General features: G+C 39.3%; 1 protein-coding gene, 1 long non-coding RNA gene and 1 pseudogene across 8 annotated transcripts; all 3 read left to right on the top strand.

The window, feature by feature from the left end:
- Nucleotides 1-471: 471 nt before the first annotated feature.
- LOC122107551 lies at nt 472-2562 on the top strand. Its single transcript, XR_006147366.1, has 3 exons — nt 472-744; nt 863-1092; nt 2097-2562. It is a non-coding gene; the product is annotated as an uncharacterized LOC122107551 (long non-coding RNA).
- Nucleotides 2563-12080: 9518 nt separating this feature from the next.
- Nucleotides 12081-68785, top strand: Agfg1 (ArfGAP with FG repeats 1). 7 transcript variants are annotated; one of them, XM_042678949.1, is made up of 14 exons: nt 12155-12361; nt 27096-27189; nt 41286-41401; nt 45671-45833; nt 46587-46740; nt 54436-54555; nt 56866-57075; nt 57696-57876; nt 61074-61150; nt 61695-61787; nt 62717-62764; nt 64550-64708; nt 67487-67578; nt 68102-68785. In XM_042678949.1, exons 1-14 carry the CDS (start codon nt 12195-12197, stop codon nt 68159-68161), a joined length of 1734 nt encoding a protein of 577 aa, XP_042534883.1. In that variant the 5' UTR covers nt 12155-12194; the 3' UTR covers nt 68162-68785. The 7 variants fall into 7 exon arrangements, with proteins under 7 accessions (XP_042534887.1, XP_042534886.1, XP_042534883.1 ...); XM_042678951.1 differs by having other exon boundaries at nt 61071-61150; nt 67493-67578; XM_042678948.1 differs by having other exon boundaries at nt 61071-61150.
- LOC122107336 lies at nt 42218-43248 on the top strand (annotated as a pseudogene).
- Nucleotides 68786-72089: the final 3304 nt, after the last annotated feature.

Raw genomic sequence — 72089 nt, 5'->3', positions numbered from 1 at the left:
TCCCACAAGCAAACCAGGGACTTGAGGCTCAGACAAGTGGTCTTGCCATCATCAGGGAGGTGACAAGTTATGAACAATCTAGGGAGGAGGACTTGAAACTGGGTCTGAGGACTAGCCTAAGATGATGATTTGTATGCTTAACACATGATTCAGGGTAGTGGGAGGTTAGTATGGCTTAAAACCCCAAAGCCAGAAAGACTCATTGGGCTGGGTAATTTCAAATAAGCTTTTCATATGAAACTTTTGTACATTAAAATCTTGTTCATATAGTGAGCAGGTAGGGAGGCATCATGCTCACAGCTGTGCGAGGAAACAAAGCCCTCTTCTGACAGCAAATCGCAGTCCTTACAGAGTGTGGCCTCTGATAAGTCAGGTTTGTAGAAGGTGCTAAAGTAAAACCTAGATGTACCCTGCATACAAAAGGGGAAGTGGTGTGTTAAAATACCTTGAAAAGCTTTGACTTATGGGAAATGAGACATTGTTCTAGACTCTTTTGTGTCTTTACATCAGAGGCGATGCTCACAGGAGACCACGGGGGTACTCCCTGAGTCTCCCAGGGACAGAGCAGTCATAAGCCGGCCTTGGTTTGGCCATGTGGTCCCCGGCTGCTTGGTGGTGAGGGAGGCTGTGCCATGTTGGGTTGGTGGAATGAAGTGGTGTCGCTAATCAGATGTTGACGGCCATCAGTCAGTGACAGAGAACATGCTGGAGATGAATCTAAGAGACAGAATCAGGGATGGAAAGGTAAGCTGTGACACACTTGGGTTGAGAGGGGGATGGGATGCTAGGTGTGGGGGCGGGGGGGGAGGGGGGGTGTGCAGTGTAATGGTAGCTTTCATTTCCCTGGCTGCCTGTTTCCTAGGTCTGCTGGAATGAACGATCACAAATGAAGTGACTGAAAAGCCACAGGAAATTTCTCCACGTAGTTCTGAAGTTAGGAGCCCAGCACTGGGGCACTGACAGCTCCATGTTCTCTCAAAGGGGAGAATCCTTCCATGTCTCTTCGGGTTCCAGATGTTCCAGAGGCATTCATTCCCCACAGCTGCTGGCAGAGAAACTGCGCTGTCGTGAGGCCTTCCCTTCCCGGTGTCTGTGTGTATCCTCTTGGAAATGAGGTCTTGCTCAAAATCGGGATGATCTCATGTTGAGAGTCCCCTAATTTCATCTTCAAAGACCCTACTTCAAAAGAAAGCAAAAAGGTCACATCCTGAGGTTGTAGGCAAATGTGACATTTAAAATGTGCCATTTCAACCCACTTCAGCAGCAGTTGGAAGCTACTTTTTATTTTTATTCTTTTTGGTGGTATTAGGAGTTGAACTCAAGACCACGTGCTAGCCGAGGCATTTGAGTCACATACCCATCCTGGAAGCTTTTTTTTTTGTGCCAATGGTGGGTCTTGAACTCAGGGTCTGAGTGCTGTTCCTGAACGTTTCTGCTCAAGGTTAGCACTCTACCACATGAGCCACAGCTTGACTTTCCAATTTTTTGACAGTTCATTGGAGATGAGAATCTCATGGACTTTCATATTCAGGCTGGCTTTGAACTGTGATCTTCAGATCTCAGCCTCCTGAGTAGCTAGGATTACAGGTGTGAGCCTCCAGTGTCCAAACTGGAAGCTACTATATCATGAATGTAATCATGCATTAGGATTCTAAGAATGTAATCATGCATTAGGATACTAAGAAACAAAGTGTACCAAGGTTATAGTAAGCATGCACACACACACACACACACATGACCCATACATATGTGGATATCTATATCCACATATATAGATCATTATCTATCTATCTATCTATCTATCTATCTGTCTGTCTGTCTGTCTGTCTGTCTGTCTGTCTGTCTGTCTGTCTGTCTATCTATCTATCTATCTGTCTGTCTGTCTGTCTGTCTATCTATCCATCCATCCATCTATCCATCTATCCATCCATCTATCTGTAATGTATTTGTTTCCTTGCTTTAGCTGGATTAGTGAGATGAAAGGGGAATATATAATGAGTGTTACAACTTGTAGAGCTAGTATTTTGTTAGATTAAGTTAGCTACCTCTCATAGCACCCTGATGAGGCTGGTGACATTATTATCCTCATTTTCTAGGTGAGAAACTGAGGAACAGAAAAGTCAAGTTACTTGCTCCAGTTCCCAGGGGAGAGCTAGGATTGGATCCTGCACTGTCTGATTCAGAACTTGGGGGTTTTGCCACTGTACTGTTTCATGTGTGCACACAGGAGATAGATACTATTTCTTAACCACACACAGTCACCATACTCTCCCCTCCTAATAAGACACTAACACATCAACATGTCCGTTTCTGTCTGTGGTCAAAGGTGTTTGCAGCCTTCTCTCTGCTGAGCCCATTGAACTGAGCTACGTCGGGTATTGACTAAGAATAAACAAAAGCTTGTACAGACTGACAAACAGTTGTTCACCGATGATACCACAGGCAAGACTCAGCAATCAAGGGCAACTGTGCTCTGGTCAAAGGGCGGCTCTCAGCTCCTTCTGGAAATTACATACAGCCAAAGTACAGTGGGGGCTGAGAGAATTTTCAGGTATATTTTTAAACAGGAAGAGTAAAAAAAAAGTGCTTACATCTGTGTTGGGTGCTGAGCTGAGTCTCTTTTCTTTCCATTCAATGCTAACCATAACCTTCAGAAACATGGGTAGCCACAGGACTGTCATGGTAAGTCCTACCAGGGCGCTGAGGGTATGGTTCAGGGAAAATGTCTGTGGTCTGCCCACACTTGCTCCTGGGGGCTCCCCAACTGTGAAAGCTCACCCCCCTCTAACGTGCCAGGCGAGATCAATGCACCTGCAACAAAGACCGATCTGCACAGCCACAATTACTCAAATGAATACTCAGAACATTTTTTTTAACTGTGGGGGCAGGCGGTGTGTTACTTTCCAGGTAATTTCCCTAGCTGAATAACATGTGGAAATAGACTTCATCTCTATAGCCTTCTAAAGCAGAAGGTTCAAGGTAAACAGGTACACCTGTGTCTTATTTTATTTTTATTTATTCTTTTACATTTTTATTGTAAAGGTGATATACATATGGGTTAGAGTTACTTAAGTTAGATGAGTAAGTTTCTTTTTCTTTTTCTTTTTTTGTCGGTTGTGGGGCTTGAACTCCGTCTGGACGCTGTCCCTGAGCTCTTCAGCTCAAGCCAAGTGCTCTACCACTTGAACCACAGCACCACTTCTGGTTTTCTGGTGGTTCATTGGAGATAAGCATCTCACAGCCTTTCCTGCCTGGGCTGGTTTAGTACCGTGATCCTCAGATCTCGGCTGAGTAGCTAGGATGACAGGTGTGAGCCACTGGCGCCTGGCAAATGAGTACATTTCTTTTTGAACAGTGCCACTCCCTCCCTCATTCTCCTCCCGACAGCCCCCTCCCTCTCCCATCACTCACACCTGTTATCTTAGGTATTCATACTGCCACAGTCCAGCCCAAGATCAGGCAAGCAGCAGGTATCTCCAGGCTATTCCTGATCTTACCTGGGAGGCTGGAGTCCCAAGAAGAGGGGCTAAATAGCACCGTGCTGACGGCTGCTGTTCTAGGATGACCTCTGAGGCCGGACAGCTGGCCTTCAAACCTCTCCTCTATCCTTTCCCAGATGTTGGCTCTCCACCAGCTCAGCCACCCAGAAGCTCCCTCTTTATTCATCTGTAAAATGGGTCTAATTAATGTTCACTGTGAAGGCTACTGTGACTACACATGGGGTTACTCTAGAGAAAGTGCTTCCTTAGGTGCTTAGCACCAGGAAACATGATGGTTATTGTTATTGGGGTGTCAGGAGTGGAAGGAGTCTTGTGCAGACCAAGAGGGGGCACAGAGACAACATGGGTGAGCTGTGATCATTTCAGTCCACCCCAACTTGCCCAATGAGCCATTACCGATCTGCTGATATTTGGTGAGAAATACAAAAGGAATGAGATTTATTTTTAAGACATTCATCTTCTAAATATTTTGATCTGTATCTTTTCACACTGGAGGGCTCATGGCTAGGGTTCATTTTCCTTTTCTGTGGGCCCAGTAAGTCCGGGGGAGGGGATCTTCACCCATAACTAGAGCAGTCTTCAATCCCCACAGGGGCTCTTTTCTTTCCCCTGAACCAGAGGGGAAGATCCCCTTTCTCTCTATAGCACCAGTCAGAACAACGTCCCATTGACAACGTGAATGGAGCGTTTCTTAGCCTGGACTCTCTTCTGGCTGCAGAGCAGAGGCCTTTTCTCTCTCTCTTGGCTTCTGAAGATTGTGATTCACGTTCTCTCCCAGTTGCCCAGCCAGCTCAGATGCCTGATTCTAGTATCTATCGACTACAGAAGAGAGGCCGAGGGGTTGCAAGGTTTCCAGGCCAGATGGTTTTACCTGTGATATCTGAGAATTTCCTCTATGTTTATCTACTCGGCACCTGCTTGACCACCGATTGAGTAGTATCTTCGCTTTCCCTCGCCCTGCTCCACGTTCAATTGGAACCATCTGGTCCATTAGATTCATGTGTTTATTGCCAGTTTTCTTCATGGGAGAGTAGGCTCAAAAGGGTAGGTGGGAGGGAGGGAGGGAGAAAGAGGGAGGAAGGAAAGGAAGAAGGAAGGAGAGAGGGAGGGAGGGAAGGAAGGAAGGAAGGAAGGAAGGAAGGAAAGAAGGAAGGAAGGAAAGAAGGGAGGAGTGAGTGTTGGTTGAAAGCTACTTTTATATTCCTTCTGAAATTCAGAAAACACCTTTCTCATAAATGATCAACTGAGTCAGGTTACAATTGCTTTGGGTTCCTAGAGAGGCCTGAAGTTGGGTCAACCAATCAAATAGCAGTTTGTGTGTGTTTGTGTATACCACCACTGGGGCTTGAACTCAAGGCCTGAGTGCTGTCTCTTGGTTATTTCACTCAAAGCTGGCACTGTAACACTTGAGCCACAGCTCCACTTCCAACTGGCCAAATTTATGGAGCCAAGCAAAGCAGGGGCACAGAAGGTTATGACTCAGTCTCTACTCCCTGTGGGCAAAGAATTTAGCTGATCAGAGAGAGAGAGCTCACCAAAGGAATCCAGAAAAAGCAGAGACAGCTGGAGGACCGGTCTGCAGGCGTCTGTAGGGAGACAGAGGCCAGGTGACCAGCTGTCCGCAATTGAGAACTGGTGCAGAGCGACTTGTGGCCTTCCATGTCTAGTTTCTGCACTCTGGGCGTGATCTGCAGTGTACCCAGAAACCACACCATTTCCAGGAAGTACACGCCCACTGCTTGTTCTTTGTAGGTCCCCCCTCCTCCTTTTCTATCTTGCTGCCTTTTTTCCCCCACATTAGGAAGCAAGCCAGACAGCAATATGAAAATTAATCAAACTACAGGTGAAGGAAGGCACTATCAAAAGAAGGAGGGTAAAGAAAATGGAGTTGAGGGCTGGGAAGGTGGCTCAGTGGTAGAGTGCTTGCTTGCATGCATGAGGCCCTGGTTTCAATTCCTCAGCACCATATAAGCAGAAAAAGCCGGAAATGGGGCTGTGGCTCAAGTGGTAGAACAGGAGCCTTGAGCTAAAGAGCTGAGGGACAGTGTCCAAACCTAGAGTTCAGGCCCCACAACCGACAAAAAAATTGAAAAAAGAAAAAAGGAAAATGGAGTTGAATGTTTTTTCCGCACTGCTTTGAACTTGAGGCCTTGCGATTTACTTTGTGAAACCCAGTGGGACCCGGAGGAGTTCGTGGTGCTGAAATTTCTTTTCTTGTGCATTTGCCTTGGTTTCTTGGCCAAAAGCCAGAAAAAGTCACACTATAGGGAAGAGAGAATGTTCAGTCAAAATGGAAATGCAACAGCTCCAGTTTTCCTATGTTTTAAACTCCAGTGGCTGACAGCTCACTTCTGTCTGCTCTCCGAATCCGCTTCAGTTATGAGGGACCCACACAAACGGAAGCAGAAGACTCTAGAAATGGAGACCCTAAGCTCCCTGACACTCTTTTTCATCCAACAGAAACTCTGCACCTGTAAGAGGATCTGAGGGCTTCTAGCAGGCTTATGTGCTCTAAGGTCTAGGGCTAGGCAAAGAGAGCCTGGGATGGAGGCAGGCAATCTTAAGAGAGAATTCTAGGCTACTTCAATTTTCTTTGCGGTTCTCAATGCCTTACAATGTGAGAAGATGTCAAACAGGGTCCCCAGACTGTGGCATATATCTAAGAAATTAAATTTCACAAATTAATCCTCTTCACACACAAGTAAACAAACACAAGACAATCAAGCTACTCACTAGCTTAGTCTAAGACACACTAAGCATACTGTAGGTGGTCAAGTGGTTCAGGGGACGTGTGTGTGTGTGTGTGTGTGTGTGTGTGTGTGTGTGTGTGTGTGTGTGTGTAAACATCTTCCTGTTTTGTCCGTGGATCTCTGTGACCCAGTGGGAAACTCAGATACTGATTAGGACAATTAAGTCTGAATTGCTGTCCTCCATGATTGGGCACCCTTCCCTCACCACCCTGAAGCTCGGAGGAACAAGGCTACCACTGGTCACTCATAGGATTTGCCCTTGACTGCCCAGCTGTGCTGCCAAGAAGATGGGAAGGTGTCCTCTGGGCTTGGCCTGTGTGTGGGAGGGCTGGGCAGGACTGGGTGAGTTGGCAGCTGCCCCCCTGGCTCCCTGGCTCCGTGAGGCCTCTCTAAACACCAGCGTTTGTTCAGGACATTTTTCCTGACTCACCCCTGGCAATAAGACAGCCAAGAGTTTTTAAAGCCATCAGTTTCTATTCAGGGAGGTTTCAGAGTCTATCACTGGGGGGCTGATATCAGAATCTGCAAGGTCCTTCATAAAAACAAGGTAGCTTCGGAAAGAACCAGCGCCATCCCAAGAGGGCGAGCAACAGAGACAACAATAAACAGAAATGCTAAACCAGCTGGGTTAGATGGAGGCACACACTGCTGCATTGATGTGTTCACTCACCCCACATTCTAGGCACCAGGCAAGCCCAACAGCAGTGCTGGAGAAGTAACAGGGAGCAAATGCAGACTTGGGACCTGAGATCTGGTCCCTTCCTGAATTGATAAAGCCTGCAGTGTGTGTGTGGTGTGTGTGTGTGTGTGTGAGAGAGAGAGAGAGGGGGGGGGAAGGGGAGAGAGAGAGGGAGAAAGAAAAAGAGAAAGAGACAACTAAAAATCACAAAGCAACATAAATAGCTACAGCTATAAAGAAAGGTTTCAGACAACATGGTCCATCCTGGTTAAATAGGTCAGAGAAAGATCTCTGAGAAACAGTGAGCTGGATTAGAGTATGAGAAGGGAAGGAAGAGCCAGAGGACTTTTGTAGAAACCCAAAGTAGCATGTACAAAGGCCCCTCAGTGCAAGAGAAGACGATAATAAAAAAGCAAAACTGGCTGGGTACCAGTGACTCACACCTGTCATCTTAGCTACTCAGGAGGCTGAGATCTGAGGATTGGGGTTCAAAGCCAGTCTGGCAGAAAAGTCTCTGTGAGACTGTTATCTCCAATTAACCACTCAAGAACCAGAAGTGGTGCTGTGGTTCAAAGTGGTAGAGTGCTAGCCTTGAGTAAAAAGAGCTCAGGACAGTGCCCAGGCCCCATAACAGACCAAAAATAAAAGGTATGACTGAAGCATGATGGTTGAGATTTTGGGTGGGACACTGAAGCATGTGGGACACCATAGGGTTTGGTCATGGAGGGCAGGAAGGAGGCGCCCCAGGGCTCTGAGCCTCTGGGGTTTCCTTTCATCCTAACAGCAATGGGACATGACCAAAAGGCTTCAGTGGAAGGAAGTGGCTGGGGAAGTCCAAATCACTTTGGAGTTGGGGAAAGGTTACTCTAGTTCTACAGAGCTAGTGTCTTTTAAGGTAATTTCTGATCCGTAAATCCAGTAACTACAGGGTCAATATTCAGTCACTGGAAACAGAACAGTTTGTAGCTGGGGCTGAGTTTGAATCCTGACTTCCTGCTTCCCTTCTGGCCTGGCTTGGGGGCAAGCAAGCCTCTCAGCATTGCAGTTTCTGATCTGTAAATCCAGTAACTACAGGGTCAATATTCAGTCACTGGAAACAGAACAGTTTGTAGCTGGGGCTGAGTTTGAATCCTGACTTCCTGCTTCCCTTCTGGCCTGGCTTGGGGGCAAGCAAGCCTCTCAGCATTGCAGTTTCCTCATATATGCCAAAGGGATAATGCACTGTTGTGAGGGTTAAGGAAATGAAAACACCTAAAGTTTTGTTTGGTGCATACCAAGCTCTCCTCGGGAGTTTTAAAGGAAGAAACCCACTTTGAAGTGGCACAGGATACAGAAGGGCTTGATATTCAGCAGGTCAGATGGGCTTCAGATGGATGTCATCTGGACATCCATTCCCTCTAGGTCTATAGCTTGAGAATGGCCTCTGCCCACCTCCTTAAAACAACAAAAATTCAACAATGCAACAACCACTCATGCATCTGTTTGTGGAAGGTACTGTTGTCAAGCCTTGGGGATGCTGAAACTGATCAAACAACAGACCAGATGAACGAAAGAACAAAGGAAAAATGGGCAGTGCAAAAATAGAAAGAAGCCACTTACTTGGGTGAACATGTACGTCGGTAATGAGAAAGAGATTGCAGGGTGTCTTCTGTCTGGCCACAGTGGGGCTGAGAAGGCAGCCTTCTGTTTGGGTGGTTCCAGCATTTGACATCTCAGTGTTCTCATTTCTTGATCACCTAGGGCTCTGCCAGAAGAAACTCCAGCGATCTTAGGTCAGAGTCTTGTTGAAATATGTAAGCGCCACACTCAGAGTCCCCTGCTGGCCCGCAATGAGACCATGTGAGCACCATGGGTGTTAAATGTGTCAAATATGTCTAAAGCCTTGAATTTATAATAGTTCAAAATTGTCCACCACCATTGGAATTGATACGTAGGCAATATATCACCTCAAATATTTGAGAAGGAAGAGAACTGACCATTGATCCTAGCAGTAAATGAAGGGAAGTTTTGCCTCCTCCTCTTCCTTTTCCCCTTCCCCTCTCCTTCCTCCTTCTCCTCTTCTTCTTCTGAACCAAACCAAACAGTAAATGAAGGGAAGTTTTGCCTCCTCTTTCTCCTCCCCCTCTCCCTGCTACCCTTCCTCCTCCTCCTCTTCTTCCTTCCCTCCTCCTCCTTCTTCTTCCTCCTCTTCTTCCTCCTCTTCTTCTTCTTCCTCCTCCTCCTCCTTCTTCTTCTTCTTCCTCTTCTTTCTTTCTCTATTACTTTCTCCTTCTTCTGTATTACTAAGGTCTGAACTTACTAGGCAAGTGTTCTATGGCTTGAACCATGACCCCAGTTCTTTTTGTACTCTCTCTCTCTCTCTATCTCTCTCTATATATACTTTTTATATTTCTTTTTTTTTGTTGTTGGTCATGGGGCCTGGACTCTGGGCCTGGGTGCTGTCCCTTAGCTCTTAGCTCAAGGCTAGCACTCTACCACTTGAGCCACAGCGCCATTCCAGCTTTTTCTGCATATGTGGTGCTAAGGAATCAAACCCAGGCCCTCATGCATACAAGGTACGCATGCTACCACTGAGCCACCTTCCCAGCCCCATATACTTTTTATAAAGACTTGGTTTTTGTCTGGGCAGTGAGCACCAAAAGATCTTCCTATTTAAATTTTCCTAGTAGATACATACCACCGTACCCAGCTCTTTACTGGTTAAGATGGGGTCTCACAAATTTTTTGCCTAGGCTGGTCTTGAGTGGTAATCCTCTTGACCACAGCCCCCCAAGAAACTAGGATTACAGATATGTGAGCCACTGGACAGGGTAGTCTTTACCTTTATAGAGTGAAGCAGGAATGACAAAACTAGAATATCACTATTTTGTCATTCTTAATGAATAATGGATCTAGTCATCAATAGCTGCTATACCATAAAAAATATCATCTTCCCAATATGTACCCCAATAGAAAAGCACACTGAAACAGACCTCTCCTCCAAATCAATCTGCTACAAGTGAATGAGATTTGCCTACCATTTTGTGAAAAGAAGGGCCAGAGAGATATATTAGTGGCACACAGAGAGAAACTTCATAGGAAAAAAGGCCCTGATTTCTAATATGAATGAATACTAAGAAGGAGAGGGAGAGGGCAAGCAGAAGGGAAGAATCGGGGAGTGAAAGAAAGAAGGGGAAGGGAGGAGACAGAGGAGAGGGGGAGGGGGAGGGAGAAGAGGAAGAAGAGAGGAAGAAAGGGGAGGGGAGAGGTAAAAAGGAGGGGGAGGAGAAAGGAGAGAAAAGGGGAGGGAGACAGGAAAGGAAAGATCAGGAGAAGAGTGGGGGAGAGAAGAGAAAGGGAGAGGAGAGGAAAGGAGGGGAGGGAGAGAGGGAGAGGAGGAGAGTCAAGGAAAAGAAGGGAGGAAGAGTGGGAGAGGAGGAGAGGGGAAAGGTGGAAAGAGGAGAGAAAAAGGGGAAGGGGAAGGGAGGGAAGATGGGGAGGAAGAGGGAAAGAGGATTAATACCAGACATTACTGAATTACTTATTTGTGATGGCAAGGCTTGGATTCAAACTCTAAAGCTCTTTTAAAATGCTGACTTCCCACAAAAAACTATTGGCCTATGGGGAGGGAGAATGGATAATAAAAATGCAGACTCCATCCATTGGTGAGACATGTGATTTTTAGGAAAGAATCCTTTTTTAGGTGTGCTAATGGTATTGCAGCTGAATTTTGAAATGAGCTAACATTCTTTTTTGTGGTATAAATTGAAATGTTTGCATATGGATATATGATAGCTACAACCAGCTTCAAAAATAGCCAGTGGGACAGAGGAATCGGTCATGAGACAAGGCAGGAGTTGATCATGGAAGGTGAACCATGTGCTCACAGTAGTTTGATTTTTTTTTTTCCATAGAAGCGAAAAGAAAAATCCATTGGCCAATCTATCTGTCTTCTTTTCCAGGCACGAAAAGCACTATTACTACAGAGTGTCAAATGAATGTGAGGTCTCACTGGACTGACTCATTTAGTCATTTTGCAGGAGGGCCCAGGCAGGTGTGGCATCTAGGATTTTCTTACGGAAGTTTCCTACTTAGAGCTGAGTGATTTTGGAACTCTAGGGCTCTGGGCCTGCCAGGGCTCCTTGGGGCCGGTGGCGGTGGTTTCTCACATTCTGCTGATAGTTGCTTTCGACCCTGATAGAGGTGTAGCTTTTGCAGTGGGATTGGGTTGGAATCCAGCTTCTCCATGGGAATAGGAGGGACGTTTACTGTCCCTTCTTCCATCAGCTGGACTATGAAGGAAATAGAACACAGCAGTTTAGCAGAGAGCAACTTCCAGAAAGGTGGCCCGTGGAACGGAGAGTTGATCACCAGCCGTGGGGGGCCCGGCCTTCCCCGTACACCCGTGGGGTTCACGCCCTTCAACCTGCCCTCACGCTGGGCACCGGTTGGTGCCATCGAGGCCAGGGCGAGGTTGAGGCCTGGGTGGAGGCCGGGCAGGCTGCCCCGGATCTTACGGTGCTGACTGGAGTAGCGTGTGAACGGAGGAGAAGCTGAGAAGCCGTGATCTGGATGCGCCCCGGAGACAGCAGGACCGGCAGACGGCTGAGACTGAGGAACACAAGCAAGCCCATCCACGTGGGCAAGTGACCGAGGCAGGCTGGGCCAGATCCCGAGCGCTTCCGAGGGCACGGCGCGGGCTCGGGCGGCATCTGCAAGGCAATGGGAAGCCCTCGGGGCGCTTCGAGCCGGGAAGGGGTAACCCCGATGCCCCCGGCGCAGGTTGGAGCGCCCGCAGGCCGCCCGTCCACACCAAGCCATTCATCACTCATTGTCTTTTCCAGCTCAGCCCCGGCGTGGCCGCAGTGACTCCGCCTGGCCGGCAGAGGGCGCGCGTCGCCGCTGGGTCCCTCCGGCCGCCCGGGACGGGCCTCCTCTTGCCGTCTGCGTCCTCCGCGTCTCTTCCCTCCCCCTCCCCCTCACCATCGGGAGGCGTCGGGAAGGCGGCGGCGGCGGCGCGGCGGTTGTCCCGCCGGGTCGGTTGGTGTGACCCGCTCCGCAGCGTCCCGTCGCGTCCCCCGCGGTCGCCGAGCCGGGCCGAGCCGAGCCGCGCCGCGGCAGGGCCGGACCCCCCCCCCCGCCCCCCGCGCGGGCCCCGCGCGCACGCGCGCGCGCGCGGACGGAGGGCGGCGGCCGCGGCCAGGGCGGCCCGTGGGACCGCGGGCCCCGGCGCAGCGCCGCCCCGGCTCCCGGCCCCGCCGGCCTCTGCCCCCCGGCGCCGCGGCCATGGCGGCCAGCGCGAAGCGGAAGCAGGAGGAGAAGCACCTGAAGATGCTGCGGGACATGACGGGGCTCCCGCACAACCGCAAGTGCTTCGACTGCGACCAGCGCGGCCCCACCTACGTGAACATGACGGTCGGCTCCTTCGTCTGCACGTCCTGCTCGGGCAGCCTGTGAGTGCGGGGCGGGCGGCGGGGCGGCCTCCGCCGGGCGCCGGCCGAGGACCGGGCCCGGAGCGGAGTAGGCCGGGGCAGGGGCCGGGAACGGGGTGGGCCGGGGCCGGGGCCGGGGCCGAGAGAGGGGCGGCCCGGGGCCGGGGCCAGGGCTGGGAGCGGGGCGGGCCGGGGCCGGGCGCGGGCCGGGCACCGGAGGCCGTTGGAGGGCGCCCCGCTCGGGCGGGGTCGGGCGGGACGTGCGCGGCCGGGTCGGAGGGTCCCCGCCGGAGGCCGCCTCGGTGGGTGGGGCGAGGGCGGGGTGGGGCGGCCTGGGGCCCGCGGGGAGCATCAGCGCCCCGCCGCGCCCACCGCACCCAGCCCCGGGTCCCCGCGGCGCCGGCGGCCTCCTCCCGGGGACCCTGCCCGGCGGCGCGGCGCGGGGAGGGCCCTGCGGGTCCTTTGTGTGTCCCCGCCGGGCGGGTGCGGGGGGGACCGGGGCTCCTCCGGTCCCCCGGGGTCCGAGCGCCCCGGGGACCGCCGCGTCTGGGTGGCGGCGGCGGGTCAGATTTCCCCCGAGGAAAGTTCCGGAGAGCGGCCACGTTCGCTGCGGGGAAGGGGCAGCGCGGGAGGCCGGCGAGAGGCGGGTGGGGTTCTGGGGTCCTGGCGGGGAAAGTTGGCCCGGGGGCCGGGTGTCGGGCCGGCGCTGGTCACCGCGACCCGCCGTCGGGGAACGTGGTCCTCCGGTGGGCCGCGCCGCTGCTCCGGTGATGTCACCCCCGAGTCGCTCGGTCCTTAAAGTCGCGGTGGGTGGGTAACCGGGACGTCGGGGGACGCGGGCTCCTCGGAAGGTTGAGACCGCGCCGCTTCGGCTCCCTTGGGCGCCGAGGCGCTCACGACCCGGCCTCCGCGGGGACCGGCCCCCCTGCCGAGCACCGGGCGTGCGGTGGGTGCGGGAGCTCGCCCTGGAGCCGCACCGCCCAGCGCGGCGGCGGCCCCGCACGGCCGGTGCTTGCCTGACCGAGGTGGGCAGCTGGTTGTAAAGTGAGGCTGAAAGTCCAACCCACTTCGAGGATTCACTCTTAAAACAGAAGTAGGTGCCGTCGTTGACCCAGAAGAGAGCGTTAGGCGCCCAGAGAGTAGGGTCTTCGCCGGTGTAAGCGAGCGCACCGCTGCGGGTTCCGACGCGTCCTGAGCCCCGGGCAGCGAATGTGTAATGCACAGGAAATGCGCATAAAGGACATTATTTCCACCCCTAACCTACGCTCCGGGCTTGAGATCCGTTCCGTAGGAAGGCTATCCGAACGGTGATGCTTTTCTTCCGTGCGTGGCGCACACGCGGGAGTCTGGGGCTTGAACTCGCCCGGGGCCTGCCCCTGAGCTGCTTTGCGCAGGGCTGGTGCTGCTCTCTGGCTCTGTAAGTGCGCACTGGAGATGAGAGTCTCAAACACTTTCCAGGAGGCGGTGGTGCTGGCGGGTGCCAAATCATAGTCCTCAGATCGCTGCCTCCTGAGTAGCTAGGATTACAAGCTTGGGTCACGGGGCTGCAATATTTTCCTTTTAAGTGAGAGTTGCACTCCAGTACTGTCAGCATTTCATTTCTCTGTCTTTGTTTATATCGCTAACTTTCTGTGTCTTTCGCTGAGGGCACTGGCTGCAGCTGTCCAATGGAGCCTGCATAGCAAGTATCCACACCGAGCGGCAGAACATTGTACGATTTCCTTTTTAGAGGTGTGCTAAAGAGCTAAACGGATTTATAAAGTTATCACCAAGGAGTTGATGCCTGAGAATTATACAGTTGAAAGACCCAAGTACTTTTGAGCTAGGTGAACCTGATTTTGAATTTTGGTTCTAAATATTAGCTATGTGGTATTGAGAATGCCACGTGAGTGTAGATTTTCTCTCATATGAAATGATGAGAATAAAATATATCAGTAGAGCTCGTTATGTAGATTTTTTTTTTTTTAATCTCTTTTTGAGTCCATTATTGGAGTTTGAATTCAGAGCCTTACCCTTGGCCTCACCAAGGCTAGTACTCTTATCTACCACTTGAGCCATACCTCCATTTCTGGCTTTCTACTGGTTAGTTGGAGATAATATTCTGATTCGTCTGTTGAGGCTTGCTTCAAACTTCAGTTCTTAGATCTCAGTCTCTTAAGTAGCTAGGATTATAGGCATAAAACACTAGCACCCAGCTAGATTTTATTTGTTCATGCCAATTCTCAGGTTTGAACTCTGGGCTTGTGCTGTCCTTTGTTTTTTCACTCAGGACCTATGATCTACCCCATTTCTAGCATTTTGGTGGTTAATTGAAGGTAAGAGTCTTATGGACTTTGCTTCCCCATCTGGCTTTGAACCACTGTCTTTGAATCTCAGTCTCCAAAGTAGCTAGCATTACAGACATGAGCCACTGGTGCCTGGCTTAGATTTGTTTTTAATATTAAGATTGAATGTGTGTTAAACATCTCACCAATACTTGAAGGTTGCCCAATAGAGAGGGCTTTCTATTACTCAGGGAACAGTAAGTAAAAGACATTTAAATCAGAGAGACACTAATTTCTGTCAGCTTGGAGCTTTTGACTGTTACCTGAATTATGAATCAAATCAGTTTTAAAATCACATAATTGTTTCTAGAATATAAATCGTAGTATAATTGTCATATTTCTTATATTGAGACGCAGGTCAGCTGTTGTATTCTAGCACATGGATTTTCACTTAGATGAAAAATGTTTTGGTCTTTCACAACCAAAAATACCCACTTTTCTACTTACTCTAAATTGAAATTTTACTGCCTTATCAAAATATCTTAATCCATTACAATCACGTGACAGAATCAAGAATATGAGTCACAGCTGGGCACTGGTGGCTCACGCCTGTAATCCTAGCTACTCTGGAGGCTGAGATCTAAGGAACGAGGTTCAAAGCTAGCCCTGGCAAGAAAGTCCAGGAGAGTCTTATCTCCTTTTTTTTTTTTTTTTAACTTTTTTTCTTTTTTAGGGGGGCGGGGGGGGGGGGTCCAGTCCTGGGGCCTGAACTCTGTGCCTGGGTGCTGTCCCTCAGCTCTTCAGCTCAAGGCTAGCACTCTACCACTTGAGCCACAACGCCACTTCCAGCTTTTTTTTTTTCTTTTTGCTTATGTGGTGCTGAGGAATCGAACCCAGGGCCTCAGGTATGCAAGGCAAGCACTCTACCCCTGAGCCACCTTCCCAGCCCAGGAGAGTCTTATCTCCAATAAACCACTCAGAAAACCAGATGTGGCACTGTGGCTGAAGTTGTGATCAGCCTTGAGCTGAAGAGCTCAAGGGACAATGCTCAGGCCCAGAGTTAAAGCCCTATGACTGACAGAAAAAAAAAAAGAGAGAGAGAGAGAATGAGTCACTACACTGAGCAGGAGGGTGTATAACTGTAATCCCAGGGAGGCCAAGGCTGTAGGATCATGAGTTCTAGGCCAGCCTGAGCTACACAGCAAGATACCACCTTGACTTGTGTAAGATCCTGAATGTTAAAAAAAGCTCCAAGAATATTTGATTGCAATCTATCCTAAACAGATTTACACACCTTTTTGTTAGAAAAAAATTAAGATTCTTCAAATAAAGATTCACCATTAAGCCAGGGGTGGTGACTCATACCTATAATCCCATCTACTAAGGAAATTATCTCCAATTCACCACCAGAAAACCAGAAGTGGTACTGGGGCTCAGGCTCAAGTGGTAGAGCACTGGACTTGAACTGAAGAGCCAGGCCCAGTTCAAGCCCCAGAACTGGACAAAAAAAAAAAAAGAGAGAGATTTCTGATTTGAGAGTTCTATTGAGGATCCTTGTTCCACTAAAATTAGGATGGAGTATGTGTCTGATCAGAGCACTGGCTCAGGATAGCCATATGACTACCCAACTAGACTGAAGTTCGGAACTTAAGAGTGGACTTAGCAATAGCAATATGTCGTTCTAGGAGTGGAGGGTACCTGTCTAAATCAGGGAAATAATAAAGTCTCCCTTCACACCAAAAAATGCCCATGTTAGTGGATTTTATTGTGTACATGTCGGTAGTGCTGAGGATTAAACTTGGCCTCATGCTTGCTAGACAGATTTTTCTCTCCCTCCCTCTCAACCCCTCCTAGGTGAGGGTCTAGTGTTGAAAGCACAGGCTGGCCCAGACTGCCATCTTTCTACTTACACCTTCTGAGTATCTGGGGGGAAGGTCCCACTAACTTTTTTTTTTGTCTTAGCTGTCCTTGATCCACAGTTCTCCCCATTTCTACCTCCCAAGTAGCTGGCGTTGTAGCACCAACTACCAAGATTGGCCTTAACTTACTTTTAAAGCAGTTTGAACAATGAATTAAGATTTTTATTATCTTTTTTAGTCTTTTATGCATTTCATCCGTAGTTAAATAGCAGCTTCTTCCAGTGACAGGATTTAGTTAGATCACTCACATACTTCACTTAGTTTACATAAAAACAGTTCTTTCTACTTTGATTATTTTACATAGTCTCCAATAATAAGCTATATACTTATGAAGTATGATAGCAACTGTATTATCAACTATCATACCAAAGTTTGGTATCATACACTATAGTTGAACCATAATGTTTGTTGTGTTTTTGAGAGTCTCAGGAAGTTGCTAGGCTATCCTCATGTGATGTGCATTCCTCTTGTTTTGTCTTCAGGATTACAGGAATGGGTCACCACATCTGGCTTGAAACAGCTTGTGCTGAGTGTAAAACTCAGTTGAAAGGTGTGAGGGAGAATGGTCATTGTATAAATAGGCTTTAGCAGTAGGATTTTCAGAGAAAAGGAGAAACACGGATTTATTCATCAGTCTTCCCATAAAATGCTGTTCTGTACCGGGAAAAACTATTCACCCTTTAGGGTATGTATGGTAACACCTTCTCTCTCTCTCTCTCTCTTTCTCTCTTTTTCTTTTTCTCTTTCTCTCTCTCTTTCTCTCTTCCTTTCTTTATGCTAGTCATGGGGCTTGATTTCAGGGCCTGGCCACTGTCCCTGAGCTTCTTTTTGCTCAAGGCTAGCACTCTACCACTTGAGACACAGCACCACTTCTAGCTTTTTCTGTTTATGTGGTAGTACTGAGGAATTGAACCCTGGACATGATGCATGCTAGGCAAGCACTCTACCACTGAGCCACATTCAGAGCCCATTAAACTTTTTCTTTTACTCATTTTTCTACTTTTTTTTAAAAACAGAAGTAGTAGTGAACACCATTGTGAACCAACCCTTACATAAAGTTCAGCTTAACTAGATTTCATTTACATCAAATGTTTAAGTACTAGCAGTGAATTGAATTTTATGTGAAAAGAATTAAAACATTGTTTGAAGGAATTGCTGATGTGTGAGTCACAGTTTGAAAGCTATTCCTGCTTTGGAAACCAGGCAGTCTCCTAGAATGACGTGTGCCGTCTTTTCCATGCAACATACATGATGTTCATATCTGTGTTTTTTGTTTTGTTTTTGGGTTTTTTTGATCCAATACTGGAGTTTGAACATAGTAAGTACCTCACAGTTGCTCAACTTGTTTTCTCAGCTGGCACTTAACTACTTAAGCTATGCCTTTAGCCAGCTTTTTGCTGGTTATTTTAGAGATGAAGTCTCCAGACTTTTCCACTCAGTCTAGTTTCTAACCTCAGTCTTCTAGATCTCAGCGTCTTGAACAGCTAGGATTACAGGCATTCAATGGCATGTGTGAGAAACTTTCATGGACATCTTCAGGATTAGTTTCATTTCTCCTATTTTTGTCTAGTCACTAATGGATTTTCCATTTGAAGTAGAGAAACTATTGTCTAGGGAAACACCTCTCATGTGTGTAAGAAAGCAAATATTTATAACTTTGAATACTTTTATTAGTAACCAGTTACTTGTGATACCTTTTAGAAACTGCATATGAGAGTTTTTATCCTAGGCACCTGATGGAACATAAAAAAAATGAAATTCATTAACTATAAATTAAGGATAGAAAGCTTATTTGAATTGTTTGAAGTAATAGGAGTGATAATTTGTTCAGAGAAAAGAGTATTAACAATAAGTAAGGTTATTAATGTTTTTGGTTAATGCTATAAAGAGAGAGAGGTCATAGTATTGTGGTTGTTCCTTTGAAAAAGGATGCATTAACAGTATGAAGTGTTCTCCAAAGAATGTGATCTGGGTGGCAAAGTAGATGTGGAACTGTATGAAAGGAACTTTTTCAGGAAGCAGAATGTGAGGAGATTGGGGGTAGGTAGCACTGTTTATAGATCATGCATTATGTTTAGGCAGTTCATGGCCTGTGCTTGAAAGAGGTAGTAGTATGTATATTCTATATAACTCTAAGCAGGGTATGAAGTTTGAGAGAAACGTAGTTTTAGAAAAGGTATAAAAATTTTCCTATGAGTGCCAGATACTAAAAATCCTTGTCCTTTTCCCATTTTATAAAAATCCTTGTCCTTTTTCCATTTTATGTTAAATTGTGTAAGCTTTTTGGTGGGGAAAATATGAGAATAGAACTTACAAATGTGGCAAAATGTGAAAATGTTTATTTTGGTTTTCAAACTTGAATGGTTCTCATATGGAACCATTGTGCTCCAAAGTTGTTCCCTTAAAGGAATTGCTAAAGTATAAAGTATAATGAGGAAATGGCTTTTGAAGTTTAAAAGATTTAAGTTTTAATTTAAAAGATCTCAAGTACTATAGGAATGATTTTTTCATCAGTTATGGAAGTCATTCTATAGGTATATGTCAAAGCAAAATTTGGATTTTAAATACAGCTTTTATTAAAAGGACAAGTGCACATCATTTTAAGAACCAAATGCTATGATGAAGAGCAGTTCCCTGCTGCCTTCCTCAGTTTCTGATTATTGTAGAATGCGATTTTAAACTCTCATCTGATTACCCTATTTCTAATAGAATAGTGCTTAATTTTTTTTTCTCAACATGGGTTCTTTTTTTTTTTTTTTTTAAATTCAGCATTCTTTACCTTTCTTTACCTGTATTGTTTAGTTCTCTTCATTTGCTTTGCTTTCAATGCATGTATTGATAGATTTTGAGATAAATTATCTCTGAGGTATAAGATTTCCTTCAGTATGATTGGACATTTCAGTTACATTTTGTTTCGGGGTAAATGATTTCTGGATAAGTTTGTGATCCCCTTCTCTGCCTGTAAGCAGCTATGTTTTTGGGGTTCTTCCTTTATCTTGATTCCTGGTATCTCTTCAGCCCTGGATTCTCTTCCCTAGATTCTCCCACACCTTCTAGTAGCCTCCTGGTTAAGATTAATGAGAGGTCATTTTTATGAGCTAAATAGCTGAAAACGTCTGCTCTCATTTTCACCAATAATTGCATATATCTGTATTTACAAGGATGAGAATATTTGATCTTTCAAGGCATTGGTTAGCTGTCTTCAAGTGTTGAGCTGGAAAGGCTGAATACTATATTACTGATTCTTTGTGACCCATTGTTTCCTACTCCAGGACATTTATGAGCTCATTTTAATCTTGTTCTGAACCTCTTATTTAAGTATTTTGGTGTTGGTGTGTATCTTGTATAAGTTAAATTTTTTTTCAGTGTTTGGTTTAAAAACTATTAGTGCTAAGCTTAAGCAGTAATAAAAAAAAAAAGGAAGGTAGGACTTTGCATCCAATGGTCTTAGAAGATCTTCCTTCACTTTCTATCATGATGCCTAACAGCGGGTAAGGTTGACTACAGAATTTATTTCATATAACTGGTCTGGATTAAGTTTTCCTTCAGACTCCCGTTAGGGCCTGGTGGGCTTGTACCTGTTGAGGACCTGATAGTCTCATGATTTTTGACAGTATTTATCTCCACCTGATGTATGTATGAGTCTGTATATGTGTGATACCTCTCTCTAATCTATGTCTATATAATCTATGTATTTATGTGTTTATGTATGTATATGTGTGTCTGTCTGTCTGTCTAGCTAGCTAGCTATCATCTTAACTATCTTCAAGTCTCCATCCCAACCTGGCTCACCATCTTCCTGCCTCAGGCTCCCAAGTGCTCCGATTACAAGTACCATCCTTGGTTTACTATTTCCTTCTTTCTCTTCCCTCCTCTGTTTCTTTTTCTTTCTTTCTTTACTGTACCTCTCCCCATCCAGTTCTTTAATTGTAGCTTTTCTTAGGTGTCTTCGTGGGCATCACTTTCTATTTGGTTTCTTTCACTTCCAGAGCTTCTGTTCTGGCTTTTCCCGAAGTCTTTCAGTGCTGATACAGGGCTTTACTGTGTTTCTGATCTGGAATGTCTTGGCTCAAGGGATTCTCTTACCTCAACCTCCAGAGAGTCTAGGAATCCAAGCCCACACCATCACACCAGGCTTGGCATATTTACCTTTTGATTATTCTGATTAGAGAACTATATAGTATGCTATTGAGTTCCCCCTTTGTTTTCTGCTCTTATCTTTTGTAGATTAATGTATTTTTATTGTTATTTCAGTAGGGACTAGGGGATATAGTGAAGATATGTTTGGGTTTTGCTCACCATTGTTAAACTGTAATGCATTCATTAAGTTTGAGTCATTACTTGAATATTATTTTTTATATGCTTGCTCTAAGTATTATAAGGACTTTGTGCTATAGTTTGTTTGTTTGTTTTTTTGCCAGTCCTGGGGCTTGAACTAAGGGCCTGGACACTATCCCTGAGCTTCTTTTGCTCAAGGCTAGCCTTCTACCACTTGAACCACAGCACCATTTCCGTCTTTTTTCTGTGTATGTGGTACTGAGGAATCGAACCTAGGGCTTCATGCATGCTAGGGAAGCGCCCCGCTCCACCACTAAGCCACATTCCCAGTACTGTGCTATAGTATTTATGACATATTTCTACATATATACATATTTTATATTTATTTAGTGGGGTTGTTGTTGTTGTTACTTTTGTTCATTGTTTTTATTTTGTTGGTCGTGGGGCTTGAACTGAGGGCCTGGATGCTGTCTGAGCTTTTTTGTTCAAGGCTGTGCTCTACCACTTTGAGTTATAGCTCCACTATCAGTTTTCTGGTGGTTAATTGGAGATAAAAGTCTCATGAACTTTTCTGCCCAGGCTGGCTTCAAACTGTGATCCTCAGATCTTAGCCTCCTGAGTAGCTAGGATTACAGGTGTAAGAGCTACCAGCGCTCAGCTGTATGCAGTTTTTAAGTTGGGCTATGGATAGATAATACATTGGGCAGTTCAGTATGTATAGTGTATTGGTGCCAGCAGCTTATAAAATATTGATAAACTACTAAAGATATATTTTATCTTTTCTAGATTTTAAATGTGTAATTTTTATGCTGTAAAACATGTAGCATTTTTAGTTAATGATTAGGATTGTGATAGATCTAATGTCAAACGAACTTTATTACTTTCTGCCTGTAGTATTAGAACCACATAGAACTTCCACAGCCCATTAAAACATTTTAACCAGTTTGTCCCCCAGCAGGATAAAAACAGTTAATAAAATGGAGCTTTCTTATGCATGTCACATAAGAATTGAACATAATGAATTGAACAAATGGCTATTTGCAAGACTGCTTGAGGCATGGTTAACAGCAGCATACTGGTGGACATATGGAATGAGTCACACCATCTGGTTACTGTCATACTTGGGTGGTGGTCATTAAAGTTGAAACTCCTGAGGCTCCATGTATGACTTAATTATACTGCAAAAACATACTGGGCTATACTAGTAGTTAAGTTTGCAGCTTGAAACCAGTGAGCTGGCAAACATGCTTTCAGAACATCAATACTGCAGTTTTTAAATGAGGCAAATTTTTTTTTACACAAAACTTGAGACTTTGGGATTTGGAATGGATGGTCTTGTAAAAATGCTGTGGTTTACTTGCCCAGTACTTCCATCAAATAGTTATGACTAATATCACTACAGTAAAGTGTTTTATAAACACTGGATTCACATGGTAGCTCCATTAGGTTTAGCTATAAAGAGAAGGAATATCAGTTTCTGTGAAAATATGTTAAAAAATAATCTGATTTCAGTCTTGATCTATTAAAGATTGAACAGAATTTGGTAGGTAAAGAAAAGAAGATGGGTTTCAAATGAGGAAAAAGACATTAATATAAAAATTGTGGTTATATAGATAGTAATATTGACTCAGGGCTTCAGTTTCTTTTTAATTTCTAAAAATTAACATACATTGAAATAAACTATTTGGGTGTATAGTTCTTTGAATCTTAACTTGTATAGATTCATGTAACTTCCACTAAAATCAGACATGGAGCTGTTCCGTTGCCCTGAAAATGCTCGTCATGGCTCTCTCTTGTTTTTCCTAATCCCAGACAAGTACTGTGGTTCCCCAAGACTGTAAATTTGCTTTTTTGAGAAAAGTAAAGGGAGTCGACTTTTCCAGTTTGCCTGTTCTCACTCAGCATGCCTTTAAGATTGACTCTGGTTGGTTGTATCTCAATAGTTTGCTCCTCCTTATTGTCAAGGTGGCTTATTTATCCATTCTCCAATTGTGAAGCAGCCCAGTTGTGTCTCGCTTCTAATGAATATGAATAGAACTGCTATAAATGTTGGTGTACAAGGGGTAAACATAGATTTTTTTTTTCACTCAAGTATCTTGGAGTGGAATTGCTAGATGATATATGGCAAGTGTACATTTAATTTTATTGAAACATTGACAAGTTTTGTTTTGAGTTGCCCTGTTATACTGGGTTGGAAGTTGAAAATTCTGTATTATTTTATAGTCCCTATTGAAATTGTACTATTCTACAATCTAGAACTAATCAGCATTAATGTTCTAACAATATAACATCCTTAAAAATACCAGCTGCCTTTCTTAAGTACTATTGTTGGCAAATTTGGGACATTATTGTGATCGGATATTGTTTGGTTGGATTTGCTTGTTTGCTAGTTTCTTTGCTTACCTGAGGTCACTTGAAAACTTCTTTGGAGTTTTTTTTCCTTTTTGGCAGTATTGAGATTTGAACTCAGGTCTTGCACCCAAGTGCTACAACTTGAGCCACACACCCCCAGCCTTGTTTCTTTAGTTATTGAGATAATGTGTCATACTTGTTTTTGCCAGGGCAGGCCTTGGGAAAAGGCCTCCTCTGTGCCTCCCCAGAAACTGTGCTGACAGGAACACACTAGCATATTGGTTGAAATGGGGCTTTAGCTATTTCTCTCCTGCCTGGGCAGGCCTCAACTTAAATCCTTTTTATCTAGGCTTCCTGAGTAGCTGGGGCTATCGGTGTGAGCCACTGTGCTTTGCCCTCATTTTCTTTTTAAAATACATACAATCTAAGTTTCTTCAGTGAAAATTTCAGGGGTAAACTCGAGGTTGTTTTTTTTTTCTTTTAATCTGAAAAAAAAATCACTATTTTGGTATTAGTGCAAAAATAGCTTCTCTGGGTCTCAATAGTTGCTACTTTTTGCCACTTGAAGATAATGTGCTAATGTTCCCTTAAGTGAACTGTCTGTCAAGATTTTTGTTTTTGTCTTTTCTTTCTGACTTAAGATCTGTCTGTGATGTTACACCAAAATGTGTCCGTAAGTATGGCTTTTATTCCAGTTTTGATAAGATGCCCATGTCTTATTGCTGCCTTTTTTAGTTCTGGAAATTTTCAGTTATTATCTCTTCAAATGCTCCATTTTCCCTCAGTTCTTTCTTGTTCAATAAAGGATTAAGACTAATTCTACCTTCTTTTTTTTCTCTATCTACTGATTTCTTTTGTTTTTTTCTTTTGTTTTTCAACAAAAACCTTTTTTAGTATTTTTGACCTAAAAGGAAATTAAATATGTAGACTTGCCAGCATGAATATAATTAATAATTTTCTTCTGCCTTGTGAACTTATATCTGGTGACTAGCTATTATACATCATATAGTTCATACTTAGTTGTTTGTTGTGAATGCCTCTTTTACTGTTTTGCAATTAAAAAAATTTTTTTAAGGAAGGAAAATGGAATTTAAAATTTACAATTGTTATTATAAAGGTGATATACATGGGGGTTTACATAAGTCAGGTAAAGAATACATTTTTTTTTTAAATCTCAGGTTACATCTTTAATTTTGTTCTCTGAAAATAGCTAAGACAATGACTTATTTATCTTGGGTTTTTAGTTTGACAATGTTTATGTTGTAAATATAGTTGAAAAACAAAATGACATATCGCTCTAAGGCCATAAGGACTGAGACTTTTTTCAGTACTGGGGTTTGAACTGAGGGCCTCATATTTGCTAGACACACTTGAGCTAGGTCCCAGCCCTTGAATTTTTTTTTTTTTTTGCTTTTTCAAGATTTTTTTTTATTATTGTGAAAATACTGTACAGAGGGGTTACAATTACATGGGCAAGATAATGAGTACATTTCTTATCAAGCATTGTTTGCAATTAAAATTTTAAACGCACTACTACATTTAAAATTTATGTATTTGCTTTGTCTGTTGTGCTCTGTTATGCTGAGTGTAAAGTTATAGAAAAAAATGGTTTTGTGTGGCATGGAAGAGTAGAGTACTTTGGAGGAGATCATGCCTTGGTAGAATTTACATATCAACAGAGGACTCAGTCTCAGTTCTAGGTAATTAATATGTTTGTCCTATTAAGAACAGTGGCTCTCAACTAGAAGGGCTGTCTTCCCTGGGAGATTGGGCAATGTCCGGAAACATGTTTGATTGCCACTTCTTGCAGGGAAGTGCTCCTGACAGTGAATAGAGGCAGAGTCTGCTGCTTCACATCCCACCATGCAAGAACAGCCCCCATAACATTCCAAGTGTCAGTCCTTGGTGGGTGGGAATTATCAGCTAGGGAGGAAGGATCTTTAGGTTTCAGGGAAGTTGAAAGAAAGCCTTAGCAAGACTTGCACGCTTTCATCAGGTACTCACATCCATAAAGCCAGGACTAAAAATGCAATAGTTTTTGCAAAAGTTTTTGATTGTCACCACCACCAGTCAGTTTGGACTTCTCTTGTTGCTATTCTAATTATATAATAATATGTAGTCATTGTGGAAAACTTAGAGACATTAGGCAATTAAAAATAATTACTCAAGCTGGGTTTGAATACCAGCATTTAAGAGGCTGAGGCAGGAGGATTAAAAATTCAAGGTCAGCCTGAGAAATGTAGTTTGAAGAGATGATAGCTGAAACTTTCCAGTTCTAACAAAAGGCAGCAATAAGACCACAGCTGCTTTTCAGAATTGGGATAAATCCACACTTAGAACCATTTTGATGTAACTTCACAGACATCTTAGAGACAGAAAGAAATAAGATGACAGGCACGAGCAACTGTACCCAGCATTGTGTTGGTTGAGATGGAGTCTGTGACCTTTATTGGCCTCAAACTAAGATCCTCATAATCTCAACCTCCTTAGTAGCTAGGTTATAGGTATAAACTAGCTTGCCTGCCTCATTGAACACTGAACATTGAACACATTCCAATGTGTATAATGCTTTTGCCTTAAATTTTTCTCTAAAACATAGATCTTTTGTAATACTATAATTTCTTTCTCACAGAAAGTTATTCCTTTGCCTTTTTTTTGAAGCTGTTGCAAGCAACTGGGAGAGAAGGAAGGAAGAGTGATATTGTCCAAAAAGAAATGTACTCATTACCTGACATGATACACACATCATCTTTATAATAATAGTTAAAAAATCAAAGCTATTGCAAGGAGGATGAAAAGATAAAGGATTGTTTGGAACATGAAGTAGATGTTAGGGGGTCAGAGACAAAGTTGAGAGGAGAAGCAGCGTGTGAGAGAACAGTAGTAAGGGAATTCCCTTTTACTTTGTTTTAGAGAAGGTAGGGTATATTATATATATGCATATACACATACATATATAATAAATTAACAAAGTTTCCCCAAAGTCAAAGAATGTAGTCTTGCTCTTTTTTTTTTTTTTTTTGCTTTTCCTGGTTGTGGGTCCTGAACTCTGGGCCTGGGCACTGTTCCTGAACTCTTCGGCTCAAGGCTAGTGCTCTACCACTTGAGCCACAGCGCCACTTCCGGCTTTTTCTGCTTATGTGGTGCTGAGAAATTGAACCCAGGCTCATGCATACAAAGCAAGCACTCTACCACTGAGCCACCTTGCCAGCCCCTGTAGTCTTGTTCTTATAGTACATTGGAAAACAGTGTTAACGGCTTTAAATGAATAATGATCCATGTTTGGAAATTTATAAGTAATCTTTAGAGTTTTAATATGTGATCACAAATAAATTGTAATTAATTGTTCATTTAAATGTCACTGAATTTTGTGTCCAGCTACTTCTTGAATCTTTTTGTCGCTTTGGTTTCTTCTTTTTTTTAATATATATTTTTTATTGTAAAAATACTGTTAGAGGGGTTACAGTTACATGAGTAAGGTAATGAGTACATTTTCTATTGAGCATTGTTACCCCCTCCTTTGTTCTGGTTTCTTCTTCAACATTTACTGTATGTTAAGTGATTGAAAATGTTCTATGGGTCTGGGAAGGTAGCTCAGTGGTAGAGTGCTTGCCTTGCACGAGGTCCTGGGTTCGATTCCTCAGCACCACATAAGCAGAACAAGCCAGCACTGTTTTTAAATTGTTTACCATCGTGCTCTTCATCTAGTCTTTACTCTCCATCAGAATTACACAAATAATATTCATGTTTTCTAGATTGAATATTGTAAATGCTATGTGATTACTAGGAGGTTAGTTGAATTTATCTTTAAATATATTAGTATGAATCTAACCAAACTTACAGTTTTGCTTTAGGAATTATAAGTGTGAATTAAAAATGTAAATTACATTGTGATTTTGGAAATGTATAGTAGTAAATTTTGCAAAATATTTTATCTTTTAGGAGAGGGTTAAATCCACCACACAGGGTGAAATCTATCTCTATGACAACATTTACACAACAGGAAATTGAATTCCTGCAAAAACATGGAAATGAAGTAAGTTTGTCTTTTTTTTTTTTTTTTACAAGTTTCAACTTTTTTTTGTTGGTAGTCATCTCAGTAAGATTTTATAAGTTGTTTAAATGGTGAATTCACTGTGTGTTATTTTTATATTCTATGTTTAGATATTTTAGAATAAACTCACTTTTCTAACGTAGTCAAACTGATGTCTTAATCCTGGGGTGAAATATTACGCACTTAAGATTCATCAATATTGAGTCTCTTGAAATCTTGTCTCTTGAAGCAATATGGGATCTATTGAAATTACTATGTGTCTTAAATACTTTAAAAGTCCAAAGGAAGAGAATTAACTGATGCGGTGTTAAATCTGTTAAATTATTGTGTGATCAATTTCACTTAAGTTCCTCCCTTTGCTTTTTTGACTAGGGATGTGGTTTGTGGTAGTTAATGTTGAGATGGTACTTAATCAAGAGGTATTAGTATTCCTGTAGGTATCCTAGAAATGGAAGGAACTATTTGCCTTTAGGAGGCTTCCAGTAAGTCCCTTTTGTGTGTTAACTTATTTTTAGTTTTGCTTTACTACTAGTTGAAAATAGTGGTCTAGTGTTTTAAAAAGGCTGGAGGCATAACTCAGGGAGTAGAATTCCTAGCAAGTTCAAGGCATTGAGGTCAAATCCAAAATAAGTAAATAAAATGAATGGCTTGAAGAACATGGACATGTTTTTATAATCTTCATGAAGATGAACCTGTCAGCCAGAGGACCGGTAGGAAAAAGTATTTCACAAAGCCATTTTCTAAAAAATAGTACTTCAGTTGCATTATTCTGGTTGCATATTTTTAATGTTCCTTATAAATGTCAAGACTTTACTAGATTTAGCTTCTCTTTCTTAGAACATGTATACAGGCATGTCATACCTCTTCTCGAAACTTTACTGGTAATATTTTGAAATTGTTTATTCATGATCCACATTTTAGTTCTAAAATAGTGAAGATATGTAAGCTCACCTTTATGAAATATTTTAAATACATATTTCAGAGAAGAGAGCACGTTTTGAAGTCTCCAGATTTGCTAGTGACAAATTATTTCAAGTTCTTAGATTCTAACCTCCTTTGGGTACAGTATAGGAAAATAAAAGGCTAGATTAAAAGGCTGAAGGTTTTTAAAGATAGCAAATGTAGAATAATATCTTTAGTGATTAAAATACAGCCTAAACTATTTGTATGAAACTTAGGTTTGGGCTAGCAGCACAGATTTGGAATTTACTTTCTTACAATAGTGACTTTATATTCAGTATTCTGAAAATTCCAATGGAATCAGAAATTAAAAAATATTATTTTGTCTGGAAGTCGGTGGCTCACACCTGTAATCCTAGATGTGAGGATCATGGGTCGTAGCCAGCCTGGCCAGAAAAGTCTGTGAGACTCTTACCTCTAATTAATCACAGAAGAAGCCAGAGTAGTGCTGTGGCTCAAGTAGTAGAGCGCTATCCTTGAGCAAAAGGAGCCCAGACATAGCACCCAGGCCCAGAGTTAAAGCCCAGGACTGGGAAAAAAATATATATATAATTTTAAAAAAATTCCGTTCTTAGATTTAAAATACAATGACAGAAGATGAAGCTATAGTTACAGACCTGTCTATAGAAAATTATGTAAAAATATGCTGACAGATCAGTAAATATGGTTAAGAGGAGACTTGTCTCAAAACACTATGATGAAAGATATTTTTAGTTGTAGTAAGAACACTTCACCTGAGATCAATCCTGATAAAATTTTAAGTTTGCAACCCATTGTTAACTATAGGCAAGCCTGATGTTGTATAGCAGATCTCAAGAAATTAACTCAGGTGTTTTAAGCTCTAACTTTTTGAAAAGCATTCCTTACTTCCTTCTTAGGCCCTAACATCTACTATTCCACTCTGTTTCTACAATTTAAACTTTTAGATAAACTTTTAGTGAAATAGTATAGTGTTTGTTTTTGTCTTGCTTGCTTCACTTCACAAAATGTTCTTGAAGACACTTAACATAATATTCTCAAGAACTTATAACATGGCAGGATTTTAGAAGGGACCATTTTTGTTGGTGGTGGTAGAGATCATGGGGCTTGAACTTAGGGCCTGGGCACTGTCCCTGAGCTTTTGAGCAACAGTGCTTAATTGGAGATGATTTTGATCTTGATTTTGAACTTCCATCCTCAGATCTCAGCCTCCTGAGCAGCCAGGATTACAGGCATGAGTCACCTGTGCCCTGCTGATGGGACAGTTTTTAAGGCTGTAATATCAAGGTAGATTTAGAATATATAAAAAGAAATTTTTGACTTTGAGGAACTTACTTTATTAAAAAGTAGAAGCAGGAGATAAACATTAGAAATGACTGGAATGGATTCATGAATCTGAAATCCTATCAGGAGGCATTGAAGTCCATAGGCCAGTTAGCACTAGGACAATACTATGAAGTACTGTGGATCCAGTTACAGGTGTGTTCCACAGACTTGGTCAACAGGACATTCACGCTTAGAGAGACATATAACATATATGTAATGAGTAATTGAACACGGTATTAGATAAGATTAATATATTTCAGAAGTAATGCGAAAGGAACGGATTGAGAAGACCTCACAGAAGCAGCAGTGCATTTGCTGTTTTTGAGGGTGACTTGGACTTAAGGTGGCAAGGAAAAACATAGGGATGAAACAAACCCAGAACAAAGAAAAAGGAAAGTTTGCAATAGAAATGTAGGAAATAGGCCAACATTGTGACAGACCTGCAAAGGCCAGCTGGACAGTGTTTTAAGTGACATTTATGATAGAAACAGACCAGAGGTGTGTGTCAGCACAGTGGAGCCTAGATGAGGTGACTGCTGAGGCTGTATGCGCTGTTTCCTGGGAAGGCCTAAGTGAAGGTCCCTGGGACTATGGTAGCTCAGGCAGCATGAGTGCTACCGAGCAGATATCTGAGTTGTAGGTCTTTTCGAGTAGCCCGGGACCAGCTGTTCCTCGAGTTCCTAAATTGGTGCTAGTTTCTTACGGTAAAGCAACTTGCCAGCAACTGGCAAGAGAAAATGCCATCTCATTTGAGGTGCTTTATGAGCTTAATACAGGTTTGGGGCCCATGTTTTTAAAGAATTGGGGGCAGTGAGGCTTTTTGGTTCTGACTTAGGAAATTGAAGGCATTCTTTACAGCATTAACTGTAGGTAGGAGTAGCCAAAGGTCACCTGCAGGAACTTCTGAGTCTTCCACTAGATGTGGGCTCTCCCACTTCCTTCCCTGGCTCATCCTGGCTTTTTTTTGTCAGTTGTGGGACCTGAACTCTGGGCCTGGGCACTGTCCTCCCTCAGCTCTTCAGCTCAAGGCTAGCGCTCTACCACTTAAGCCACAGCGCCACTTCCGGCTTTTTCTGCTTATGTGGTGCTGAAGAATTGAACCCAGGGCCTCATGCATACAAGGCAAGCACTCTACCACTAAGCCACCTTCCCAGCCCACTGGCTTGTGATCTTTCCAATGGCTCTCTGGGAGTGAATGGTCATCTCCTATGTGAGAACTTACCGGTGCCATTGCTCTCACTGGGTGAGCAGGATCTCTTGGTGATATGGGCAAGGTCTCCTGGTGATGATGTGAGCAGGACCGTGCACCAGCTGCTTTGCCTATAGGGGAGCCTGGCTGGATAGCAGGTCCTGCGGCACAATGGACAGATCTGGACAGATCTGCTTTGCTTCTCCTTGTCCCAAACGTGTTTCCTTTTTTGGTTGTAGGGCTTGAACCCAGGGCCTGGGCATTGTCTTTCAGCTCTTCAGTTCAAGGGTAGCGCTCTACCACTTGAGCCACAGTGCCACTTCCCAAACTTGTTTTTTAATGAAAAGTTTAAAAAACAAGATTTAAAAGTTAGAAGTATAATAAATATTATGCTAAATTTGCTATAGCAGATATATATGTTATCTGGTTACTAATCAGTATCATTCAAATTAAGTTTCAAGCAAGTTCACATTGCCTCTGAAATACTCAAGTATGTCCTTAGAATCCATATTTGTTTAGTTGTTTTGAAATGTATTTTGCGCATAGTGAAATGCCAGGATCTTTTGCGTGAGTGTTTTGGTTGGTTGTATTTTCTCAGAACTGAGGTTTGAACTCGGGGCTTCATGCTTGTAGGCAGTTCTCTTGCCCTTGAGGTACCTCTCTAAGCCCTTTTGCTTTGTTCATTTTGAGATGTGTTTTGCGTTGGTTCTGGCTGTCTCCAGGCAGTGGAAGACAGGTATGTACTGACATGTCTAGCTTTCTCTCTGTTGACGTGTAGGGGATTGTAAACTGTTTTGCTTAGGGTGGCCTTGTACTTCAGATCTCCTCAGTAGCTGGAATTGCAGGATTCCAGGTATAAGCTACTCACTTGGTTTGTTTTTAGTGGCAACACATTTTTTCTTTTTGGTCCGTCATGGGGGCTTGAACTCAGGGTCTGAGCACTGGCTCCCTGAACTCCTTTGCTCATGGCTAGCGCTCTATCACTTTGAGCCACAGCTCTACTTCCAGTTTTTAGGTGGGTGATTGATGTGGAGATAAAAAGTCTCATGGCCTTTTTCTGCCTGGGCTGGCTTTGAACCCCAGTCATTAGATCTCAGCCTCCAGATTAGCTAGCAATAAAGGCGTGAGCCACCAGTGCCCAGCCAAGCAAGCACTTTTATCACTGTGTAGCATCTTCTACTCCTGGATCCGTTCTGATAATTGTCCCAGTTTGGCAACCCAAAGCCTCTATTAGGATATAGCACACAGGTATTATTCCAGAAAGTTCTACATACACCTTCCTATTTATTATCTCACCAATCCAGATTTGTTTTTTATTTATAGTCATAAAAATAAAATGATAAAGTGTGCTTTTTTGTGGGACACTTCTGAAAATATTAAATATGAATGTTTATAGCTTTCCTTTTATTCCTATATTCTATGTCCATTCTTCTTTGTCAGATATGTCCTCAGCATATACCTTTTTATTTTCTTACTGCTGTCTATCAGCAAGCAGTTCATGATTTTAATGAGATACAATTTCTATTTTTCCTTTATGGTTAATGTTCTCTAGGTCCTATCTTAAATCTTCACTCCCAAATCATGAAAGTAATCTCTTTTGTGCATTTCTTCAAGAATTTTAGCAGACCTGCATGGTGTTGCAGGGATGAGGTGAGAGAGGCTGCTTTCCAATGATGAGCATATAAAACAGGAGCAAAACATGTGTTTCCTCCAGGAAAGATTGCCTTCATTTATGGCCATCTCTGTTATTTCCTGAGCATGTTATAAAGCTGCCACTGCATAGGGTTTTATTTATTCTGTCTAAGTTACTCTTATTCTTGGGTGCTGGGAAGGTACCCTGGAAGCTTGTTGGTGGTCATGAATCAGCAGGCTTTTTCTCTGTGGCCTCAGATAGTTTTAGGCTGTGCTGTCTATAAAGTCTTTGTGGCTGTTGCTCAGGACTGATTGTGTAACTGAATGTAGTCTGACAAGAGGTACATAGTGGGTGTGGCTTAGTAAGATCCCCATTTACAAATACAGGTCTTAGGCTAGATTTAGCTTTCAGGGTGTGACTTTTTGACCTCTGGCCTACATATGGTATGAGAATTTGTGTCAGCATATTATTTCTGCCTTAAATAAGTTGGGAAACAAATGTTCTAGGTCACCTTCTATGTTTTAAGGTGAAGGAAAGTAATTTCTATTGTATATACATTTCTTAAAGTTGCTTTCACTCAAGTAGCAGATTATTAAGGATGTCTCAAGTACTGAGAAGGCATGTATGAAGCAGGAAATTAGAGAAGACATTCCTGCCTCATGAAGTTTGCATTTTAAAATTGTGAGGTAAAGGGCACGAATATAGATAATGTGTTGTATAGTGTGTATCTGGGTTGAAGCCTTTGGATTGGATGGTCAGGGAAGATTTCCTGAGGGTGTCGTGATTTGGAGGAATGATGATACTAGGTAGGTGGCTTTGGAGAATTATCAGGACTCAGATCCTGTTGGAATCTGTTGGCTGGGAGGAAGAATTTGATGGTTATGTTAGGCCATTATAAAGTAGTTAGTATTTAAATTAAAATCCAAACCCCAAATGCTCTACTGGATGCTTGTCATACTCTTGAGGATGAGGCTGGGTGATCCTAAGTTTGAGGCCATCCTGGGCTTAGTGGCCATGCCCCGTCTCTCAGGGTGCTCCCCTCATACCTCTGTATGCACAAAGGCTGTTGTGTTTCACTGATCTGCAGAAAACAAACACAAAGCTGGTGTGTACCCAGTTTTAGTTACTCAGTTGCATATGTTTGCTCTTTCTGGAACAGTTTATATAACCAAATGTTAAGATTGAGGATAACATAGTGTCTTTAAAAATGTATGTAAAAGCAGGACTGTCAATTTCTCTTGCAATACACATGTGAATTTTTTCTTGTTTTTGTTTGGTAAGCATTATTTAAATCTTCTGTCACAGAAATACCTATCAGTTGGTGATCTAAAAATATTAGTATAGTCATGCTAATGTAAGCTGGGTTGGATATAGGAAATGTTACTAATGTACTTATTTTCCTAGTATTAGCTTGAGTCATTCAATATTTTTGAAGTATTTTTCTGATTGTGTACTCTCCCTGGTTTCTCTTAGGGTATCTATCTAAAGAGCTCTTAATAGTATTTTTTATTTAATATAGTTCTTTGTTTTTTTCTGCTGCCAGAAAGTAGAAATTATTCATGCAATGTTCTTTTAACTCTCCAGTTTTTTCCTCTTTTATGAACAATGTTATTTACATGTGTTTATATCTTACATATATAAGGAGACTACTCTCCATCTCTGCTGTGGAGAAAAAGTACAAAAAAAACCCAACTATAGTCTGAAATCTAGTTAGCTAGATGTAGATTGCCTTAATCAAAAATAGATTCTCTAATTCCTGAGCAATTTCCTGTCCTTTCCTTATTCTTTTCTACCTAGAAGTTGTAACCAGAGTGATGGCATGTTATTTCTTTTTTTGCCTTTTTTATGACAATAAGGCTTGTTTGAATAAAGGTAAAGGGTGTTTTAGCACAATTCTGCTGTTTTGCTGTCCCTGAGAGGGTTATAGAGCAGTGGTAAAGTGCTTTCTACCCTTAACCTGTACTTTTTCTCAAGCTTAATGTAACACTGTTAACTTTCTTTCCTTTTTAAGCACATAATTCAGAATGAGTATGACTGTTACCTGTTTTTTGGTGTTTATAGCTGAATTTGTGAAATTGCTTGTTCTCTATTGTGATTCGGGTGTGCTGGGGATAGTTTTCACCCACTCTTCCAGCTCTAGCCTTTGCCTCACTCTTTACCAGCAGCTGACCTGTCTGAACATACAAATGGAATTGGGGCCTACTGATGGGATTGATTGTTAGCAGATAAAAGAAAGGATATTTACTTTCTTGACTTGCCTGTTATTAACCCTGGGGCACTACACTGTTACCAGTTACAGTGACCATCGCATGATTAAACTTCTCATATTACCAATTGAGTATACCATCTATTCACCAAAGCTCACCTTTGAGTTATAAAGCATGCATTAAAAAGTTTAAATCCTGTTAGTAACTATCATGATTCTAATTTTAAAATGGATCAACACTAGGACTCTGACAATTTCATAAATTTATTCTGTAGGGTATTGTGATTTTATTTTTAATTCCTCCATAAGATCTAGCTTTGAGTATTATTCTGTTTACCGAATAATTAGAATGGCTCAATTTACTGTTTTACACGTTGAAGAGAATTTAGAAGTAGTGAATGAAGCACACAGTGATTCAAATATAGTTTGTAATGAGTTTCCTGTGAGGGGTAAGAAGTGCTATGTAATTTCAGAGCTGGGAGATTATTCCATCCACACTACTTTGATTCTGTTTGCAGTAGGACTGAAGGGAGACCCACTCTTTTGTGGGTTTTTGGTGAGACCTCCTCCTCCCAGTGTTTACTAATCTTATCACAGTAAACCGTCCATGGAAAATCAGGCCCCAAACAAGTATACATGTTTAAATTTCACTATATCTGCTTGTTGATTGTTTATTCACTATATAGGCTTGTTCTTAAGCATGTTAATTCATTTAGCCCATCCAGCATCCCTCATTATCCACATTTAAAAATATACCAAAACATGTCAGGCAGTCTGATTCCGTACCCTAGGCTCTCAAACACCACAACTACATTATGCCATAATTAGAGCACTTATCCCTTCCCCCTCTCTAAATAGATGATCAAAACTAATCCTATTATGTGTTAGCCTTTGGGAGTGATGACTTTCAGGGTTTGTTGTTCTTCAGTACCTTTTTCTACCTTCCTCTCCCTTTTTCCTCAGTATCGGCCTGTGTCTTCTTCTTGGAGTTATTCCAGTCAGTTAGTTCCTCTCATTCACTTAGATTTTAATTTTAGTTCCTTACATAATATATTTTTCTGACTGGTGCTAATCATTTTTTGATATTTCCAGAATCCACATGGATCATCCACATAGTTTCCCAAGCCTGATCTCCAATGATCCTTCATCCCATTTTAGATTTTTTATTTGTAATAAATAAGCATCTTGCCTCTTAGATTTCAGTTTCCAGTGTTCAGTGTCCCCCCACTGAACTTTACTTCCCAGCTCATTTGATCCAAATTACAATACTTTTGGGATATTATATAGACTTTAAGGCCAAACCTCTTTGCTTTTATCAATCTACCTTTGACTTTATGGTCTAGTATTATACCCACTTCCTTGTTAAGGCCAGAAATTACATCTCCTTTAAAGCTAAGCTGCCAGAAGTGGCTGGAGAAAACACATTCTTTTAATTATCCTCATCTTCAGTGTTTTGTGGTCACAAGTTCTCAGTGCTACTTCATTCTTAGTCTCTTCATTTCCCCTTTCCACCTTTAAATGAAATTCTTTTTCAGTTGATGATGTTCATTTTACTAAAATAAAGCAGAGAGAAAAGAAACTTCACCTCTTACAGAAAATCTGCAAGCCTAAAAGAGAATTTTAGTACAGAGAACAGAATCAACTTGGTAAGGACCAAAATGTGACAATAGGTTACTGACTAAATTTGATAAATAGTTAGTATATGTATACTTTAAATCTATGAATACATGCATGTATGAGCATACCCATATATCAACCTACCCAGCCACCCACCTGCTCAGAGGATAGGAGAGATGAAGAAAACTATAAGCCAAAAGGAAGTTTCCATTAGCTGGCTGGCCTAGATATTACTAGATACTAGCTACATTGTTTTTCAAAATTTGTTCTGCTTCAGAATCATGTAAAGGGACTAATAATAGGTGGTTCCTTAAAGTCATAGTTTGAATAAGGGTTTAGGTGATTGATGCTTCTGTCTCCAGGGAATTGTAGCATCACATTTTGGCAACCACTTCACCTGAGTTACTGCTGAACTACCAAGAATATCAGAATGGTAAGGATTTAAGTGATGTAGTTATAAAAATAGCTTTTGTGGGATAACATAGTAAGGAGTAAAAGCTGACTAGTAACACTGGGGATGTTTAGTATCAGGTCACCTGAGTTTGCAGTTGACTCAAGTAGTTAGTGACTTTTTCTGTTAAGAGTAAGAGTAGATATTGGCACCAGCAGTTCATGCTTCTAATCCTAACTACTCAGGAGGCTGGGACCTGGGGGATAGAGGTTTGAATCCAGCCTGGATAAAAATGTCTGAGAGAGACTCTTTTTCTATTAACTGCCTGGGCTGGAGGTAGCAATGTGTCTGCAGAGCACCAGCCATGAGTAAGCAAGCCCAACAAAGGAGCATGAGGTCCTCAAGTTCAAACCCTGATACTGACCAAGAAAAAGAAGTGGTGAGGTGTACGCCGGGCGCCGGTGGCTCACGTCTATAATCCTAGCTACTCGGGAGGCTGAAATCTGAGGATCTCGGTTCAAAGCCAGCCCAGGCAGAAATATCCGTGGGACTCTTATCTCCAATAAACCACTAGAAAACCAGAAGTGGCACTGAGGCTCAAGTGGTAGAGTGCTTGCCTTGAGCTGAAGAGCTGAGGGACAGTGCCCAAGCCCAGAGTTCAAGCCCCACGACCGACAACAACAACAAAAAAAGTGATTAGGAGCCATTATCAGCCTATCAATATGGTGGCAACTTTATGATCTGCCTTCAAGCCCCATCTTTCATTTTATTTATTTGTATGCTTGTTATTGTTCATCATTATTTTTAGCTTAAATATTTATGAAACTAGTAATTTGGGGATACAAAAATGATATTAAAAAGTGTTCTGAAGTAGATTGTTACTGCTTGATAGTTTGGTGGAATAGGAAGATGGCTGTTAGTGTCTCTTGTTTCAGGAAATTTTAAGATAGAAGAACTAAAAGCTTAGGGTCCTGATCTGATCTGATTGATTACAGAGTATTTCTCATGGAGCAAATGAGGACAACTCTGTTATTTTCGTTTGGGGAGATTTTGGAAGAATCATTAATTCAGTATCTACAGAAGGAAAGGTTTCTTTTTGTCTTCCCCTCTTATCCCCCTCCCCCACCTCCTGCAGACACACTTGCTACATATAAAAGCCAGTCTCATGAGCCAAAGTGCCACTTCCGCCTTTTTCTGTTTATGTGGTGCTGAGGAATCAAACCTAGGGCCTCATGCATGTAAGGCAAACACCCTACCACTGAGCCACCTTCCCAGCCCCTCTCATGTTCTAATTTCAAACTTGGAACCCTTTTCCTGTTTCAGCCTAAGTGCTGGAATTGTAATGGGGATTGAACCCAGGACCTTGTGCTTCCCTCAGCCAGACTCTACTTAGTTTCACCCTCTCCCCTCCAGCCAGGCCTCCAAACCCCATCTCATTCTTTTTTGGGGGGTCAGTCATGGGGCTTGAACTCTGGGCTTGGGGCATTGCCCCTGAGCTCTTCAGCTCAAGGTAAGTAGTCTACCACTTGAGCCACAGCACCACTTCTGGTTTTCTAGTGGTTTACTGGAGAGTCTCACAGACTTTCCTGCCTGGGCTGGCTTTGAACCGTGATCCTCAGATCTCAGCCTCCTGAGTAGCTAGTATTACAGGTGTGAGCCACCGGTGCCCAGCTTGTTCATACTTTTTAAATGGCCAAAAAATCTTTGGGCAGGATGGACCTCTTTAAATTAATGCTACAAATTAATACTGCAAAGTTAACACTAAAAATTTGTAGTATTTCCCCAGTAAGTTATATTACCCTGTCACTTTCAGGCTTTACTGCTGAAATGTTTTTGTATGGTGGTGTTATACCTTAGCCCAGACTTAACATGTGTCAATATGAGTTAACACGTATTAAGCAACTTCTTATTATCTATTCTGAGCAAAATAAGAGGAGTCAAAGAAAGCATTCTGAAACATACTTGAGGATGTGGTGGGAAGAGGGTAGAATTCTTTTTCCCCCATCTTTCTTCTTTCTTCCTTACACAGTTAAGTGAATAGAGACATTGAGAAAAGATACTTTTGTTTCTCTAGGTTCACAATTTTTTTTTATCAGCATTTTGAAACCAGATACTACATGCTTTTCATGCTGTCATATTGGTTATTTATTTACTTATTTATTTATGTATGTATGTATTTATGTATTTATGCCTGTCCTTGGGCTTGAACTCAGGGCTTGAGTGCTGTCCCTGAGCTTTTTTGCTAGCTTTGAAATATGATCTTCAGATCTCAGCCTTCTGAGTAGCTAAGATGATAGGTAAAAGCTACCAGCATCTGGTTTACATATTTTATTTTTTTGTCGGTCGTGGATCTTGAACTCTGGGCCTGGGCACTGTCCCTCAGCTCTTCAGCTCAAGGCGAGTGCTCTATCACTTGAGCCACAGCACCACTTCCAGCTTTTTCTGTTTAGGTGGTACTGAGGAATCGAACCCAAGACCTCATGCGTGCAGGGCAAGCACTCTACCACTGAGCCACCTTCCCAGCCCATGGTTTACATACTTTAAAAAAAGTAAATTGTGAAACCTTGTAGACTTTTAGAACTTTATTGAGAAATAATTATAGTAACTTTTTTTTGTTTTGTTTTTACCAGTCCTGTGGCTTGAATGCAGGACCTGGGCACTGTCCCTGAGCTTCTTTTGCTCAAGGCTAGTGCTCTACCACTTGAGCCATAGCCCATTTTCAGCTTTTTCTGTGTATGTGGTACTGAGGAATCAAGCCCAGGGCTTCATGCATGCTAGGCAAGCACTCTACCACTATGCCACATTCCCAGCCACTTGTGACTTTTTTTAGGGGGTGCTAACACTGGAGTTTGAATACAAGGTTTTATGCTTGCTAGGCAGGCACTATTATCATTTAAGACACAAAATAGAGTGTTGGGTTTTGCTAAGGTGCGCCAGGATTGAAATTTTGAATAGTTAAAATGATATACCACCACTCTTAGCTTTGTTAGCTGAGGTAAGGTCTAACTTTTTGCTGGGCATAGTCTCAAACCGCAGTGCCTGCCTCCCAGCAGAGGAGGGATAATTAGTGTCACTCACGATGCCCAAACTCACAGTAACTTGCACATATTTAAAGCATATGATTTGATATGATTTTGACAGATGTATACTTTGAAACCACCATTGCATTAAACATGACAATTTACGTTTTCATTATCTCTAAGAAGTTCTTGTGTTTCTGTGTAATGAATTCACTGATCTGATATTCTTGCTTCAAAGTAAATTAATATTTTCTAAAATTTTAAGTGATAGAATGTTAGTCCTATAAAGCCTCCTTTCTCAAAACCTTTATTCCTTTAGCAGCTGTTTATTGAATAATATCTTCTGTGTGCTAGACATCAGGATAATGCTCTGGTGTAGTAATCTATCCACTTAATTTCATCTTGTTGTAAATTTTTCCTCAAAATATCCCTTACTTTCCACCCAAGAAATCAGTTAACAACCTGGCTCAGAAGGGAGAATCTATACTCACCTAACTAAATTCATTAGGTGGTGCATACCTGTAATCCCAGCTGCCCACGGGTGATAGAAGGAGAGGGTTTCTGATTTCTCTTAGTATAATTATCCTGAAGTTTATTCCTGTTTCTCATATCAATATTATATTCTTTTTAATTGCTGAATAGTGCCCTTCTTTGGTTGTTCTACAATTTGTTTATTTACTTATTTATATACTTCGGCTTGGATTATTTCAGTTTGGGATGTTATCAGTAAATATGTGAGTATTTATGTACATGTCTGAGTGTGGTCATGTGCTTTCAATTTTTTTCTTAAATATCTAGATATAAACATTGGGTCATGTGCTAAATGTATGTTTATCTTAAACTGCCAAACTCATTTCCTGAGTTGGACCATTTTCCTCTTATTCTGGAAAATGGTGTAGTTGCTTTTTGAGCTTTTGTACAGGTATGTTCTAAGGGGTACATACACCTGGAGTTATCTATGTCATGGGGTCTCAATCTTACCTCAGTTCATATTTCCTACATTATTTATGAAATTGAACTCTATATAGATTACCTGGGTAAGTATTTACTTACTACTCATATCTCTTTTCCTCCTCTTTATTGAATTGTCTGACTTCAGCAGTTGAGTTGTAGGAGTTCTTATGTTTTAGATTCATGTATTTTTTTCAAGTTCTTACACATTTTGCCCATAGTTTTATTAGTTGATACCTGTTTGTTTTTAATGAGACTTCTTTATCATTTTATTTTCTATTTGATTCTTCAGGAATTAAATATCTTCAGTTCTTTGTAGCCATTGTACAAAAAAGCATATGCTGAAAATTATAGAGTAGGGTTGTTCTGCATTAAGTTATTAGTGTTTTAATAGCACATTATTTCTGATTCTAGTATTTGTTTTGTTTGATGTTTAGTTTAAGGACCCTTAAAATTGCAGTTGATTAAGGTTGTGGTTTAGGGATAAGGGAACTGAAGTTATATAGGTTATATAACTATGCTAATATTTTATAGTTCATAATTGGGGGAGGACCAAAAAGACTTGCGCTCCTTTCAAACTTTGGTTCACTGTTCATTTCCCTAAGAAGTGCTCTTTCTGATTCTATTGTGTAAACTATACTCCATACTTCAATATAATAAATTTGGTTCCTGAATATCTGCTAATTCCTCATTGAAAGCAGCATTATTAAAATTAGTAGGTAGGTTAGCTTTCTGAAAGAATAAAAATTTCCTTAAATTTCATCAAAATACTGAACTTAACACTTGTTTTTAAAATTCTTTCCAAGGTCTGTAAACAGATTTGGCTAGGATTATTTGATGATAGATCTTCAGCAATTCCAGACTTCAGGGATCCACAAAAAGTGAAAGAGTTTCTACAAGAAAAATATGAAAAGAAAAGATGGTGAGTGAATAGTTTGTGTGTAGAAGAGTTGACTCTCCCCAAATTACAGTAACTATGGGTAAAATAATCTGACATGATGAAGGAAAGGAGACAGGCAGAAAGGAAAAAAAAAAGTAAATAGGTTGTCCTTTTATTAGATTGGGTTTCTAAAAACCTTACTTGCATTTTATCTTATTTATACCTACTATTAGCCTTTCATTATACCAGGACTTCTGCGTTTTATTTTGTTTTGTTTTCTCTTTAAACAAGATCCTTTCTCTAAGCCTTCCTGTTAGTTTCTATAAACATTGTTAGCCCTATAAAGCCTCCTTTCTCAAAACCTTTATTCCTTTAGCCACTAATTTATTGAATGATATCTTCTGTGTTCTGGGCAGCAGGATAGGTGATACATCCACTGGATTGCATCTTTTAGTAAGTTCTTTGTCAAATATTCCTGACTTCCCACCCACGAAATCAGCTAACAACCTGGCTGAGAAGGGAGAATTTATATTTGCCTAACTAAATTCTTCAGGTGGTGCATGCCTGTAATCCCAGCTGCTCAGGAGGCTTGAAAGTTTGAAGCCAGCTTGGGTTTAGTCAAACCCTGTCTCAAAATAAAATAATAATAATAATCATTATCATCATCCCTGGCGATGAAGCCATGTGATAGAATACTTGCTTAGCATGCGCAAAGCCCTGTATTCCATTTCCAGTTATTCCTTAGTCTCCCAAAGAAAATCCAATAGATTGTACACTAAGGTGGTATATCCTTTAAATCAGAACAAGGATTAGACCAGTAAGAGCCTGCATTGCAAAACAGCATTTTGCTTCTCTCTCAGAATGAATGGAGACCAGAAACTGAATGTTTATGCCGAGAAAAAGCAGGATTTCATCCAACCCTTCTCCCAGATTTCAAGGAGCTGACTTGAGGGTGAGATAAGGCACTCAGAGACAGGAGATACCATTGCCCAGCTTAAGGAAGTCCTAGCGTACAGTGCCATTGGAGGCAAGTTCACCTGAGGTTTGTCAGTGCTGGTAGCATTCCGGGAGTTGGTGGATGCAAGAAATTAGGATGTTGACAGCTCCAGCAGGCCCTGACTGTGGGCTGGTGTGTGGAACTGCTGGAAGTTTTCTTCCTGGTGTCACATCACATCATAGACTCTTCCTTACCTGCCAGGAGCAGATCTGCAGGTATAAGAAGCCATGCATAATTTGGATGCTTCTTGAAGCATGTGTCTACTACCTGCTCAAGTTCTACTGCTGGGAGCGGCCCTCCTACCTGAACCTGATCTAGCTCTTCCTTCAGAGTTCCTACCGAGATTGGCAGACTCTGGACCTCATCATAGCTCCCCAGATCCATGTGGATCTTGACAGATGCACTGGAAAATGGTATAAATCTATTATCAAGTACAAGAGAACTTTCTACTTCTAACTGTCTTTGCATTTGCCATGTACATGGCCGGCATTGACACAGAGAAGGAGCACACTAATGCCAAGAAGATCCTGCTGGAGCTGAGAGAGTTCTTTCAGGTGCAGGATGGTTACCTTGACGTTTGTGAGAACCCCACTGTGACTGGAAAGGTTGGCACTGACATGCAAGACAGCAGGTGCCTCTGGCTGGTGCTGCAGCATCTGCAAGGCCCCTCTAGAATACCGTCAGGCTTTGCAGGAAAATTGTGGGCAGAAGGATGCCAAGAAGGTTCCCAAGTGAAGGCACTTTAGGAGAAGCTGTGCTGCTAGCTGTGTTCTTTGATAAGGAAGACAGTTACAGCTGCTCTGAGCATCATCCAACAGTATGCCCACTCCTGCTGCCCGGCGTCTTGCAGCCAGCCAACAAGATTAACAAGCAGTAAAGGTGACCTAGAGACTACAAGGACTGTGCGTGAGAGCTCTCAATACATTACTGTCCCACAAAAAATTAAATTTAAAAAATAGAGATAATCTAGGATTATATCCCTAGAACTAGTGTTGAGCTACTCAGGACTCCTCATTTTTAGCTTTATGATAAAACTCTTAAGGACAAAACTAAGATTATTAACTAAGATCTCTCGGTTATTTCTTTAACTGATTTGAACAGTGCATTTCCTTTCAGGAGGTTCAGAAAATAGGAAGAGTCAAGGATAAGGGGATCGATGATGGGGACTGCGTGTTTTCTGTGAAGAATGGTCGGTCTTTTAACCAGGGGATGTTATGTTCACAGCTAGCGTGGTCTTGAGAGAGCACTTGGCGAGAAATCTTTACTTTCATTTATCTCTGACTTGTATGTTCTGAATACTAAATGGTTAATGTTAGCTGAGTTTATATTCTTACTGTTTAAAATAATCTGCTTTTTTCAAGACTCAGTTAATTAACTATATCTACTGGCCGTAGATATATTGGGCATGAATACAGTTTGTATATTATATATAGGTACATAAATATAACAGTATAATTTTAGTTCAAGGAAAAACTATTAGATGGTAGGATAATAGTAAAATTAGAGTGGCATGGATGATTCTTTAAAGATGAAAGTTATTCATTTTTTATCATCTTAGGTGTTAATTTACTATACCTTCCAAACTGTAGATAAATTTTTTTTAATAGCCCTAAGAAAATGTTTGGGTTTCTTAGTGTTACTTTTACCAACTTTAGAAAGTCAGTTTGGTACAACTTACTGAAATTTTAGGTAGATTGGCTCTAGCTATGAGAAATGAATAAAAAAAGTAAGGAAAATGTGAATTATGTTAGAATTAAAACCACAGTAATGATAAATTACTCAAACTATAATGCAAATAAGTGAAAAGCTCCAATAATAAGAATTTGTGTTAATTGTTTTCTACTAAGAAGCAGGTGGTAATAACATGAGTAGTACAATTAGAGACATAAGTAGTCAGGGAAGAGAGGTAACTACAATTCCTTAGGGTCAGAATCTATTTGACCCCTGTTCCTGCACACCTGTAACACGCAGTTGGAGAAAATGAAATAGTTTTTTAAGAACTTGAGAAAACACACAATACCCAGTGTTATCCAGAGATATTTGAATTGTTCTTTTGACCACTTCTCATAATAAGTTCTTATAAAGATTAGCTTCTTCACATTAAGTGGGAAAGTATTTTGAAACTGCAATCTATTATTGAGTTACAAACTGTTACCATACTTGACTCTACTTTGACTTTGTGTCATCACTGTAATGCCATACTAAGGGAAGCAAGCATCACTTTTTGTTTTACTCTTACACCATTTGTTATCACTTGCATTTACTGGTGGTGGGGAGCCAGGTATATTGCTTGTTTTTAATGTATAGTTTGATAATAGCCAACAGTCCACATAGTTAATGTACTGGGAACTATCCTAAGTGCTCTACAAATGTTAAATTAATTAAACTCCACAGCAGCTGTCTGTTTTACAGATGAAAAGATGGAAGCAGAGTAAAGTGATTAGTGTAAAGTTTCACTGCATTGAGCAGTGGAGGTTGGATTTGAGCTCTGTAATTGGAAATAGTTGCTCTTAATCACATTATTTGCCTGTTCCCCTACAGTTTGATACAAAGGATAGAGAGGAGGGTAGAAATACAACCAGCATTACAAAGGACAAAATCTATCAAATAATCCCACTCCTGCAAATTAACTTTGTTGACATGTTGGCATTATTGAATTCTTACTGCTTGCTCTTCCTTTGCCTCCCCTCTTCCCATGATCCTGTGTTCGTGTGACTGTCAAACCTGAAAGACCCGTGACATCTTATGAGCATCTTTACATGTCAGAGAAGGATGTTGGCTATGTAGTATTATGCAGCTTTTAACATAGTCCCATTGTATATTTTCCTCTTGATAGATGTTTCATTTCTATTTATATCATTCAGTACTTAGAAACTGAAACTTTGTAAAACTCACTAATTTAAAAATGTGTAATCCCTTAATTTACATTTTATTTGACTCTAAGTTTTAATATCTATGTCTTATAAATTTCTTTGTCCATTTTAAAATGAAATTACTGATATTTTTAGTGATTTAGAGTAAGTCTTTACATTTTAGGCTGTTAACTATAATGTGTTATCTTTTTCACTATCTCCACATATTTCTAATCTTGAAGGTATTTTCATTTCTGAAAGTAAGAATATAGTATTAAGTATTCATCAAGATAATTAGCTGTATATCTTGTCAGCAAAGCAGTTATTTTATTGGAAAAAAGCAAGAGTAAGATCAATGTGTTGCAGTTTTATACAATTAGAATTTCACTTAATGGTTTTTGTATAAAATTCCCTGATTTTTTTTTTAAATTAATGGCCTATTCTCATTTTCGCATGTTTTAGGTATGTTCCACCAGAACAAGCTAAAGTGGTGGCATCAGTTCATGCATCTATTTCAGGGTCCTCTGCCAGTAGCACAAGCAGCACACCTGAGGTCAAACCACTCAAATCTCTTTTAGGAGATTCTGCACCAGCACTGCACTTGAATAAGGGCACGCCTAGTCAGGTGAGAGTAGTCTTTAAATCTTTGTTGGGACTTCTACGTAAGATTGAATGTCAAGAATTTGAAGGTTCACAGCAACATAACCTTGAGTATCAGTAGCATTGTATCCTAATAGTTTTCTTTTTAAAAAAAATTCAATGATTGTTGGGAAAGTAGTAGGAATGGGTATGCATATTTCTATTTGTGTGTGTAAGATCATTTTGCCTTCTCTGCAATTTGAAAAGATGTACAAGAAATGTTGCTAAAGCTCTTCATCATATATTATCTACTTAGGAAAACATGGATCTGTAGTGAGCCTCTGTGATGGATGTTCTCATTCTGTAGAAGTAGTAGGATTTTCCCACATGTGTGATTAAGGAGCATGCTTATCATTAAAATGCATTTGTCTTTGCACTATATCTGGGTCTAAGAAGTCTGAACAGAAGAAACCTGATTAAGTTGATACCTAAAGTACACAGTTCTATATTGTAGTTGATAAGACTGACAGATCTGTTAACTATGTGGTGATACCACCTCTGTCCTACACAAGAACTCTGAAACATACTCATGTGCATTAAATTCTTCCCCTTTTATAATACATTATAAAGCTTTTGGATAAATACTGTTTTCACAGAAGGACTAAGTGGGGGGAAACGAAGGAAGGCATAAGTCAAAATTCTTCCTATGTATAAATTCATATTAAGCTTTATGAATTGAAAATGGTTTTACAGAAACACTCAGCAGAAGTGTCTTTGTGGTTAATAATGTGGTTTATAGTCCCCAGTTGTAGGTTGTTCTCAAGGGCAGCAGCAGGAAAGGAAGCAGTTTGACCTTTTGAGTGATCTTGGCTCAGATATCTTTGCTGCTCCAGCTCCTCAATCAACAGCTACAGCCAATTTTGCTAATTTTGCACATTTCAACAGCCATGCAGGTATGTGTCTTTTCCTAGTTGCTTTGCCCAGGATGTATGTAAAGCTTCAAGAAACATCCATTCTTTATTAAATTTAAGTCTCTGTGCACATGTTTTATTCAGGGTGTTTGGTCACTGTTAAATGGTGAAGCTAAGCATGTAATTGGTACTTTTTACTTAAGAGATTATGTGTAATAGCAATTATGATCTTTTCTGTGGAAAAATGAAGATATTAAAATGCACACGTGTTTGTGTGTATATAACATTATTCCTTTATTATGGTAAATTATTCCACACATATACTCAAAACTAAATGGATAATTTAACCTTGTTTCTTTCATTTATCATTCCATTCATTATTTTGAAGCAAATTTTGAGATATATTTGTATAAGAGGACTTTTCTCTGTTAAATTTTACAGTAGTATTACCATGCTCTAAATAGCAATGATTCATCTTCCACTATTCAAATTTCTGCCAATCGGAATTTATGTGTATGCACATGAGCGAAGTGTATGTATCTACACATACATACATGTACACACATATATCAACACCAGTATAGTTTGCTGGGATTAAATTTCAGATAAGATGCAGACTTTGCAGTTAAGAGGTACATTTTAGTTTTCTGTGAGTCTCCATTTTTTCTCTCTCTGATTTGTTAAAGAAAGTAGGTTATTTAGATTTTGCAGTAACCTGAATTTGGTGGATTGTATCACTGTGCAATTATAATTATAGTTGGATCTAGAGACTTGATTAGTTACAGATCCACATATATGGTAAGGAAGGCTGAGGCCGGGGTGCTAAGGGAGTTGCAAGCTCTTTATCTTGGGGGAAAGGTGTTCAGGGGTCTTATTGCCTAGGGGTATAATTTCGAGTTCTTTCTTTTTTTTAATACTGTTAACTGATCATCATGGACAATACTTGGGTGTCCATTATGAAAAGTGATGTTGATTCTGAGTTTATTGTTTTTTATTTATACTAGAAACATACTAGAAACAGAATACTTTACATTGAAAATTAATGTGAAGTCTTGATGTGTACATCAGAGAAAGTATCCCCATCTCAATTGTGAATGAAGAAGCATCAAAACGAATGTAGAACACTAACTTAAAAATTGACATAATCATTTTTTTAGATTTGTTTAGTAATTTCACATTTTTCTTTGTATTATTGTCACATGTGTATGTATGGTTTTATTAAACCTGATTTCCAAAATTTTACTATAAGCAAGACCATATATCTTTCTAAAATGTGTATTTTAGGGGCCTGCTGACAGAATCGATTATTTGTGCTTTAGAACTTATTTTACATTATTTTTAGCTCACCTATGAGATCAAAATAGTATTGCCTTTCTTTTCTTTTAATTTGATGACTTTATCTTGTTGAATAATAATCATATAAACCATATCTCATATATATGTACTTGCCCCACAGAGAGTTATGGGTAGTTTGAAATTGCTGCTCTTTGCCACATTTCTTTCTTGTAGAATTAAAGAAGCCTTTTATTTTAAAAATCAATAAAGACATTTTTCTAAGATAATGCTTCAGATAGAAATTGATGTGTACGTTTACTTATAAAAAGGATCCTAGGATGGTGGATATCCTAGGTGAGATGATGCTGAGATGGGTAAGTAATCAGGAAACTTTAGTTGTTGGTATATTTTTTCTTCATTTTTAGACCAATAGTTTGCCCTGGCCAGACAATGGTTTCAGCTCTCTGCTTTCTTTTCATGCATTTGAATGGGTGTAGAGATCACAGAGCTTGGAGCAGGGTCTCAACACCTGTAATCCTTGCGATTCTATCCCAGCCCAATATCAGGAAAGTCTGTGAGACTCTAACCTGCAGTTAACTACAGAAAACGGGTAGTGAGGGTGTAGCTCAGTGTGGTAGAACATTATTAGCCTTGAGCGGAAAAAGCTCAAGGATAACACCCAGGCCCTGAATTCAAGCCTTCTGAAGGACCAAAAAGGGGGAGGGGGGTGAGAGAGAGAGGGAGAGTAAAACTTCCATAATTCTATTTTCAAACAGCTTGAAATTATTGATAAATGACTATTAAACTCTTGTACCTCTCTTAAGTTTCTGTCTTTATATGCAGTTTGTGAATATTTTCAGATCATCGGTTTATGTGGCATCTTTTCTTGTACCCTTTTAGCCAGACAGTGACTGCGTACATCACTACAGCTTCATTGAGTAAATTGTACCATAATTGTGTTTATATTTGAATAACTTACTAATATTATGCCTTTAAAAATTGCCAGTAGTTAGAGAATAGGAAAAATATTTAAAAAGAGAAAGAAACCTATTTTTACCAGATGGGTAGATTTTTAGGTAGATTTTAAAGTAGGTAAGTATATGGCAATAGTTTAATACCCATGGAGATTTGATTAGGTTGTCTTAAGAGTAGTCCTTCCCTTTCTCTTTTATAATTTATTTATTTTTCATTATCTTTAAGTAGTTGAATAGTCTTTTTGGCCTAATTCTTATGGATATAACTATGCAAATATTTTTCCATTGTTTTGCTTTATTTGATTTTTAGTTTGATCTTAGAAGAATAAAAAATACATACGCTTTTTATAGGAAGAAGCTATTTCCTTCCTTCTTGATCTTTATAAAAATAGACCAATGTGTTTAGCATTGTTTTGTAAGAAAACTTATCCTTTGTAACTAAGTTAGTGGCTTAAAATCTATCCTATGTGTTGGTAGGTAGAACCATTATTAGGTTCAGGAAAGGTCATCTACAGAATTATATATTAAGTTAGAAATAACATTCACTTGAGGAATTTACTAGACGTGTTACACTTATTGTATCACAAAGCCAGTGAACTATAAATTATAATTCATTTTTTTGGTCACTCCTTATATTAGAGATCACAAACTCAATTACCTTATACCCTCGGTACTACAATGAGTAATATAGCCATTATGGAACTCTGGTGCCCTTTCTAAAGGGAATATTCTAAACTCCTGTTGCCACATGAAAATAGGGTTTTAGGATTACTAGCTGTGTTGATTTTTCTTTATGAAAATAAATCTTTTTTTTATTTTGCTTAATGTGAAATACTGTCGTTAAATATTTGCAATTCATGAAAAAAATGTTTAATACTCAGATGAAACAAAATGTGCATGTCAGATGATTTTGCTGTGGGATTCTAATCTGTATTTCAATAATGTTCTCTCATGGGCATCTTTTGTAATTGAAGAGGAATTCTAGCTATCAGCAGCTCACTAACTTAAATTCAAAACTCAGTTGATTCTTTTATATTAAAAAAATATTATTTAAGAAATGTCTCTCCTATTTTGCCATATTCTCTGTAGTTGGAATTTCTTGGGGCAGGTTGCTTTGACACTCCAGGCAGTATTTTTATATTAATTGAGTTTTTTTAGTGTTTAATTTCCAAAGCTTTGTTTTTCAGTTACATTTCTCAGTACATGAAACCAGTTATTGAAGACAGCAAATACTTAGTATTCAAAAGTAAAATCTGATACAAATATTATCAAGCCCTGCAAGATTGGCATTTGACTAAGGTGTTTGGAACTCTGGTTGAAAAATAATGGGAAAATATAAATAAAAATGAACTTGACTAAAAAAAGATTTTCCTCGACATGATTTTTTTTTTTTTTTCTTTTGTTGGTTGTGGGGCTTGAACTCTGGGCCTGGGCGCTGTCCCTCAATTCAAGGCTAGAACTCTGCCAGTTGAGCCACAGTACTGCTTCCGATTTTCTGAGTGGTTTATTGGAGATAAGAGTCTCATGATCCTTCCTGCCCAGGCTGGCTTTGAACTGCAGTCCTTAATCTCAGCCTCCTTAGTAGCTAGGATTACAGGCGTGAGCCACCGGAACCTGGCATGATTTGTTCTTAAACATACAAATAAGTTGCTTGAGAACAGCAATTTACCACTTGGATTATAACACACTAAATTTGAGAACTTCTTATTCCATTCTTCATTTCTTTCTGGTTATATAATCTACATGCTACATGTTTTCCCTTAGAACTTATTATAGTAGAACTTCTTTTGTTTTCAGCCTAGCCTTTTCAGTCAAAGCCTTTAAGGAATTTATTTCTTTTCTCTCATATGTTATAGAATTACAGCATTAAATTTGCAAATAGAGGGCTCCAGGTCCTCCTATTTTGGTATTGAGCAAACTGGAAGGGCCAGAACAATAGAAAGGTTATAGTAAATGACATTAAAATGAGATTTTCAAATTCTTAACCTAGATTCTCTTTTCAGTAAACTGCACTTGTTTACTTCTGTTCTCAGTACTAAATAGAACTCTTTTGTATTATATTTATTATTGCTTGATCTTGTATAGATGATTTCTCCCAAGTAATTTTTTTAAAATGTGTGTATATATCAATCCCAGGGCTTGAACTCAAGGTCTAGGTGCTATCTGAGCCTTTTTGCCCAAGACAGTGCTCTACCACTTCACTACAGCTCCACTCTCCACTTTTCGGTGACTAATTGGAGATAAGAGTCTCCTGGTCTTTTCTTGTCCCAGGGCTGGCTCTGTACTGTGATCCTCAGATCTCAGTCTCCTTAGTATTAGTATTATATTACAGATATGATCCACTGGCACACCCCCCAAGTTATTTTTCAAAAAACTAAGTTTTAATTAATCACTTTTAGTATTTACATTATTATTTTATAAAAAGTAAAATTTCAGCTTATAGTTTTTGTCATCACAAAAGATTGTAAAATATACAGATTTTTTTCTTTTTTTTCAATATTATTTTAATGTAGAAAGAAGTCTTTGTCATTTTAGTACTGGTGTTGAAGTCATTTGCTCAGCAGGTGACTATTTGAGCCATGGCCCTCCCCATCCCCCGTCTTTTTGCTCAAGTATTTTTCAGGTAGGATCTCATGGTTGGTTGGTTGTTGATTTTTTTTTTTTTTTTTGGTCCAGGCAGACATAGACCATAATCTTACTGCTTATGCCTCCCACATATTTGGGGTGACATGTTTATTTGTTGAGATGGTGGGGTGTCTCACTAACTTTTTATCCATAGTAGGCCTTTCTGACCTCTACCTTTCCAATGTCTGTTACTATAGACATGAGCCACCAGACCTAGCTGAAGTTAAAGAAATTTTTCTCAGCAATAAAAAACCTTCTAACTACTTCTATGTAGTTGAGAGAGGAAAACTACTTAATTTTTCAAATTGTTATTATTAAAGTGATGTAGAGAGGAATTGTTGTTTCATAAGTCAAGTAATGAGTACATTTCTTTTTGGGTAGTGTCACGCTTTGCTTTCCCGGTTTCCCCTCTCTTGTCCTCCACCCACAAGTTGTATAGTTCATTTTCAACAAACTGTCAAGTGCTACATTGGTTCACCCTTGTCCCTTCATTTCTGTGCCCCTCTCTCCCCCTCCAAAGACAGATTAAACAAAAAAAGAAACAATAACAAAACCTAAAGGCAAAAAACAATTCATCTCTACCATTAACAGTAGGAAAAAAGAAAAACTTGTTTTTTGGAATTCATTTTAGTAAATACTATTTTAAATATTCACAGGTACATAGGGTTCCTCTCCTGAGAATATCTTTTAGTCTCACTGTGTGTGAATGCCTAGAGTCCTACGTAATTTATCATGTCATAGTATATTTTAGATCTAGCTTCCACATATGAGAGAAATGTGCCATTTGTCTCTCTGAGCTTGCCTTAGGGCACTTCACATGATATGTTCTAGGCCCATCCATTTTCCTGCAAATGACATAATATTTTTCTAGTGAGGATTGAGGTTTAGTTTTTTGAAGAACCACCAGACTGCTGTCCAGAGTGGTTATACTAGTTTATATTTCCACCAGCAGTGCAATAGGATTCCTTTTTCCCCACATATCTGCCAGCATTTGTTATTGTTTGAATTCACAGTGTTGGCCAATTAGAAAACTTTTTAGTGATGTTCATAAGCAGTAATGCATACTCAGCAGCCAATATGTCACAGAACAAGACAGGAAATGACAATCCTAAACACTCATGTGTTAGTCCCTGAATTGCTCTCCTTTGCTAATGGAGTCACTTTTGTGCTTTAGTTAGGGACATTTTCTTATTTACAATAGCAGCTACATAAAATGCTTTGTATTTTCTTTAATTTCTTCATAAAATAGTGTCTACTATGTTGCTTAATGGTGGGAGAATTTTTTAGTAACTTTTTTTGTTTGCAGCTAAAGCACATATTCATTGCAAAAGCTCTGTGAATTTAGGCAAATAGAAGATGATGATGACAGATCTGAAATCCTACTACTTAGAGTTAACTAAAATGCAAATTTTCTTTTGCATGTAATATGTTTAATTGAACAAAATTGGCAGGTGAAATTTAGCAACTTAGTTTCCTTGACATAAATATTTTTGTATGTGGTTTTTAATGGCTGCATTATACTCCAGCATGATATAAATGATTCTATAATATATTTAAGCAATCTCTATTGGTGATCATTTGAGTTTCTAAATTTTTTGGTATTTTAAGAAATCCGCTGTCTTGATTTTTAGATGTAGCCTTACTTATTTGCAAAGTTATTCCTTTATATACTTCCTGTGGATTTAAAATGACAGTCTTTTACTGTTTGTAACATTTAGCCTCTCTCCATGTTTTTCACATTTTTTGTTTTTGCCACTAAGCATTTCCTTTCCTATACACCAGCCATTTCCAATTCATATCATGTCCTCTTACAAAATTCTCACCCAGCATCTATTTTGGCCTTTACAAAAGCCTTGTGAATCATTTTATTTGTTGACATATTTAAAATTTAGATTAAGGCTGGCATTTTGTTTTTTTTAGACTGAAGTTGAGAAACACATTGTGGTCTCTTTTGCTTTTTGTTTTTGTCAGTTGTGGGGCTTGAACTCTGGGTGTGAACGCTGTCCCTCAGCTCTTCAGCTCAAGGCGAGCGCTCTACCACTTGAGCTACAGCACCACTTCTGGCTTTCTGGTAGTTTATTGGAGATAAGAGTTTCATGGACTTTCCTGCCCGGGCTGGCTTTGAACCGTGATCCTCAGATCTCAGCCTCCTGAGTTGCTAGGATTACAGGCGTGAGCCACCTGCTCCTGGCTACATCTTGGTCTCTTTAACTGAATATTATTATAATTTATACCACTGTTTGTTGTTTCTTAAAATTTTAATATGGATTCAAAATGGCAAGCTTCTAATAGAATGTAAATCTTTGGTTTATTTGGCTATCGTGTCCTTTACATTCATTTTCTTCATTTTTGTATGCCTACATTTGACATATTTGTAAACTTTAAAGAAGTTCAAAGGAAAATTTGATTCATGGGATCAAGCAATTTTTATATAATTACTTTAGGTATTTAGAGCACTCTTTAGACTCATGTAGCAGACCATGGTTTTAAGTCATTAAATTTTGTACACTATGTCTCACATGTTTGTCTGCTTGACTGTAGCTCATGTGTTCCTAAATTTGTTCTTCTTTTGCCAATAGAGTCACTTTTATGGTGATAAACCTGCAACCATTCAAAGGATATTGTGAATAAATGTATTCCACAGAAGTATTAATTGGAAATTTCTAAATATCCTTTAGTAAACATTAGTAGTGGAGTTAAGTGCTGGTAGCATTAATAGTCTTAACTTTTTAAATGAATTCTCTTTAAAGTGATTTATAAAACTTTTCATAAGATTTTAAGATTTCGTGATTCTTCATTTGTCATGTATTTTTATTTGTAGTTTTCATATTCATTAACATATGTTGTTCCTTACCATTTACAGCTCAGAATTCTGCAAATGCAGATTTTGCAAACTTTGATGCATTTGGACAGTCTAGTGGTTCGAGTAACTATGGAGGTTTCCCCACAGCAAGTCACTCTTCTTTTCAACCCCAAACTACAGGTAGAGCTCTTCTCCAGCATTGTACTTAAATGGTTACTTAAAACAAGAAAACTCTCTAGTTGTAGTCTTGAAAAATTAAATTCTACAATGACCTGACTTTAAAACACTTGCATTATACAAAGCTCTGGGGAAACCTAAAATCTTTTTTTTTCTGTGTCCATTTGTCTTTGTAAACTCTTTGGTATATTATCTATTTTGCAATGTCTGTTCTCTTTTCCTGCACAAGAATCATTTTAAAATCTCCCATGCACTGAGGTATTAATGTACTAAAACTTTTTTTAGATTTGTAGAGCATATTGAACTTGACAGGCATTATGCCTGAATAAGAGAAGCCAATTGACTGCTTTCATAGAACTAAAAATAGAAATGACTTAAAGAGCAATATACTTGAGAAGAATTCCAAATGTTAGTTAACACTAGATTATTAATGTTAATCAAATATGAAAATAGTTTTCTGTGCAGGAATTGGTCTTTAAACATTGAATGCTTTTTCATAAATTGTACTGTTTTCAGAAACTCACTAAGCCCTTATTTAGATTGTTGGCTGATTGCTTTTCTTTCAACTTTTAACTCTGTGTGTATTGTCTTAAAGCCTTTTCTTTCAATTTTCTTTCTTTTTAAAATTTTTCATCATTTACATAATTTCTGGCTGTCCAGCATTTAGAATACTTTCATCTAGCTGCAGTTTTGGTGAATTTACTTCAGCTTTTCCTCTTCAGGCTACCCACAGTAAGTTCTGTTGTTAAGAAGGCATCTAATTAATTTGTATATTTTATGTGTACTAAATGAGTTTTTCAATATTGTAATTTTGATGATAATCTTTCATAAATTAAATTCCATATAAATCTTTCATAAATCTTCATCTCCTTTCTCTGTTATCAAACCCAGAGTTAACACAAACAGTATTTAATAAAAGTTAATTGGTTGACTAATGTGAATAAAATTTTTCACACAAATTTTGGAAGCTTAGTATGTATGTTTTGCTGCTTGCTTTGTTTGCCAATTAGTTTATAATAGACCACTGTCTTTTAAATACAAGCATATTTCTTAGTTTTAGTAGATGTTTTTAATTTTATTTTTGAGATGAGAGTCTTATATTGCTCAGATTGACCTTGAACTGAGAATCTTCACATTTCAGTTTCTTAAATCTTTAGGATTATAAGTATGTACACCATGCTTAGTTTTATTTGAAACAACCAGAAGTAGTTATTGACAAAAGATTTACAATACATATTTGTTTTAGAATGTCTAAGACTGTAAGACTGATTGATGAAAAGTGTTTTTGTTGTTGTTTTGCTTTGGGGGGGGGGGGGGTTAAGATCCGGTCGTGGGGCCTGAACTCCGGTCGTGGGGCCTGAACTCTGGGCCTGGGCCCTGTCCCTTAGCTCTTCAGCTCAAGGCTAGCGCTCTACCACTTGAGCCACAGCGCCATTTCTGGCTTTTTTTTTTCTTTTTGCTTATGTGGTACTGAGGAATTGAACCCAGGGCCTCAGGCATGCAAGACACCTTCCCAGCCTGAAGGGTGTTTTTTTTAATTTGGCATAAAAATCCATTATGTTTCAAAAATTGATATTACCTTTATATCATAGTTTAAGGACAATTTAGGAATAGAAATCTAATATCAAAAGGATAGGATCTAAAACATAGGATGAAATATACAACTTTAGTCTTTCTTTAGGACATAGTTTAAAAATTTAGTAGGATATGTACCATAGTGACCATTGTGTGAATCATACTTTATTGTGACCATGATATTGAATGCACATGAATTACTACACAATAATTCAGTAATGGCTCTTTAAGTGAAGTAGTATCTAAAAGTCAAGGACCATCTTTTAAGTAAATTCTTGATCAAAGTAATACCTCCTCAACATTGTTAATCCTTACCCTTCAGATTAAAAAAAACCATATCTCTATGGAGCTTCAAATGCTTGAATCTTCTAAGGAATACATGCTGCATGTTGTTCATAGAGTCTGTTGAAGAACTTGGTAGAATCATAGTATATAACTGGAAGTAACTGAATTTCAACCAGATAGAATGGAGGTTACTTTCCCTAAGAGCTAGATTTTTTTCACTTCAGGTAGATGTTAAATGTTGCCAATGCTTTCACATATAGCTGATTAGAGTGCCATTTACCACGCATTAAATTGTAAGACTACATATGACGACTATAAGACCACAAATGCAGTTAAAAGAATGTCCTATAATGCTTACAGGAGACTTAATTTAGGTAGAAATGATCAAATTGCATACCAAAGGATATTGCAAGAAGTCTAGAATTTTCAAGTGTTCTGTTTATTTTGTTACAGGTGGAAATGCTGGATCAGTAAATGCTAATTTTGCTCATTTTGATAACTTCCCCAAATCCTCCAGTGCTGATTTTGGAACCTTCAGTACTTCCCAGAGTCATCAGACAGCATCAGCTGTTAGTAAAGTTTCAACAAACAAAGCTGGCTTACAGACAGCAGACAAATATGCGGCACTTGCTAATTTAGACAATATCTTCAGTGCTGGACAAGGTATCAAAGGCAAAAAAGAATAAAATTTATGTATGAAGCAGTGCTCTAAGTTGAATGAATCAAAATCTGAGAATGTTAGGCTTTTCTTGGTTATATAAAATGTTTCACTTGGCACTTTTTGACCTGAAACTAATCAATTGTATAGTTGAAGGCATAGATATTAATTTATAAACAACTTCTTTCAGAAGAAAAATAAATGAGAAAATTTTCATTTGTCCTAGAAAGCATACTTCATTATTCTGTTCATACAGGACCAAAAAACTCTATTAACAAAGATAACTAGATGTATCTTAATTTTAATGCATTTTCTGTTACATTTGGCACTTAAAAATTAATCATTTAAAAATTTTTTATTGTAGTTTTGGTCTTAAAGCCAAGCAAGCATTGTTTTTATTTGGTTCTAAAAGTGCCTAATACAGTAGTAACCTGCAAGGATCAGGTGCTCCTCTCTTTGCATTTGTGGGTTTCTTGTTTTTTTAATTTCTAAAGTGAGAATGATGATGGCAACTGAACTCAGGGATTCACCTTATTCCATGTGAGGCATTTAGGTAATCATGGAGCACACAGGAAGTTTTTTGATACTGTTACTAGGTTTGTTTCACATGTGTATTTGTTCCCAGGTGGTGATCAAGGAAGTGGCTTTGGAGCCACAGGAAAAGCTCCTGTTGGGTCTGTGGTTTCCGTTCCTGGTCAGCCAAGTACAGCCTCAGACAAGTATGCAGCCCTGGCGGAACTGGACAGCGTTTTCAGTTCTGCAGCCACCTCCAGTCATGCGTACACTTCTTCAAGTAATGCTAGCAGGTACCTTGTCTTGGCATTCCTGCTTTACGTTTTCTTAACATTCCTGCTGTATGTTGTACCTTTTAATTTTTTTCCAGCTCTAATATAGTTAAAATGACTATTTGGGAGTATAATTTAAAATTAATTGAGTATTTTTTAAATTTGAGATTTGAACTTGAGTTTAATTTAAGTCAAATATAATCCTCAAGTGATTGCCATGATTTTATCCTTTTTTTGAAGTTAGTTTTGTTGCTTTTCATCATTGGCTTCTAAAATGTAATTCAATAGTATGTACACATCTTGAAATGAACAGTTACATGCAAGTTGTACCAACTCAGTAAGCAAGTTATACGCTTTTAAGGTAGTTTTCACTTACAAAGTCCAGACTGTAAAAAGTACCTTGATGTAGTGTTAGATTTTTGTGTGTGTGTCGGTCATGGGCCTGAACTCTGGGCCTGGGTGCTGTCACTAAGCTCTTCAGCTCTAGGCTAGCACTCTACCACTTGAGCCATAGTACCACTTCTGGCTTTTTCTGATTATGTGGTGCTGAGGAATTGAACCCAGGGCCTCATGCATGCAAGGCAAGCACTCTACCACTGAGCCACCTTCCCAGCCCCTGTAGTGTTAGATTTTACAATTGTTTGCACTAAAATCTAGTATCAGTTCTTACTCCTTGTGTCATATTAGTGTTTAAAACGGGTACATCTTGTGTCATATTAGTGTTCAAAATGGGTACATCTACTGTTATGTTCATATAGATCTGTTTTAAAAGAATTCTTGACAGCAAGAATTCTAGCACAGTTTGAATGCATACTCGTTTTTGAGTCTTATTGTGTATCTCAGGCTAGAACCTCATGCCCTGTCTCTGCGCTTGCAGTTTCAGGAGTGGACTTCCATGTTCAGTAAGATAGTAGACTTAAAGACTCTTCATTTTTGGAATTAAGGAGACCAAGTCAAAAACACATTTACCTATACAATGTTTTATTTATTTATTGTGTGTGTGTGTGTGTTTCTCTAGTTTTTGCTTTTGATCCTGGATTGTATCTACTTTTTTCTTGTATTGTTCTGTAGTATCTTTTAGAGACGAAAGGGCAAGATTATAGCAGGAGCTACTTGTGTTCTTTGATAATAATCTTTTGATACTCCAGATGGGAAAAATGGCATCCAAAGAATAAAACTTAAGGTTTATTTTTTGTTTCATTAATATTTATCTACATTAGACATTAATAATGAGCTATAACAAGGTGGCCCTAAAGTCGGGAAACACAGACTTATGTATAGTAAACAATTTACAGTGGTGGTTCACACAGTGTAACCCATGTAGTGTTTGAGGTGCATAAGTCTATTTTATGGGATCAGTGAGGTTAAACTGGGCTGTTATTTGCCTTTTCACTAGTTGACACGTGTATTGACAGTGCCAGACAGTGCCATATATTCCTTGTTGTCAGCTCAACCTAAATTAGGAAAGGGTGTCACCAGATCATATCAGAAGTTCTTTTTGTATTACTTTTTAGAGTCTACCTATGTTATCTGGGTTACTCTTGAACTCAAAATCTTTGCCTCAGCCTTCCAAGTAGCTGACTAGTAACACAAGTATGCACCACCCCATGTGGCTTTTCCTTACAAATTATGCTGTTTTTGTTTTTTGCCAGTAGGGGCTTGAACTCAGAACCTTGTACTGCCTCTTAGCTTACTTGCTTATGGCTGGCATTCTACCACATAAGCCTCACTTCCAGTCTGACTTTATGCTGATTAATTGGAGTTTGAATCTCAGACATTTCTGCCCAGGCTGGCTTCAAGCCTCAATTTTCCAGATCTCAGCCTCCTGAGTTGCTAGTATGACAGATGTGAGTTACCTACACCCATCTTATGAATATTCTTGATCAATTTTTCTTGGATATTCTTGAAACAGTCTTTTTTTTTAACTTTTTGAAATCTTTACCTTAAATATGTCTTCTTAATTTTATGTGCTGAAATAAGATGTATGGCAAATTTTTCTAATAATTTCAGATGTGATTGTATTAAAAGAAACTACCCATCTATTTGTTTGAGTTGTAAGATGAACTGTCGACTTACTTTATGGACACTATTTCTTGATTGGTAGATTAACTGGCTATTCATTCAGATTTGAGAATTTGTTATTTATAAAATAGAAACTAGGCCAGTCACTTTAAAGCATACACTTGATAAAATTCATACTATCAAGCAAATATTAGGACTTTGGAAAATTTATAGAGTCCACTGAGTTTGACAGCTTCCCACTAGTTTTTCGTTGATGGATGGTTGCTGCTATTAATGACTCTGATTTTAAATTTTGCATGAGAAATGTAGTCAGCATTTGGAATATTGTCATAGCTTAGTGAAAAATATTTTCTGTATGACCTATACAAGTTTTAAGGTCAGTTAAAGATTTATTTGAAGTATACAGTTGTTGTGGAGGTTTTTTGGTGCTGATCCTTGCGTTTGTACTCACAAGCTGGACACAGTCCCTGAGCTTTTTTGCTCAAGGCTAGAGCTCTACCACTAAGGTTCAGCTCTACTTCTGGCTTGTTTGGTGGTTAATTGGAGATAAGAATCTAGTAGACTTTCCTGCCCAGACTGGTTTTGAACCACAGTCCTCAGATCTCAGCTTCCTGAGGACTACAAATATGAGCCACTAGCACCTGGCTTTGAGCAGTCTACTGTAACAGAGCACTAAACGTTCTTGGAAAGTGCTTTAAAAGTTCACTTAATCTTTAGGAATCTGTCACTGTTGCTTTTGATATGATACCAAAGAAAATAGTCTCAATTATCTGAAGACTACTAAAATACTGCTTTTGTTTGTTCAGTTATATATATCTATGCAAAATTGCATGGTCTTCATATACTTCAAAACATCGTAACGTACTGATCTTCTATATGTAATCCACTAATCGATTTATGAAAACATAAAAGTGTTGCTCTTTAAATTCCTTTTGTTTTGAAGAAAATATGCCTTTATTATTTAAATCTGAGGAAATAAATTTTTTGTGGTGACAGGATCAAACCCAATCTGAAGAATATGCTTTTGAAAAGTTTCAACTTTAATGTTCTGTTTGGTACAAATTGAAAAATATAGTACCTGTAAACAGTTTACTTCTTATTGGAGTCTCAGGAAGTTTTCAGGATGTAAACATATGTTGAGATTTACTGTGAAAACTGAAGCGGTACAGGACTCTTTCATTCTTTGTTTTCAGCAGTGTTTTTGGAACAGTGCCAGTGGGTGCTTCTGCACAGACACAGCCTGCTTCTTCAAGTGTGCCTGCTCCATTTGGGGGTATGTGCTTCTGGTATATCTACTGCATTATATGCAGAACCTGTGTGTGTGTGTGTGTGTGTGTGTGTGTGTGTGTGTGTGTGTGTGTGTGTGTGTGTGTGTGTGTGTGTGTGTGTGTGTGTGTGTGTGTGTAATTTAGTACTGGAAGGCAGTCAAAGCACAGACACAGCCTGCTTCTTCAAGTGTGCCTGCTCCATTTGGGGGTATGTGCTTCTGGTATATCCACTGCATTATATACAGAACCTCTGTGTGTGTGTGTGTGTGTGTGTGTGTGATATAGTACTGGAAGGCAGTCAAAGCACAGACACAGCCTGCTTCTTCAAGTGTGCCTGCTCCATTTGGGGGTATGTGCTGCTTCTGGTATATCCACTGCATTGTATACAGAACTTGTGTGTGTAGATAGATAGATAGATAGTACTGGGAGGCAGTCAAAGCAGTGGTTTATTGAAAGGCTGTCATTTTCTATCTTCATACACATAGATAAATTTTGTCTTGAATGTAAAATATATTAGGATTTTATAGTATATTTTATAATTTTTTAAAGCTACGCCTTCCACAAACCCATTTGTTGCTGCTGCTGGTCCTTCTGTGGCATCTTCTACAAATCCATTTCAGACCAATGCCAGAGGAGCAACAGGTAAGGAAAAAAGATGGATTATAGAATAGTGAGCATTGGGGAAGGAATTTGGGGTGAGACACACCTTAAAGAACCCTAGGAAAGGGAACCCTTTTCTTTACTAAAGTCAATGGGAAGTTTACAGAGTTTGTCTGTAAAATCAGATGCTCCCCAGGCCTCATGACATACTCCTGTCATCCCAGTACGCAGAGGCAGGAAGATTGTGTGAGATGAGGGGTTTTATGAGAATGTGTCAGATTTAAACAAATGCTGCCTGAAAGCTAATACATTTTGCCATTTAACAAAATTGAGAGGGACTTTAGAAATTAGCTATCAGTTACACAAACTTAATATATAGCATCTCTGTCCTCAACCATGCCATATAAGATCTGCACAGAATGTACACTATCTTCTTTTAGCCTTTTGTATTTTAAGCTGAAAGTGTCCCCACCCACTTTTTGAATGAACTGTATTTATAATTCTCCCTGGGGATACTTGAAGTTCATTCAGGTTATCTTTATGTATTTCTAGCTGTGTTGAATTTTAAATAAAACAATCCGACACTGTTCAGTTGCTCTGCCCAAAACCTGGAGTTGTAGATACTAAGCAGCATTTTTAGATGCATCTAGTGATGCTTTCAAAGCCTTGTTTTTATGGATAATTGTCTCTTCGCATGAAAAAAAAACTAGTGCTTATTTTTAAAAAATAGATTATACTAGTGTTTATTTTGGAATTTGTAATTCTAAATACTTCTATTTCATGTGGTATAAAAATGTCATGAATATGGTTGCAATAAAAGACTCACTTTGTGAATATGTTTTATTATGTATTATGCCAGCCAGTTGGCTATAGTGCATTTTAATTTTTAACTCTAAACATTATTTTCTTGGATTTTAATGATAGTTATCTGTAACTTAATTGACATTGGTCTTTTTATGCCTTTCCATAAGGCCTTTCTGGAGCAATGCATTCTCAAGTGTTTCCTCACGCTCATTTTGGTAGGTGGCCACAACTAATACCTAGATTTGTGTGGCAATTTGTCTACCCGCTTGTGGAAGCTTCTGCTAGTGTTCTGGATTCTTGCATGTGGAATTAAGTTGTTTCCATGTTTTAAAATGGAGTGGGCATGGATGTGTAGCATCAAGATTATGTTGTACTTGACGTTACCCAAAAATCTTTTATAGCAATGTTTTAATGCTTACCTCCATGGTCACAATAGAATGTTAATAATAGCTGTTTTAATTCTTAAGTTTGAATTCATAGTACTCTGATATCCTTTTGAGCTACAAACCATTTTATCATGTTATACCATGGAGTTTGGTTTCGCTTAACTGTATTCAAGATTTGCTCTTTTAGTGCTTTCTTGATCAGTGATATGTCAAAGTTATGTCAGTGCATTATTGTCTGTTATGAAATCTTCCCCTGCCTTTGCCATGTGCTTATTATTCTTTAGTTCACTTGCTTCCCAGTGGCCTGTTTTTCCTTTTTTTCCCCACTCATCAGTAAAATAAAAAGTTACTTTTTAAGTTTAATAGTCTATTAGATTCATAGAGCAAAATTGTATTTTTTGTGAACATTAGCACTGTAAGGATTACTTTGGATAACATAATTTGTGTTTAGTTTCTTAAAGAAACATGGTTTTTTGAAAGATTTTTCAGTGCTTAGTTTTAGTTCTTGTGCCTTTAGTTCAGAATGAAGTTGGTAGATTTTAAGATCAGGAAATTGAGCACATTTTTATACTTTTTTATAACACCATGTTCACAATGTTTCACTAATAATTACTAGGAGTCGAGGTAAAACAACTGTTTTTTTTCTCTTATTTCACTAAGTACCCAAGTAGAGCAGATAGCTGAAAGGAATATTTACCACTCTTCTGCTACTACATGTGTTTCTGTAATGCAAATTAGTTCATAAATGATTACAGAGAAGTAGGGAAAACAATACTATGTATCAATGCCACATAGACATTGATGGCTCTCTCTCAACATGTTAGTGCTAGTGCTAGATAGGGCAAGCCAAAAGGGAGTATTGTAATATTGAATACAACATCTATTTACTCTCCACTCCCAATTTTTCTTTTACAAATGTGTATCATGCTTCTTTTTCAATCTTTGTAGTAATCTTTGAGGCCCTAGTCTTCCAAGCTGTCTATTTTGATGTTGTTGCTGTTACTGTTTATATTTCAGCAAAGAGTAGGAGTCCATATACTTCTTTGGAGATTGATTTAATAGGAACTTAATATATCTTTTCAGTTGTATTAGTGTTTATTTGGCTCTAATTATAAAAAGATTTGAGTAATCTGCCTTTAACCTGTTTGTCCTGTGAATCTCATGATTCTGGGTGAATATTTTTCAGAAGTTTTAATATTTTTCAAGAAATATATGTTATATTGTAGTAGACAACTCTAGCAAGAAAAATTTCCTGAAAATTTTAGCTATTATATATAGTAAAACAAACCTAAAACACATAGATATATACTAATGTACAGATGAATTGCACTGTTTTCATATTTTTACTGTGATGCACGTTTAAAAGCTGACTACTACTAATTACTGTTGAGAAATTTCTTGTGATTTCAAATGACACATTTATTCTGGTCATTGCATTTTAGGAGAACCAGAATATCCTAGATTATGTTAAATTACTGCTAAAGTTTATCACTAGTAACATTGGTGGGATTTTGAAATTTCAAATACCTTTAATGTACATATGTTTCAAAGTAAGTGATGTCTACTCCACAGTGTTGGGTATAAGCAACAAACTATACCCTTCTTTTCTATCAGCGGCAACCTTTGGCACTGCATCTATGAGCATGCCTGCAGGGTTTGGTACTCCTGCTCCCTATAGTCTTCCCACCAGCTTCAGTGGCAGTTTCCAGCAGCCTGCCTTCCCAGCTCAAGCAGCTTTCACTCAGCAGACAGCTTTTTCTCAACAGCCCAATGGTAAGATATAATGCTTGGTGAGCTATAAATCCTATGATACTCTTTACATATAAATATGTTACCTGGGACAAAAACGTCTAAGGAATGCTATAGTGTTAATGTACAGAGTGTTTCCTGCACAAAAGTACAGTGATTCAGGTCTCAGAAAATTGTGGGTTTTTTTTTTTTTTTTGTATTATTATAAAGGTGATGAACTGGGTGGGGGGTTGGGGGGAGGTTTACAGTTACATAAGTAAGGTAATGAGTATATTTCTTTTTAAACACTGTTATCCCCTTCCTCATTTTCTCCTGCTTACCATCCCCCACTCCCCTCCCCCAAGTTGTAAAGTTAACTTCCAACATAGTGTCTAGTATCATTGCGACCTTAGTTCTTCCTTTGTCCTGCTGTTTCTGTGATTCCTTTTCCCTTTACAGATTAAGCTTTACATACATGACAAAGGGTACAGAAGAAAATAGAAATAACTGCATAAAGGACATAAAAAGAACCTTTTGTTTCCAATTCTTGGAGTTCATTTTGATATACTTCATTATATATGGTCGTATGCACTTAACAATTGGGCCATTGTGATCTCCTACTAAGAATATCATAGACATATTCTAATTATTATAAATGAGGAAAACCATGCAAACTGTATTTCTTTAGGCCTGGCTTGCTTCCTGTAGTATGATTTTTCCAGATCTTTCCATTTCCTTATGAATGGGGTAATGTCATTCTCTCTGACGAAGACCCAAACTCCATATACCACATCTTCTTGATCGATTCATCTATTGAGGGGCATCTGGGTTGGTTCCATATCTTAGCTATGGAGAATAATGCTGCCGTGAACATGGTTGTACTGTTATCTTTAGTGTGGCTTTGTTTTTGGTCATTTGGGTAAATTCCCAGGAGTGAGATTGCTGGATCATAGAGTAGCTCTATGTTTAGTCTTTTGAGGAACCTCTGTACTGTTTGAACAATTTTACACTCACACTAACAGTGTAGTAGTATTTCCTTTTGGCTACATCCCCTCCAGCATTTGTTGTTATTAGATTTCTTGATAATGGCCATTCTAACTGGGGTAAGGTAGAATGTCAATGTTGTTTTAATTTAAAGCAGATACCCTGAAAATATTATGGGAAGTAATAGGAGAAACACTAGGGCTCTTTGGTACAGTTTGAAACTTTCTTAATTAAGACCCAGAAACACAACAAATCAAAGAAAGATTGGATGAATGGGATTACATTAAATGGCAGAGCATCTGCATGTCAAAGGATATAGCTAGCAAGATAAATAGAAAGCCCACAGATGGAGAGATTTTCATTAGCCATACAACAGACAAGGGCCTCATATCTAAAATATACTTAGAACTCAAAACATTGAATCCCCAAAAAACAAATCCTCTTAAGAAACAACCATCCAATTAACAAGTGGGCTAAAGTCTTAAAGACTTTTCTGAAGCGGAAATAAGAATGGCTAGTAGATACATGAAGAAATGCTCGACATCTCTGGCCATAAAAGGAAAAAATTGTGGTTTTATAAGTTCTTATAAACTCTTACATGTGTCATAAGGCTCCTTGATTTAGAAAGGCAACTTTATAAGGTCGAGAATACTGTTTTGGTTTTTTTCTCTAAGTCAAAAATGATTGTCAGTGTACTTTTTTCTTGTATGAGAGAGAGAAAGAGGGTGTATATGTGTGCGTGAATTGAGGTTAGTTTTCTTAATAGATAACTGTGCAGAAGTTAAGTTTGTTTTCAGAAGAACCAAGAAGACAGATGCAACCATTTCTTTCTTTTTGTTGGTCATGGGGCTTGAACTCTGGGCTTGGGCATAGCTTTTCAGCCCACGGCTAGCACTCTCACCACTTGAGTCACAGTACCACTTGCAGTTAATTGAAGGTTAATTGGAGACAAGAGTCTGACGGATATTCCTGCCTGGGCTGGCTTTGAACCGTGATCCTCAGATCTCAATCTCCTGAGTAGCTAGGATTACATTCATGAGACACTGGCATCCGGCTGATGCAACCATTTCTTTTGAGCCATTTCTCTCACTTGCTGAAGTTTGAAAAATCTTAGATTTCAAGATTATCCTTGAATTGTGTGCTTGCTTTCTTGCCTGCTCCCTCCCTCCCTTCCTCCCTTCCCCTGCTTCTTTCCTTCCTTCCTTTCCTTTTTTGCTGGTACTGGGGCTTGAACTCAGGACCTGGGATGTCTGTGCCAAAGGCTACTGCTGTACCACTTGAGCCACACAGCACTACTTCCAGCTTTTTCTGAGTAGTTATTGGAGATAAGAGTCTCAGGGACTTTCCTGCCTGGACTGGAAACCTCCCAAGTAGCTAGGATTACAAGCTTGAGCCACTGGCACCCGGCACATGTTATTATTTTTGAAGTCAGTGGTTAGATAAAACTTGGAGCTGTGATGCATGGAAGAGCCATAAATAATCAAATATTTCCTAGAAATACTAGGCTTGTCACAGAAACATCACCTTGTCCATGTATACCCGCCCAAATAGTCACAAGCTCATCAGTTAACTAAATCCTTTGATGTCATGGTTTGCACGGAGACAAGTTCGAGTTAACCACTTATGAAGATCTCCAAGAGCTCTTTAAAAACATACCATAAGAAGTTTTTCTGAGGTTCATCTCTCATATTGGAAAGATGAAACCTGGAAGCATGACCTTGACATTTTTACCACTCTGGTAAGAATTTTTCTGAAACTTATTTTCAGACTTTATAAACAACAGTCACATCGCCTCTTAAAAATGGCATGAGTTATAATTGGTGGTTCTCTTTTCGTAAGGTGCAGGTTTTGCAGCATTTGGACAAACAAAGCCAGTGGTAACTTCTTTTGGTCAAGTTGCAGCTGCTGGAGTATCTAGTAATCCTTTTATGGTAAGATATTGAGTATTATGGACTTGATAAGTTGGTTTGTCTTTACCAGGTGTGGTGTCCTGGAATTGACCTTGTAAGATGATGTAAATTGAGACAGCTAGTTATGCATGCTTCTTATCAGACTGTTAAAAAATTAGTTGCATAGCCGAGCACTTACCCACAGTAAATAAACTATTTCATAGAATGTTATTTTGTTCAAAATAACACTTTAAGCGAGGCCATAGGATAGACCCAAGATTATAAGGGACTCTTAGAGCAGAAATTTTGTTTGAATCACACACAAGTCTTTCTTTTCACATGCCAAGTTTCTTCTTGGGATCTATTACAAGAACATATATGAAGGAATGCATTAGAAAGACATAGTATACTCCTTGACATCTGATACTGGTCTTATGGGTTATTGACAATAACAATGAATAAAATACTTCATAACTCAAATTTAATTAAATAAGAAATATAGTTCAATCTTTTCATTCTTTGCATACATCACTCTTATGTTTATTTTGTCTTATGTTTTCTTTAGACTGGTGCACCAACAGGACAATTTCCAACAGGAAGCTCATCAACCAATCCTTTCTTATAGCCTTATATAGACACTTTACTGGAACGAACTTTTATGTGGTCACATTACATCTCTCCGCCTCTTGCACTGTTGTCTTGTTTCACTGATCTTAGCTTTAAATACAAGAGAAGTCTTTTGAAAACCTGCATTATGTATTAAACACCAGGTAATATGTGCAAAACAGAGGGCTCCGGTAACAACTTTTAACCTGTGAATTGGCAGAAGAGGTAGCGGTATCATGTATATTCAAAATTGGCTAATACTAAGTTATTGCAGATACCACGTTCATTATGCTGCAGTACTGTACATATTTTTCTTAGAAATTAGCTATTTGTGCATATCAGTATTTGTAACTTTAACACATCGTTATGTGAGAAATGTTACTGGGGAAATAGATCAGCCACTTTTAAGGTGCTGTCATATATCTTGGAATGAGTGACCTAAAATCATTTTAACCATTGCTACTGGAAAGTTAAAAGTCAATATTGGAAGGTTTTATTCATCTTGAATTTTTCCTTTCTAAAGAGCTCTTCTATTTATACATGCCTAAATTCTTTAAAAATGTAGAGGGATACCTGTCTGCATAATAAAACTGATCATGTTTTGCTACAGTTTGCAGGTGAAAAAAATAAATATTAGAAAATATGCTATTGTTTCTGTGTTCTTGCTGCAATGCCTTTACCAAAGTGGCCTTAAGTCTGAGTAGTGAATTGAGAACATCCTGAATTCTTAAAGACTTCTAGTGACTAACTTTTTATAAAAAAGGCCATGTAGAAAAAATACTGAAACTACGAGGACTGCTCTGTTCAGGATTGTGTCCGTGGTAAAGCATTTAAATGTAGCTTGTCAGATTCACCATTAATACTTCTAATTTCTTTGCAATCCTTAATTTTGTGAAATTTGTATATATGAAGAATTTGCATGTATGTATTTGCGAATTTTTTTAATATCTTGAATTCTCAGACTGCAAAAGGCCTATTTTAACTATTGATTTTTTAATTTTAATTGTCTTTGAATGTATTGGAAGCAGACATGCATTAACTGTGACATGATTGCACCTGAGTTGTTTTCTCCCTCCCCCCCTCACCTTTTCCTGGACAAACTGATATTATCTGTAGGATATTGTTTATGTTTGTTGTTTGGGGGAAAGAAACTGGAACTCAATGTTACCTTAAAGTTATGAAATACTTTGTTTAAAAAGGCAGTGATACTAAGTTTAGTTATTTTTTTGTTAATATTCTAGTGAATTGTTTAAATATTTATATATCATAATGCCTCATTCATCTAGAGATAATCTGGCAGTCTCATTAAAATGGGACACAACTAAGAAACTTGGAATATTTTTTTAATGCCTCTGAGCAACACATATAACTCGTAAAGTATATGTTAGAGCTTATGCATTGTTTTTATGTGAAGTTTTAAATTTTGATGGTTTGATTTCTTGTTCTGTAGCCTGCTAGTAGTTGAGAAGTGATAGGTTAATTTAAAGAAGGAGACTGGAAGACTATGAAGACAAACACTATCCAAGACCATGTAGAATAAGGACACAGCCCAACCTACCGAACTGTACTATAGTGTGTCATCTTCTGGTAATTGTCTATTTTGATGACTCTGTGTCATCCAGAAAAGGTGAAATTTCATACACAAATATGTAATACATGTATGAAAAGTTTTCTCTTAAGGTGATTAAAAGTTTTTAAAAGCTTTAGTACTAAAAGAGGTGATTATCAGTTTGCTCATGTTATTCATGTTGACACCTTTCTGCAATGATGACTACATGAGCTGTAGTTTTTTACAATCTGTGTAGTTTGGGACTTGTTAAAGCCTTGTTCTCCACTGCACATCCAGTTGAAAGTACAATTTATCTCAACTGTTGTAGTAAAGAAAAGATGCTTTGATGTTCTCCATTCCTGTTCTGAACAGTATGCATCTTAGAATTAAATAATTGCTGCACAGGTCTAGATGTGTATTGATATAGTCTTGAAATGCTTCTATATTTTGGGGAGGCTCTGAAGCCCATTTTTTTCACCGGGGGTGCAGGGTGTATGTGGGGGGGTGGACTTAAGAATTGTTTTTTAATTTCTGTTTTAAATTGTATTGGGTCCAAATTCATTTATATGTACAAAGTTATATGCTATAATTGAAGGTCATTACCCAAATATCCTACCGGGTTTTTCCATATAATGAGTGAATTAAACAGTTGTTATTCAAATAATTTTAAAGACTATTTTTTTCTGGTAAATTTTACAATTTGTAATTAAATGGGAAACTTTTATTGACTCTGAGTGCTTGTGAGTCAAGATGTTTAGATTCAGAAGAGATCACCTTTAAAATAGGTTTTCTCAGGATCTGTGCTGTTTATTGTTATTTTTTAATGAGCTTCTCATAGACTTTTTATAATCACAATGGCTTCTAGTTTTATATAAATCATCATTGTGTTAAGTACTGAAAAGAAAATTCTTGAAAGTGACAAGTCTGAAGACCTTCAGGTTTCCTGGCACACTGGTGGGATCATCCTTCCTGTTCCGTATTTGTTCAGGAAAGAAATTTATCTTTTAGTGTGGGGAATACTTGTTTGATTTTAAAGGCATAATCCATTCTTGTTTGCTAACATAGAGTAGCTCCATTTTTTGTAAAAATAGAAGTTACCAATTTCTTTTTTTAAAAAACTTACATCAATTTGGAAAGGCATTTTTAGTCTTTACTTGGGAGGACCCTGCGCCAAAACATACCCTGTTTGGTAGAGTGCCTCAAAGTTGGCCAGGAAGGGTACACTGGCTGATTGTGTATCACCGCACCGTCGCTCTCAAACATTCTGGTCTTAGGACAATAGCTCTTGAAAACTGCCGAAGATCCCCAAAAAGCGTTTTTCCTTTTATTCTTATTTTGAATGAAACTTGTATCTTTTTGGAATTTATTGCATTAAAGGCCAATACTGACATATTTTTGAAGTATGTTTATTCATTTATATGTGACCATTATCCATTACTTACTAACATAGAAACATTTTAATGAGAAATATTTTTCATAGCTCAACAGCAAATACGAGTCCCTGAGTTCAAACTCGAGTACCTCCCCCCAGAAAAAGAAAACCATGAAAACTAAGGAATACTACAGGATTATTGTTTATAATTTATACCTCTTTTTTTAAATATCTGACTTCATAGAGATTTTCATATGCTGCATTCTTTCCATGTTACACAGCATGAAAGCACTGGAAAACCAAATGTTGCTCTGTGAAATTGAGTGTGAAAAGGGCATGTGACATCTTAGAATTACTGTGAAAATACTTTTGACCTTAATCTTAAGCTCTTCAGAAATCCTCAGACCATACTGGAGAAAACTGTCTTTTAAATGTGCATGTTTCAGGAATAGTAATTACCTGTGTGTAAACATTACTACTTCCTAATCTCTAAGTTTTTTGTTTGTTTGCTTGGAGAAGCCCAGATTCTCAGCCTTCTTTAGATTAATATTTCAGAGTAATAATAGTAGAGGTATATGGGTGTGATATACTAGGCATTTACTTAAGTGCTCCTTATTGTTTCATACAGTCTTTAAAGAAGTTCTACAAAGTGTACAGAAGTTAAGGAAGTAGTAAAAAGTACCTCAACGTACTGTTGGATTAAAAGTGCTATGTAAAGAAAATGCTTGAAGCTGGGCATCAATGGCTCACGCCTGTCATCCTAGCTACTCAGGAGGTTGAGATCTGAGGACCACTGTTCAAAGTCTGACCAGGCAGGAAAGTTGAGAGACTCTTTATCCTCTAGTAAGCTACTCAGAAGAAGCTGGAAGTGGCACTGTGGCTCAAGTGGTATTGTGCTAACCTTGAGCAAAGAAGTTCAGAGACAGAGCCCAGGCTGAGTTCAAGTCCTAAGACCTGCCAAAAAAAAAAAAAAAAAAAGGCCTGGCACTGGTGGCTCCTGCCTGTAATCCTAGCCACTTGGAGCTG

The sequence above is a fragment of the Dipodomys spectabilis genome, unplaced genomic scaffold (assembly GCF_019054845.1).
Source record: "Dipodomys spectabilis isolate Male_0828 unplaced genomic scaffold, ASM1905484v1 ptg000051l, whole genome shotgun sequence".
Taxonomy (NCBI): Eukaryota; Metazoa; Chordata; class Mammalia; order Rodentia; family Heteromyidae; genus Dipodomys; species Dipodomys spectabilis.
Note: the sequence above shows the minus strand (reverse complement) of the source record. Positions and strands in the feature narration are given on the sequence as shown.

Bases quoted from the DNA above. Each gene is read 5' to 3' on its own strand.
- Agfg1 (XM_042678948.1), top strand. From the start codon at position 12,195: ATGGCGGCCAGCGCGAAGCGGAAGCAGGAGGAGAAGCACCTGAAGATG. The intron at 45,834-46,586 runs GTGAGAGTAGTC...TGTGGTTTATAG, and splicing joins ATAAGGGCACGCCTAGTCAG to TCCCCAGTTGTAGGTTGTTC. The intron at 57,076-57,695 runs GTATCAAAGGCA...ATTTGTTCCCAG, and splicing joins TATCTTCAGTGCTGGACAAG to GTGGTGATCAAGGAAGTGGC.